General features: G+C 48.5%; 2 protein-coding genes across 4 annotated transcripts; one reads left to right on the forward strand and one right to left on the reverse strand.

Moving 5' to 3' along the window:
* Positions 1–366: 366 nt before the first annotated feature.
* Positions 367–20,787, reverse strand: SRD5A1 (steroid 5 alpha-reductase 1). The gene is made up of 5 exons (XM_064596885.1): positions 20,357–20,787; positions 11,348–11,514; positions 8,294–8,395; positions 6,682–6,832; positions 367–2,181 (listed from the first exon to the last, which is right to left on the reverse strand). Exons 1-5 carry the CDS (start codon positions 20,635–20,637, stop codon positions 2,115–2,117), a joined length of 768 nt encoding a protein of 255 aa, XP_064452955.1. The 5' UTR covers positions 20,638–20,787; the 3' UTR covers positions 367–2,114.
* Positions 20,788–20,964: 177 nt separating this feature from the next.
* Positions 20,965–48,888, forward strand: NSUN2 (NOP2/Sun RNA methyltransferase 2). 3 transcript variants are annotated; one of them, XM_064596881.1, is made up of 19 exons: positions 20,966–21,322; positions 21,434–21,591; positions 22,219–22,323; positions 26,798–26,903; positions 30,018–30,089; positions 30,845–30,929; positions 32,286–32,478; positions 34,353–34,427; positions 35,468–35,598; positions 38,376–38,449; positions 39,073–39,203; positions 39,592–39,688; positions 42,030–42,214; positions 42,453–42,545; positions 43,238–43,373; positions 43,680–43,760; positions 43,915–44,053; positions 45,275–45,314; positions 48,033–48,888. In XM_064596881.1, exons 1-19 carry the CDS (start codon positions 21,221–21,223, stop codon positions 48,346–48,348), a joined length of 2,319 nt encoding a protein of 772 aa, XP_064452951.1. In that variant the 5' UTR covers positions 20,966–21,220; the 3' UTR covers positions 48,349–48,888. The 3 variants fall into 3 exon arrangements, with proteins under 3 accessions (XP_064452953.1, XP_064452951.1, XP_064452952.1); XM_064596882.1 differs by having other exon boundaries at positions 42,036–42,214; XM_064596883.1 differs by lacking the exon at positions 45,275–45,314 and having other exon boundaries at positions 20,965–21,322; positions 48,033–48,284.
* Positions 48,889–70,390: the final 21,502 nt, after the last annotated feature.

Below are 70,390 nucleotides of genomic sequence, written 5' to 3' on the forward strand. Positions count from 1 at the left end.
CAAGAATGCGACACGTTTGCAAGTGACACGACTGCGAAGCGAGGGGACTGGAGAATAAACAGAGAAAATCCTAGGAATTCATAAAATCCTCCCAGCAGTACGGCAATCATCAACAGCTTTGATTTATCCCAGTGATAGAGGGTATTGGGAATGCATTCTCAGCCACAGTGAACAAAGCATCAAAAAGCCAGGAATGAGATTCACACGGAGAGTGTCTGTTGCACGGCTCGGCCGAGACCCGAGAGTGTGTGACACCGTGAAATTGTTAACATTGGTGGGAAGCAGGTTTCAGGGGTCCAGATGCTGTCTGAACTTGGAGAGTGAAGACGCGTGGATAGAATGGAGTCACACTGAAGACAAAACGCCTGGACTTTATGTAATTTTATTAATCTCCTTATTGTAATTAACACAGCAATTGATGACTGTTTACTAAGTTACAGTTTTTAGGAAATGGGAGGGCAGGGAGCCAAGACAGAACAGGGATTTTTCCTATTAATCGTGCACCCGGTGCGGGCCAGGGAATCCAGTAAGGGCGCATCAAAGCCTGGGTGAACGCAAAGGTCCGGTGGCCCGGGCCGCTCACATGAAGAAGGAACATTCACAGAAGCTTCCCAGCTCTCAGACCAGCATCCTGCTCCCCTCTGGTGCACCCTGCAGAACACGGCGGCCTCAATCTCTCCTGACATACTTGGCATTTTGAGTGTTCCTGAGGCGATCCAGAATACTTATTGCTTCATGTTTTCACATAATTGGAAAATGGCCAGGAAAAGGAACAATGTTCATTCAATAACAAGATTTCTGTTAAAAAACGTGCTGTTTCCAGTTAAAATGAAGCATAGCTGCACCGGACAAGTTTTCGGTGAGTTCTGAAACCACAAGAGACTCTAAAAATCACTAACCCTGAGAACACGGTTTCTACGAAAAACCTTGTGAGGGACACTGACCCTGGTTGGGAAGGCCAGCCAGGAGAGGGTGCAGGGGGCCGGCTGGGTGCTCTGGACGCCCTGCACCACCTACAGAGCAGTGTCAGCGGGCCGGAGTGAACAGAGTCTGCTCCTTCCTTCCCCCGCTCCTGTGGTTTCTCACTCTGTGGAGGTGGTGGCCATGCAGGGAGTGCCGTCCCAAGCCAGGAGGGGACCTCCACCATGTATCCATCAGAGCTTCACAGAGTGGCCCAGAGATTGAACAGCCTTCTAGTTGGAGATGGCTTTTAAATATCTGGCAATAGGCAGTAAATTTTACTACTGCCATTTATCTCCGTGGACCTCTCAAGAGCATCCAGAGTAAGAAATTCTGTTTCAAGATACTGTTTTGCAATACTGAAGGTACTTTAAAAAAGTACCTTCCGACACCCTAGTTCTACCTAGAAGGAAGAAAAAATCATCTTGAACCAGAGACTACCAATGCCTCTGGCAATCAGCATAAGGAGGCTCCCCGTTGCCTTGGGGGCTCTAAGTCCTTTCAGTGGGAGACAGAGCGGTTTACCCTGCCCTGCAGTTGGAGTCACCTGGGGAGCCAGGCTGTAGAAAGTGCCAGATGCCTTTTGTCCAGGCCTCAGCTGACTCCTGTGTCTCCTTTCTGTGCCTCAAGTTCTCTGCCCCACAGCACCCACAGTAAGAGCCCAGGCATTTCCCTGGGGCTGTGACCACACCATGGGTGCCCCTGGCCTCTGACCCAGCAGGACCAGAGGAACCAGAGAGGCGGTCCTGCCTTTATCAGGGGAGGGAGCAACATGGCCTTGGCCTTGGACTGATGGCTGGAATGCGTTGTATGAGGGCAGGGATGGTTCAGCCCACAGAGGCCACCAGAGATGGCTTGTCATTCTGGTCTTTGCACACTTAGTTGTACACAGTCAAAACAGGAGACGCCAAAAGCAGAGATACGGTCAGCTGGAATGACCCAGAGTTCCAGATTCGTGACCCGGTATGCAGCCCAATCCGTCAACCTGCATTTCAGTCTGATTAGTTTGTTATTAGGTAGCTTACAAATTCATAGGAAAAAATTCCTACAGCAAATCTTGAAAAGGATGAAGTAGCAGGAAAATGGCAGAGACAAAATTCATTTATATAATCATGAACTGCTTCAAGTCCAAGATTATTCCATTGACAGTGGGCTTAAAACAAAAATGGGATTATAATTTTTCTGAATTTTGGATAATCTTCAAATTTTTCAAGGTACCACCTAAAATAAGACAAAAAAGGAACAGTAAGAAAAGGATATAATTTTGTCGCTTATACATTTAATGGATGCTGGCAAAAGGGACACTTTTCATTGTGCAGGAATATGGAGATTTTTAGGAGTAATACTAAAAACTCTGGTGTTTCAGAGATGTAGTTTGATTTTGTCTCTGTGTGGAATGATTAAATATATTTGATTCTAAAGCATGATTCGTAAGAAGTAGCCCATGTAAGTCACTCAGGAGGAGTGTCTCCAACGTTGTCTCTGGTGACTCCCGACGGCTGTCCTCAGTCCCCAGGAGAGAGCTAAGGTCCAGCCCCGGGGTCTGTGGAACAGGCACCCAGCTGCGGGCCAGGGGGCTCTCAGAAAATCTGGGAAGGTGCAGGGGGGCCGGCACACGGAACAAACACGCATTTTCGGGGTTGCTATACGTGACACCAAGGCAGCCCCGCTCATTTTGGGGTGGTGGCTAGTTGGGGAGAGCGGCAGCTAAGGGGACGGGGTGAACACTTAAAATAACCTGCAAGATGGAGAAATAGCCAGAAAACAAGGAGGTTCTGTCGGCACAACAGATAAACAGACAAAACATCATGATGGGAGGCAACTATGAGCTCATATGGCAGAAATGCAGACAGCAGCAACCTGACAGGAGTCGGCGAAATCTGCTGGTTTCCGCCACGTTTCACACCGTGGTCGGCGGACGGATGGAACTGCAGCCCATCAGACGGCCACGGGTGCTTGAACGTGCTGTCCTGCGCCCCCCGGGAAGCCACGTGCTTGGAAGCTGGTCCGCGGGCCTCTGGATCCAGAGTCTCTTCTGACGCGACGCCTCTCTCTTCCGCACTGCGATGCGCCCGGAGACCGGGGTGCTCACCTCCGAGGTGGCTGCCGCGCCGTCAGCGTGGAGGAGATCAGCAAGCATGCCATACACAGCTCCTCTCTGCTCGCAGAAAGTTCTTGAAGGCTGGTGCTACTTTCCACCTGGGTAAGCCCCCAGATGTCTATGCTAAAAACCTAATGCCTGAGGTGGCGGTGTGAGGAGGCGGGGCCTCTGGGAGGTGCTTAGGTCATGGGGGGGTGGAGCCTTCAGGAATGGGATCTTGTCCTGGTACGAGAGTCCCCCAGAGTGAGATCCAGGCCCTTCGTCGCTGAGGGCAGTGCAGGCGGGGACCGGACCGTCTGCGCCCACCAGGGGCCTTCACCGGAGCTCCCCCACGCTGGCCCCTGACCTCAGACTTCTGGCCCCTCGATCTGTGACGAATAAAAGTCCACTGCTCCTCAGCCCCCAGTCTATGGTGTTTCTGTTACAGCCACCGGAACGCACTCAGGGGCAGGGACCGAGGACCTGGACCGCGAGCAGGTTTCTCAGAGCACCAGGCGCTGTGCACGGAAGGCAAGGACAGCTTCACACCAGCGAAACCGGGACGGCGATGCCCACGCACGCCTCGGGGATCCTCAGAAGCAGCCCTGGGCAGCACAGCGGGCTCCTCATGTCAGAGAGAGCCTGTACTAGATCGGAATGTTCTCACCCAGTACAGACAGGTTGGTCAAATACGCTAAAGTCATTCACAGAAACCATTCTACAGGAACAAAATTTACTTGGTTAAAATGATTGAACTTTTCTCATTCATGTACATCATGAGATTTATGGATCCACCGCAAGAAATCACATCTTAAAATTTATAAATATGTGTGTGTATTTTATACACACACACACATATTTTTCAAAGGGCAAGCAGCGTATTTTTCTCACATGTTGTCCTATCCCTGGAATCAAAGCTGTGATTTATGTGATACTGACCAGAGCTGGATACAGATTTTTTGTCTTGATTTTATTACTGTGGAGCCCGAACTAAGGTTGAAACGAAGATAACCCCTCACCGAGGGATGTCCATGTCATCACATTTGGCTTATGCTAAATCGGAGAGAGGTCTTCGAATTCTTCTTTAAAGCATCAGTGGACTTTCTGGCTCACAAGCAGCTTCAGTGCCCCCATGTTGGTCTCCTGGAAGTCCTGCTCCTTCCGAGCACTCACAGACCCTGCGCTCTGCGGTGAGAACAAGGAAGTCCTTCACAAACTTCTGGTGGGTCCTTATCTGTTTAGGTCATGACGTCATCTGTCATTGTGTCTTGAAAACACAAGGACTTCATTTTTCTAAGTGACATTACACATGATCTTTTATTTCAACAGAGCCCCTTCTCCAAGCTGCCCTCGATGGCTGGCCTCCACCTGCGGGATTTTGGTGTGGACAAGCATGCACCTGCGCTCCAACCACCGCTTGGCCTGGTGCTGCAGGAGCGTGTCCAAGCCAGGGCGGCTCCCTTATGTGAGTGCGCTGCTCAAGGCTGGCAGGGAGGAGAACAGTCCGAAAACATTCCTCCTTCCCCTTCCTCTTTCCCAATTCCCATTTTGACCTCAAACCACAGTATCTGTTAGCAACTGGGCACAGCTGACCCAATGTTTCCGACCTAGAGCTTAATTACCAGTATAATTCTCTATGAATTTAAATATTTCACATCCAATTATAGAAATAAACTCAGTGTAATAAAATATTGCTTTGAGAACATCATAATAAGTAAAATACAGAGCTAGGAATAGCCCCATGGATTGTTTTCTTTTAGAGTAATTGGCTGGGTTCGCTGGATTATTTAAAAAAAAAAAAAAGGAGAGCTTTTATTTTGTCCTCCGCTTGTAAATCCAACATTTCTGAGCATACTTCCACTAAACTGAATTCATTAATTTTCAGCAGTTAAAACTGGTTTTGCACGGACATCAGTATAAATAGCGAATGAATGAAAAAGAATCCTTTCAACTCGTGAACTTTCTGCAAAGAATACCTGTGGGTTTCTTTCATTTGGGAAATGAAATTATTTATTTCTATTTCCTATTCAAATTATAGAATTTGAATATTTCCCACTCAAATGTTGAGAGAGATTTTCCCATTTTCATTTGAGAAAACGTCATTACCACTGACTTGGCATGCTCTTGTTCAATCTTCCTCTGATCCAATTTCTTAAAATATCAGTATCATCTCATTTTTTCTATAATTAGAAACCAGCCAATATTCGCTTTCTATTCTCTAGTGTAACTAATGAACCAGAATAGCATGTTCCTCCAGAGACGATGCCAGGGATGAGAAGGTGGTCTTGGGAGGCGGGGGGGGGGGGGGGGGGGGGGCTGGGGAGGAGGAGAGAGGGGAGGATGGAGGGGAGGAAGAAGACTGGGTCGGGGTGGGGGGAGGAAAGGAGGAGGGGAGGAATGGGAAAAGGAGGGGAGGACAGAGGGAAGGAGGGAAGGAAGGAAGGAGGGGTCCCCAGGAACACAGGACGGTCGGGCTGGACCAAGATTCACTGGTATTGCTGTCACTGTTATTTTTCTCCGAAATGCTTTGTTCACACCCGGGAAGATGCATTCTGCAACAGCATGAGCTCTGGGGACAGGCCGGTGTGGTGTCATCTGGTAGGAGGAAACGGAGGCCTCCAGAACTCACACACCTTGCCTTTCTCTTTCCTTACGGCCCAGTGGAGTTTGGATGGCTCAAAGGCGGGTGTCTTGGTTTCCTGGGGCTTCTGCAACAAAGGACCACACGCTAGGGGGCTTCTAACAGCAGGAATTTATTCTCTACCAGTTCTGGAGCCAGAGGTCTGACCGTGCTGCCTCCCAGGCTCTCAGGGAGGATCCTTCTCTGCCTCTCTCAGCTTTTGGCAGCCTCAGGAGTGCGTCTCCGTGTACTCTGCATCCACGCTTCACACGGCTGTCTTCGTGCGTGTCTTCGCGTGGCCTTCTCGTCCCTGTGTGCACGTCTGCAATTTCCCTCCTAATAAAGGCACCAGGGTCCGGCTTACTCCAGCACGACCTCACCCTAACTGACTACATCTGTGATGACCCCTATTGCCAAATAAGGTCACATTCGCGGGGTTAGTTAGGACTGCAACGTATTTTGGGGGGCGTGGGGGAGGACACAATTCAGCCCATCATAGCAAATTGTTTCGTTTTCTGTCACCTTTGACGCTGTAACTGCTTTCCCGAGCCTTCCCTGGTGTGAGCTTTTCCTACCTCTGTCCTCCGCCACAGCTCTGGCATAGAGACAGGTCCTGGCTCTCAGATCCCCCTCTGTCTGGAGTGTAGTGGGGCACCTCAAAACATGGAGGGCTGGAGAGTGTTTCTCCTCTGATCTCAATAATCTCAGGCTTTTGGAGTAATGTCTACAAATATTAGCTGAAGAGACCTGCCTGACCTTTCACTTGACCACCAGCTCCAGCAGCAAACATTCAAAGGGGCTCAGAGTCGGGTGCAGCCAGTGATGATGCTGACGTGTACCTGATTCCCTAGAGCAGGTTCTCTGGACGTCTGCGTGGTTTTTCACTTGGCTAGCTAACGCCAGGTACACCCTGGGATTCGGCAGTTCAAACAAATGTGAACATTTCGAGCATCGATCCTGCCAATTGTTATAATATGGCCAGAGCACAAATTCAACATGCTGAAAGTGTTTGCGAACTTACTGGTGATGCTGCTGGGCCCGGGTGCATAAAATGCAGAAAGTGAAGAGCGCGAAGGCCCCGCCTTGGAGGGACCAGCTGGCCAGGCTGTAGCCACACCACTCAACCACCTCCCCGAAGTAGTTGGCTGCCGTCACGTATTCGAAGAAGCCTCCTGTAAGGAAACACAGGCAAGGGGGGCGCTTCCTACAAAACGGTGCCCAGTAAGACCCTGACCGACCAGACAGCCGTGGACACTTAACATGAATTCAACCCGGGGGGGCACGACTGCTCCAGAATGGTAATCCATGAAACACACCCAATGTTACTAGTTCTACCACCTCACATCACGGTTTCTGGTAGTAACTACGTACCTAGATCAATACCTACACCGTTCATCTGAATGTAAAATGCAACAGGTTTCACGTACTTTAAAATGTCACTTGACTAGTCAATGAATCACATGGATAAAACCTAAGTAAGGATGGAGACCACAGAATAACACTTGCGGAACTAGTTTGATCAGACAGACCTACACAGAGGCCTGGACCTAAAACAGGAGAAAATAATAATTTCCAAGGGCAGATTCATCCATTCAGTCGTCCATTTTCACAGATCCCTCAAGTCCACAGGCCAGGCCAGGCCCTGCTCTAGGCACTGGGGAGTGCACCGTGGACAAGACCACCCCCCCTTCCAGAACACTAATCTCCAGTGTAGCCCATGAGGAAAGCACGGAGCCCAGCACATGGTGGGGAGTGCTGTAGAGCAGGAGAGGGGCCCAGAAGTCAGGCTGGGGGCGCAGGGAGGTCTGGTCGTGGCCGGTGGCTGGGAAGGGGCCTTGCTGGCAGGTGAGGTTTGGGGCCACAGTGGTTGGGGCTGGGACGCTCTGCACATTCTGGGCAGCAAAGGCTCGGAGGCCGGAGAGCAGAGTGGCACGCTCCAAGGACCACCTTAGGGCCATAGTTTAAACGACCTGAGATTTGTAGGGTTTTTCCCGTCATTTGTGGTCTGCCGGGCTCTCTGAGGCCTGAGTTGAAGACAGGTCTCTTTGGGGATCTGGGTTTGTGCAGGCCGATGCGTGAAGGCACCCCCTCCCTCAGAGCACACGGATCCTAACTCACGGCTTGAGGTTTTCGGACTGTCCACAGTTGGCGCACATTTGGGCTACAAAGCTGCATGAGAACAGCTACTGGTTACGGACTCCCACGAGTTGGGTCCTAGACTCGAGTATTTACCTGGCTTTTGCCCTCTGATGATCATGACTTCCTCTCTTGACACCACATGGATGCATTTTAAAAGATTAAAAAACAAAAACAAAAAACATTTCCCCAACATTTTTAACTATTTTCAGACAAGGAACAGTTGTCTATTCCTGCTATTACCAGGAATGAGGTATTGGGCACCCCTGGTAAACCATAAATTCTTCCTCATATTCTCTTTCCAAAGAGATACAACTGGTTTCCTTTTTGTTTAATAGCCACTCAGTGAACCAGAATGGGCTCTTCTATCATTCTAAGAAAACAATAATCATAGTGATTGCGATCGGTCATCGTTAGTTATCGGATCCGACAAAACTGAAACAGCAAGGCATCCTGCAGAGCAATCTGGGATCAAGTCTCCCGTTTTCAGTACGTACCCCTTGGTATCTTATATCCAGTCTCCCCTGGTTTCCGGAGATTCCTCAGGATATGGTCTGAATGGATGTTTATCAGCATGCCTATTAACCACAAGCAGAAACCTGCAGAAAAGAAAATACAGAAGAGTATTATGGTCAGTAAACTAGGAAACTCCCAAGCCCGAGCCTGAATGAACGGTCTGACTGTAATCCGTCCTATTATCACTATAAGCAAGCCATATTAGCCACAGTTGATGGTGAAAATCATTATAATAAATACGGTTCACTTAGAAAGGTAAGTGCTGCACTCAGGTCTGCGAAAGTGGGCGGCACCACCATCTGGGGTCGGCCCCTCAGGAAAACTGTGTGCGGGTGGCCGGGCCCTCCCCAGGGCACACACAAGCCTGGCTAGCCGCGCAGGGGCCTCTGCAGCCGTGGGTCCTCGTAGCTCAGCCCTGGTGCTCTGCTCTTCTTTCGTTAGAGCCTCATTCGCACAGGTTCCCACCCATCCACGGCTTCGCCCCGAGTCCCTTCCTGCTCATGGCCAGTCGCGCGCCTGGGTCTGCTCCTTTGCCTCAGCTCCGGACAGAGTCCCCAGCCGCTGGCTACAAGCCTCCCCCTACACATCCTGTAGCATCCCAGATGTTCCCTCTCCCGCTCCTAAAAGTCTTTGGAGGTTTTTCATCACTTAAAGGGAGACTTATTAGTATCACGTAAATTAATCCCAACAAGAAGATGGAAAATATCCAGTGTTTTATAAAAGGAATGCCTTGATTTGATAAAAAGAGTTAATTTGATCATCCTGTGGTATTAGAAAACTGGGAGGGTCCGACAGTGCTGATTGGTGGCACTCGATTCAGGATCAAGGAAATGTCCAAGTGGAGTAACACTATCATCCCTGTCTCCTCAGTCCCCAGCGGCATGGACTCTCCTCTTCCAGCTACGACAGGGACAGGGGATGATGAATTCTGGCCCGCAGCAAGGGTTTCAAGGCTTCTTCCTTCTGATTTCACCACTGTAGGCAGTTTTCTTTCTAAATAGTTCCTGCCAAAGCTTGTAATATTTTATAAGTCGCTTATTAGATCCATAAATGTATAGTTGATTTGAGACCTTTTTGTGCATTGTGGTATGTCGCCTCTAGGTGATTTGGCTCCCAATGTGAGGTTCCAGAAAGAATCATGTTCTCAAAATGCCATTTTTTCCTTATTTCTCTTCTAGGAGACAAGCTCCTTCATTGTCCCGATTGGTAAGAAAACTAGTATTTGTGCTCATCTCAGCTAATCACTTAATCTTGTTTGGGGGATCTTAAAGTTAAAATCTTTTAGATTAACCACTTTTACTGCTCTGGAAAACTTTTTGTTAGGATATTATTATTACTACTTGCTTAGCTCTTCCTGGTAAGTAGCATAAATGCAATTAATTATTCATGTTATATCATGTTTATTTCCATACAAAAACTATAAACTCTATGTAATAAGCATAACAGAAAAGTAACCTAGTTTGTTTCCCTGTTGGCATTTTTTTTTTTCATTTTTGATTCCTCCTGCTCACTTGTAGAGAAGTTGAGAGGTCAGTATACAATTTAGTGATGTCTTTAACGTTAGACCAGCTTCAAAGACATGTGCAGGTGAAGTGGTTTATCAGCAGACCTACTTCTAATCCCATTTAAATTCACTTTCACATTAAATCCACAAAGGACTCTTTGTTGTTGTTCATCAAACGAGTCCAAACAACTCATCATAGAAGTGATTTGTGGTGGGAACTGAAATGAACGTGCAAAGCCTACATCCTTGAGTTAACAATCCCCTTCCACTTGCCCCTGGCCACCTGCTCTCGGGGCACCGCACTGCGGTTCTGCTATTTCCTCAGTGCAAACCTTGGGCCAGGTGTTTAGCCATCGGTCTCCCTTGCTCCTGTGAAAGGTCCCTAATTTCTGTCCTCTCGGGAACTTGGGGGGGCAGAAAGCTCATGCGGGGCTCCTGGCAGAGAACGAGGCCCTCTCTGCAGGGCCCCCGCAGCCTGCTCTCTCCTCCTGCTGGTTGGGGTGGAAGAAGATCAGGTAGTCAAAAAGCGGGTAAGTCAAGAAGGCATTTGTAGGCACTGCCCCAACAAAGTCACTTGGGTCTGGCGTCTGGTGGAGGCGTGGGCTTGGGGAGCTGCCAAGGCCCTTGGGGACCCTCTCACCCATCCCCCACCTGGTGGCTGTGGGCGCACGTACCCCGCTGTCACGGCGTCCTGCTATGACACGTGAGGACACGGCCCTGGGAACAGAATTTTAATACACGGAAACAGATGACCGAGAAACGTGAACATGCCTCGTCAACAACAGAGTACTCCTCCAGCATTAGGCTCTCGTGGTCACACACCCGCACACAGAGAGATGCCAGGCCAAACGGGAGGCCATGTCAGGGCACTAAAGCCAAGAGCTGCGGGACCCTCCGAAACTTACAAGAAAACTTCCTCATCAAGAGCCTCAAGGTGATGCATTTTTTAACACTCTGGCATGTATTTTTGACTGCTGATGTTTTATTTTCATTTTTACTCAGAACTTATAAGGCTTTAATTAGAACTCAAAAATGATAAAGATTTTAAAAAATCAGAAACTTCACACACCTAAAAGCTTATTCAAGTTAGCATAATCAGGAAACCCTGACTGCCTTGTTGGAAGGTGACCCAGTCGGACTTTTTCTCATATTCTGGAAGGAACTGTGGGAGGCTTAATGACCATCTTAGATTACATGGCCAGTTAGTGACGGAGCTCCTCAGTCTTCATCTTCTGCTCACTCTGCTGGAGCCTGTTGCTATTTTTAGGTCTGCATTAGGAACAGGTATTTATGCTTTCTGTGTCAAGCTGGCCATGGTGCTGGGCACCTGCATCATCTGCTGCTGCTGGGGCCACCCGCCTCTCCCTCCGTACTCAGCCTCCCCACCACCAGGTCATGGACCATCACAGACCCCTCTCTCTCTCTCTCTCTCTCTCTCGAGGAGCATGGGTTTTCTAACCAGGAACTGCGGGATCATGAAAACCCAAGTTCTGATGAGAACAACGGAGTGCATCCCTGGGGGGACACTTACCTACTAGAAATCGGGGATCCGTGACCCAGTCGTCGGCATACACAGCATACTGGCTCAAGTATCTGCTTTGCAAGTAGCCATTATAGATACAGAACACGAAGGCCAATACAAATGTATACAAGGGCATGGGCTTTCCTCCTCGGATCAGAAATGGGAAAATCAAGGACCTTAGGAAACATGAAACAGAAACACATTTAAATAAAACAGACCAATGATAAGGAATCTCATTTCTGCAATTCTATTTCAAGTCTTGGGTTTTTAATCTTGCTTCCTTGTGTAGAAGTCATTCTCAGTAATGCTCGGACTGATATACTCTGTTCAAAGCAGAATTTCTAAAGAATTAACCATGTTTCAATAATGTTCACCATAGTGCACAAACTCAGGATTCTAATCATATTGAACGTGAGACAGACACATGGAGAGAAAACTAAAGGCTTCAAGAGGCTCTCAACATTTGCATTATCCTCCGTCGCTCTCGTCTGAGCAACACGATGTGGAGGACACCATCACGCCATCCATCAGCACGGTGGTACCTGGAGACGCCCACACAGGAAACACCATGACACACGCAGGACAGAGCACGAGATGGACTCAGAGTGGGTATGCCATCAACTCACGGTCACAGAGCTAGCGAGTGGTTAAGCTTCGGTATACACCCAGGTAGCTCAAGGGTCACATTTTTCTATTCCACCACACTAGTGAAAGTTTAGGGAGAGAAAACAGACGGACAAGAAAGTGGACCTTATGAAGGAAAAAGGACACAATATTGTACTCTGAACTTCCTCTGTAAAATCAGTATGTAATACGCTGAGAGAGGACTATCACTACATAGGCTAGGGACCTTAAGGGGATAGTAAGGAACAACCATCTACAACTTCACGCCAATAAATGTGACCATCTGGACAACACAAACAAAATCCTTCAATGACACAGGTGACCAAAACTGACCCCAGAAGAAATCGACAACTCGAATAGTCCTCTATGAATGAAAGAAATTGAAGTGACTTGTGAAGTTCTAGAAAAGGCGCAACTAGGGTCGGGGGAGGGGACTAGTTAGCTGTACAGAGGCCCAGGGACATTTCAGGGGATGCAACCGCTCTGCATCTTATTGTGCTGATGATTATGTGCTGTATGCGATCATCAAAACTGACCAAACCACAGACTTAAAATGAGTGAATTTCATCCTATGTAAGTTATATCTTAAAACGGGGAAAACATTAAACCTGATTATTTGTTTCTATTCTGACCATCCACTCCAGGGCGAAAACAGAACAGATTCTTAGCAGCAGTAGTAACAGCCTGATAGCATGACGCTGGCTACGTGTCCTCAAGGCATTCTCTTGTGACATGCTCACTCAGGTCCTGCGAAGGACTTTCTTGCCATCAAAGGCAGCCTTTGAGGTTCTCATCTTGCTCAGGCCAGCTCCCCCGAAGCAGACTTCATATGGGTTTAGGGCAAAGCACTAGTTGGATGGAAACATGAGTCTGGCCATGATGTCATCAGTGAGGTTAGTTGTTTGCCTGGAAACCAGTGTCAAGAAGCACCTCAAAAAAGAACAGGGGATCTCAGCCATTTCTCTCTGCATTGTGGAAGCACGGTTCACACCTTAGCAGAGTTGGGACAGTGAGCTGGCGTCTGGGATGCAGGCCCACTGCAAACGTCTGTACTGAAAGAGGTGGATTCTCACATGAATTTGCAATGGATATGATTTCTAAGCCCCAGACAGAGTTCCACCAGTGGTTTTTGAAGATTTCAAAACCTATTTAACTGTAATTGAGGAACTGCCACCTGCCAACCAGAAGACATTCATCTACATTGTAGTGACATACTAAAGGACAAATATCAACAGAAGAATGGAATAGAATTCCATAAATGTATTCCAAGCAATGAACATGTTAAATTACAATTAGAAACTTGTGGACTGAAATCAAAATTTGGCAGTACCAGTGCATGTGAAAAGACATTTTCAAAGAGAAAATCTCGAGGTTCCTGGGTGGCTCAGGCTTCAGCTCAGGTCATGCGGAATCAGCCCCACATCGGGCTCCCTGCTCAGTGGGAGAGTCTGCTTCTCCTCCCTCTGCCCCTCCCTCCCCCTTGCTTGTGTTCTCTCTCTCGAATAAATAAAATCTTATAAAAATTTTTTAAAAAAGAGAAAATCTCATTGCCCATCAATCAGCATTAAGGGGTGAACACTTGCCATGGATGTTGATCATGGGGAATGCTAACTCTGAAGCCCAATTAAGTGAATGTTAAACCCACCAAATAAAGAATTCTGCCCTTCTTGTTATATATTTCTATTGAGAATTTTCTCAATATCTCTTTCACAACATGCCTAATTTTGTCCCTTGGTCCACAAAGCTTAAAAAATGCACTATCTGGCCCTTTCCAAAATGTTTTGACCCTTAACCTAGATTAAAACAGGAGTTACACTCTAGAAACCTCACTGTGACTTTCTTAGTGAATGCTCTTGCTCAAGGCCCCAGTACCTAGATTGCAGGCAGCATCTTTGGTTTGGGGTCCACCTGGTCTGCAAGATGGGGTCTGTGCATCTCAGTCCTCAGTTACGCAATAGGACAGAGAGTCACAGTGATCTGCTCCGGGGTGTGCCCTGGGGGAGCCTGGAAAAGACATGCCTAGAGGACCTGGGACAAGATTCACTTCTCTCTGGTCTCATATGAACGTCAGAAGCACAGCAAGGACTGGAAACAGGGCTTTAGAAAGGTTGATGCAGATCTCGTCTGTTCCTCTCTTATCTCTACCCTTGAAGGGACAGCAATGCCCCTGACGTCCATAGGCCTGGCCATAAAATCAGAGGTCGGGAGAACGAGCTGGCTCAGGCAATGCCACCTATGCCTTCAGACCTTGAGGGGGGAGCTAACATCTCCTCGCCCAGCCTCCCCTTCCCCACAGGCTCAGTGCACCGACATGAACCAAGCACTCCTGGCTCTGGGGTCTTCAGCACGCTAGATGGCCGGATGCAACGCACCTCCCAGAGGGGAGCACTCTGCTCCCTCTTGCTATTTCGGGGACTGTCTTTCTCCTTTTAGGTTATACCCTTCGGCTTTACTTCTTTTCCCTGGAAGTCCATGCAACAGTTGTTGGAAAGGGTTTCCTTTGAATTGGGCCAATTAGGAACCAAAATGGGGCAGGGGGGCTTCTGGGCATGACTTTTATCTGAGCCTTCATCTCGACGCTAGAGGGACAAGGGCAACCCGAGGATTGCAGTGGACCCCAGGCTGCTTATCATGGTGAAGGATTTACTTCAAGACGTGACGCCAGGCTCCGTGAGGAAGGTAGACGTGGCTGCTGGACCCACACAGCACTTGCCCCGCCCCGGTGATCGGGGGCCCAGGCCATCTCAGTTCAAAAGCCTTTCTCAAGTAGTGTCTCATCTGCACTGACAAGCACCCTTCCACATAGGAACTGTCGGAAACTGGTATTACCCCTCTTTGAGAAAACGTATGAAGTCGGAAGTTGAAAATCCCTTAATGTGGAAATCATCTGTAAGATAAACCATGAAGAGCTTGCACTTAAAAGTACCTTATTTAGGTAATGTGTTATATAAATCTATGCTCTGTTCTGATAATTAGCTAAAGGACATAAAACTGTCAGATCCCAGGGAGCTACAAAGAGCTACAAAGAGATTCTGTTTTCTACCTCATCAGATGGAGTGTGGGATTGAATTTGACACTTTGTTTTCTATCATGTTACAATATACCATTTTCCCCCCTTCTGCTCCATGTAAAGAAACAGTACTTACTTTTTCATCAAGTTGTTATTACCCATGGAAACTTGCACATCTCTGTGGTTGTGAGTCAACCAGGACAGCAGGACACGTTTGATGAGGGGTTGAACTGGGAGCTTTCAGAACCTGAATCTCTGTGGACCTTCAGTGGCCGGGCAGCATGCTGTCTGTCTCCTGCGTGGGTGAGTTTACAAGCTTGGGGAGAGTGGAAGTGTTTCTCACAGTTCCTGATGCAAAGTGTCTAGTAATTCCTAGTCCTACACAAAATGCCTTTTTTTTTTTTTTTTAAACACTTCACAACTGTTACTATTAACCTATGTAACAAATCAGGACCTGGAGGCTCAGAGGAGCCTGGTGGTAGAGACTCATAAGTGGCAGTTCCAAGGCCATGTCCCCTTCCCACATGTTCTCCCAACAAACTGGAATAATAACATGCAGTTATTTTGCAATGAGAAACTATGTATTCATTCAACAAATGATTTGACTCTCAAAAGCAATCAGACATTGTGTCCCAGGTACAATGAAACATCCAATTTGGTGATTTGCCAGCAAAGCTAACAGATTTAATCATTTTTAAATGTTTAAAACTGAAAGTGGTTGTTATAATTTTAATAACTATATTACTTTTTCTCAACAATTTGACATCTTTGAAATCTACAGATCAGTTCCTGTTACTTCTTTTTCCCTTCTGAACTGCTCTTTTGCAACAAAAGCACAGATTCCTATAAAGCCACACACTTAGATAAGCTGTGTGTGCTTTTAAGGCAAGGTTACGAATGCAATGAATATTTCACTACCTGTCATTCTACTTTTGAATAAAAGTTTGTTTGTTTTTTTCAAATTATTTGAATCCACAGGCAAGGGCCAAGGGTTCAGTGTATCCTTCAGCTTCTCCATTCCCTGACGTGTTTTAATATTAAACATGCCATATGGCACATTTAAAAGTGAGGCAAGGGCCAGGTTCTCCCCACAGGGCCACCAGGAGAAAAGATGAATCCAGGCAGGTATGATTCTTTAAGGATCACCATCGGGGTAACAACAGAATCGAGATCCTGCAAGCTCAGGGAACTGGCTGAGCACCAACCTTGGGGAGGGTGTTAGGAAGAGGAGACCTTGTGGGCATGTGAAAGTCTGCATTCAGCACTCTCCCTCTGCTTCATGGTAAAGGTAGTCCCTGGGGCCTTGGTGGTAATTGGCGCCATGTGCTCAAGTGGGACTTCATAACAATTGTTAAATGGACAAGCGAACAAATAAGCCCAGTGACTCATTCGCTAACTCACCGAGTGGCAAGAGAAAATTCATGAGCAAAGGCAGCCTGAGCTCAGTGAATACTGAAAAAAATCTGCTTGGCAGGAGAGGAAGCAGCAGAACAGGAGGTCCGACTGCAGTTTAGGGGCCCATCAGGAGGGCCTGTGACACATGCAGAGCCGCTCCGCACTGATGTGGGGGACCACAGGAAGCCACTGCCCACGGCTAGTGTGCACTCGTCTGCTGGGGGGCAGACGCTGCTCGATGCACAGCAAAACCAAGGATGGCATGAGAAGACACCCCCTGAGCCCTCCAGAACTCAGAAGCCCTGTGATCAGCATGAGACACCTCAGTGCAGACAGGATTCAGGCAAACACTGTAACCATCAAGGGCTGTGGGAAGACTTTGTTGTTTGTCATGGCTTGCAAACGTCCCTACAAATGTCCTTCGCCACCCAAGGGGGAGCCGCCCAGGGCCCTGGGATATTCTTTCCCATAGCTATCCCCTCTTCCTGGCCAGGACGGCCTTCCCTTCTTTCTCCAACTCTTCTTCCGAAAATATCCTATAGATTTTTCTGTCTTGCATTCCTGCACTCCTTAAGGGAGTATCTTTTTTTATTTTTTAAAGATTTTTATTTATTTACTTCAGAGAGACAGAACGCAGCGGGGAGGGGCAGAGGGAGAGAGAGAAACTCAAGCGGACTCTGAGCTGAGTACAGAGCCTGATGCAGGGCTCAGCCCCACAACCCTGAGGATCACGACCTGAGCTGAAACCAAAAGTTAGATGCTTAACTGACTGTGCCACCCAGGCTCACTGTGAGTGTCTTGTCCCTATATCCCCAGTAATGAGTACAGGACCAGTTATGTAAATTAATCTTCAGAAATGTGTGCAGAATGAACACATAAAGACACAGCTTCTCCCTCTTCTGTAAGCAAACACCACCTTCCCATTGACTGTGGGAAGACCCCCCCCCCCCCCCCCCGACCTGACTTTGGTCCTCACCACTACTTCAGGCAGCTAGAACTCTCCTAGGGCAGGGCCCTGCCTCACTCCCAGGTAACCTGGAAGCTCAGCAAAGAGCCCCTGCAGACATGTCCTGGTTCTACAAGGCACCACGTCAGCATCTCCCTAGCATGTCCCCTGGTGTGAGTCTGTCCCGCCACCAACCTGACTCAGGCTCGTACTAACATAGTCCCCCATCTCCCTCAGTCCTGTGTCATCTGCAGGGCCCTCGATAAATGGTAGGGCTGCATAAATATTCACTGGGTTGGCTGGATGGTTTACAGCAAGTGCTACATGCTGTTTGAGCTTCTGTTCCCTTACAAGTGCTCAGTGACTGTTTAATAAATTAGCTATTTGGGTAGGATGGAAAATGTTTATCTTTTCTATTTGGAAAACGTAAATGTCCCCAAACCACACAGGCAATATGTGCTGTCACATGTACAACTTGAAACAGAATAGCCCAGCAGGTTGAAAAGCTACACCTGACCTAGCAAATCCCCTGGAGTACGTTTCTAAAGCCACTGCTCTTGGAATCAGGGGTAAGTCCCAACCACCCCTTGTCCAATAACCTCACGTAAAACCTGAATTGTGTCTCAGTGGCCTCCCCAAAATGAAGGGTCAAGTTCTGGCACTCCACAGGTGACTCTGGCCCGGCGGGATACAATGAAACAGAATATTTTAAGTTAGAAGGCTCAGCTCAGGCTTTCAAAACTCTGCAAATTGTTCCCTTTCACATTTCCAATGCCCTGTCTTCAGAAGGTTCTTACTAGCACTTGAGACTGGCAGCAGTGCGCGTGAACAACACGCAGGGCACATACGTGGCTGCGCCGTCTGCACAATATGAAATGGTCTTATTAATCGCCTATTGAGCATTTGGATTTGCCAGCGCTGTGCAAGCATTTTATGGAGTTGTCTTTATTTTTTTTTTTAAGATTTTATTTATTTGTCAGAGAGAAAGGGAGCACGCACAAAGCAGGGAGAACAGCAGAGGGAGAAGTAGGCTGCCCGCTGAGCAAGGAGGCTGAGGCGGGACTTGATCCCGGGACTCTGGGATCATGACCTGAGCCAAAAGCAGACGCTTAACCAACTGAGCCACCCAGGAATCCCTGGATTTGTCTTTATTTAAATGCATGCTAAACCCATGGGCTGGCGCCATCACTGCGCCCATTCCACTGACGGGGAAATGTGCTGCAGAGCAGCTTAGTAACTTATCCCATGTCCCTAGTATGTGGCGGGGATGACACCTAGCAGTCTGACTCCAGAGCTCACTTTTGGCCATTAGAGAAACAGAGAGACACAGGTTCTAGCACATTTATGGAGAAATGTACATGGACATGACAACTCTACTGACATTCAGATTGCAGTAAGGCTTGAACACATTACAAAAAACAACAACAAAACCCTAGCAGCCTGACAGTAATTTTGCTCCCTGGAATAATCTTAAAGAGTCAGGAATACAGGACTTGGAAAACCTTTGTTGAACGTTTGTGCCTGTTTAAAGTGCCTGCATACCATAGCTGATTCTGTATTTTATTTTATAAGATTTTATTTTAGAAAGAGAGAAAGAGCACAAGGAGAAGAGGGGAAGCAAGAGAGAGTTGGGAGGAATCTGAAGCAGACTCTGCACTGAGCAGGGAGCCCTACGCAAGGCTCAGTCTCACAACCCAAGATCATGACCTGAGCCGAAACCAAGAGTCAGACACTTAACCGAGCCACCCAGGTGCCCCTGATTCTGTATTTCCAGTATCCCCAGTGCTCGAGTAGACTTTTGCCCCTCATGCTAACCCTTTCACTACTTGTCCTGGGTATTTGCTTCTCATGGCCCAGTTTAAGTTTCATTCCAGTGAAGGCAGTGCCATGTATCTTGTACAATGCCTGGGATACTCAAGCACAAACCATAGAGGCACCAAGCCCTGGGTTAATTTATAAACATAAAAATCATTAAACTGTTAATAGTTCCACATTTCAGATTATCAACTTTGAGGCATTGAGAGTTCTCACAACACAATGATTTTAAATGATCGCTATAAAAAGGTGAATTTAACCCGCACTTTCTGACAACTTTTGAGATTTTGGTTATTCACGTGTATGATATTTTCTCTCCTTTCTGGATGCCCTTCAGTGGTCACAAACCAAGATCACGCTTTTTCATTAATCCTGGGTTATAGATTTGCTTGCTTTTCTTTCTTCCATCAGTCATATGGATTTTCAGTGGCCATATCACAGATGTGCACAGCATACACATTTTGAGTAGTCTGGATGGCCAAATGCTAAACTCTGTATTCAGCTGAGCTCAAAAGCAGATGTCACCATTGGAAAATACATTTCTGGGATACAAGGATAAATCCACAATTTTAAGCCGAAGAAAAATTGCATAACGGTTTTTTTTATCAGACATTTCAGTCAAATTTTAAAAGCTTGCACGTTCTGATACAGGGAAAGGACTCAGGTGGTTAGTGATTGCATGCCCACTGTACTGAAGTCATTAAAAAAGGAAAATGATTTTCTAGCTGCTGGACCTATGACATTGCTGAGTGAGCTAGCCTTCACATCCACGAGCTTCCTCCCCTCTCCTAGTAGCTAGGTTATACACTTCTCCATTACTATCTTTCCAGTCCTCTCTAACCCTCTCCCACCCACCCTCTCCCCCCACTTTCCCAGACTCTCCTAAGCTCAACTGTCCGCACCAGGGGAGGAAGGGGAAAGTGCCAGGTATTGGGCAAGAACAGCATGGACGGAGGGAGCCAGGCGCTGGGAGAGGACACCGGGGAGGGGTCAGCAGAGACAGGGCGCGAGGGAGGATGTGCAGAGTGGTGCAGCTGGGAAGGTCAGGGAAGAAGAGGCTGCAGGGCGTAGGCATGGCAGCAGGGGGGAGGACGGAAGGGACGGGGCCTGGTGAGGCGAGGACCCTGGAGAGGGAGCCAGAGGAGCGAGGCGAGGGCGCCGCGGCGGTCGCAGGAAGGGTGCTGGGGGGCAAGGGCGCGCGGGGAGGCGCGAGGCGGCCGGCCCTTACCGTTGTGCGTAGTGGACGAGGAACATGGCCAGGAGGATGCGGTTGGGCGCGCGGCGGAGGCGCTCGGCCGCCGTGCCGGCGCACACCCACAGCGGCACGGCCAGCGAGGGCAGCTCCTGCAGCGCCCAGGCGGCCCGCGCTGGCACCCGAAAGGCGGGGCCCGGCGACGCGTAGCGCCCGTAGACCGAGTCCATGCGCCTGAGCGCCACGGAGCCCACGAGGCCCAGGGCGCACTGCACGTAGGCAAGCGCGTCCAGCTGGAACCTCTCGACCGGCTCCATGGGGGGGAGCGCCGACGAGCCCCATGGCCCTGCGACCGCGGCGGGCCACTTATAGGGCGGTGGCGGCGCTGGTGAGGGGGCGGGGGGTGCGGTTGGCTGAGCCAGCGCCCGCTGCTGACGCCGGGCCCCTGAGCCGCCCCCCCCTCCCCCAGCGCCGGAGGCGCGGGCGCACCGGTCCCGCCGGTTGCACTAGTCGCGGTACGGCGCGGCGGGAGGCGGCAGGCCCCGCCCCCGCGGCCGGAGCCCCGCCCCCGCGGCCGGAGCCCCGCCCCCGCGGCCGGAGCCCCGCCCCCGCCGCTCTGCGCACGCGCGGCCGCGGGCTGTCCGCGGAGCTGCCTGAGCCCGCGCGGGCCACCTCGGGGCTGCTCCCCGGGGTTCCCTTCGTGCTCAGGGCTGCCAGCGCTTCGCGTCGCTCGCTGCTGTGCGGGAGCACGGGTCGCGCGCTTTGGGCGTCTTCCTCGCAGCGCCCGCGGGCCCGGGAGCAGCGCAGGCGCGGAGCCCGGGGGCCTCGCGTGCCAGCCCGGAAGTCCGCGCGGCGACGGTGGCGGGAGCTGTGCGGGCGGCGTGCGCGGCCGCGTGGGCCATGGGGCGGCGGGCGCGGGGCCGGCGGCTCCAGCAGCAGCAGCAGCAGCGGCCGACGCGCGCGGAGAACGGCGCCGAGGGCGGCGGCGAGCGCCAAGGCGCGGTAGGACCGGGGCGCGGGCGGGCAGGGCCCCGTCCGTCTTCCGGCGGCCGCGGCCTGCGGGACGGAGCGGGGAGGCTTCTCCGGCCCTGGGTAGACGCGTCTCGTTCCTAGGGCTGGGAAGGCGGGTACCCCGAGATCGTCAAGGAGAACAAGCTCTTCGAGCACTACTATCAGGAACTCAAGATCGTGCCAGAGGGCGAGTGGGACCTGTTCATGGAAGCGCTCAGGGAGCCCCTCCCGGCCACTTTGCGCATTACTGGCTACAAAAGGTAGGGGGCCTTGCGGAGCCTTGATTTCCTGGAGTTGGGGTCAGTTCAAGATGCGGGTGCCCCCCGCGCCCCGCCAGGCCCCCGGCCGGTGTTGCGGGGCTGGGGAGCTGCTGCCTACCGGCGCTGTGGATTGCAGCGTCTGCGCGCATCGAGGAGGGAGCACAGGGGCAGACGGAATAGGCCGGGGAGGTGTTGCAGTTCGGGAGGCTAGAGGTCGCGAAAATGCCATCTGAGAAAAGGTGGACGCCTGGGCCTTCGGGGGCTGAGGATGCCTGCCCTTTGGGACACGTGAGAATTTATGACGTTACACAGTTTGTGCGAAACCCCGGTTCCCTTGTCTTTTTAAATCTCTGTGGTTCCATCTTTCCGAGGTGAGTTGCAAGTAAATACGAACCCTAGGAATATGTAGGGCGGAAGGAAGGCAGTAGTAGTCTTTTTAGCTTATCCTTTAGCGATAAAACGAGAGTTGTTTAAACTTTGAAGGGATAGGGTAGAAAGGCATGATGAATGAGGTCTGCTTTCAGCGCAGAGCTGGGTTTAGTTTTAAGACACTTGTCATCTTAGGTTCACAGAAGATAAAATGTATATTTGATCAGATCGGATCAAAACTTACTTATTTTTTAATAGCCACGCAAAGGAGATTCTCCATTGCTTGAAGAACAAGTATTTCAAGGAATTGGAAGACCTGGAGGTGGATGGTCAGAAAGTTGAAGTTCCACAGCCCCTGAGCTGGTAGGTAAAACAGGTCTTCAACCTGATGGAGGTTTTTTTGGGATTTTAATCTTTGTCAGCTGACGGCATGTTTTTTGGCAACACGTTTTCTACTAGCTGAGAGAATCTGAATGTACTTTACAGACATTCTTGCGTGCTTTTACCCAGTGCTTTTTACCCATATTACTTTACTTTACACCAGTGTGCAGCTTTTAATGAACGATTTGCGGCTAAGAGTTACTTGGTTCAGTTAATTTTTGCAAGTTGATCAACCTGTTTCCTTCTGCGATTGTACCACTTCTACCCATTTCCATTTAAACCCCTTGTTTCCTCACTTTGAAACGTTGTCACGTGGCTCTCCTACCTTCAGCAAAAGGACAGATTCGACCTGACAAAGGTTGCCACAGACTGCTCCAGTTGATTCTGTATTTCTTTTCTTTTCTTTCTTTTTTTTTTTTAAAGATTTTATTTATTTTAGAGAGATTGCACACAAGGAACAGAGGGGGAAGAAGAGACGGGGAAAGAATCTGAAGCAGACTCTGCACTGAGCAGGGAGCCCTACGCAAGGCTCAGTCTCACAACCCAAGATCATGACCTGAGCCGAAACCAAGAGTCAGACACTTAACCGAGCCACCCAGGTGCCCCTGATTCTGTATTTCCAGTATCCCCAGTGCTCGAGTAGACTTTTGCCCCTCATGCTAACCCTTTCACTACTTGTCCTGGGTTATTTGCTTCTCATGGCCCAGTTCAAGTTTCATTCCAGTGAAGGCAGTGCCATGTATCTTGTACAATGCCTGGGATACTCAAGCACAAACCATAGAGGCACCAAGCCCTGGGTTAATTTATAAACATAAAAATCATTAAACTGTTAATAGTTCCACATTTCAGATTATCAACTTTGAGGCATTGGGAGTTCTCACAACACAGTGATTTTAAATGATCGCTATAAAAAGGTGAATTTAACCCGCACTTTCTGACAACTTTTGAGATTTTGGTTATTCACATGTATGATATTTTCTCTCCTTTCTGGATGCCCTTCAGTGGTCACAAACCAAGATCACGCTTTTTCATTAATCCTGGGTTATAGATTTGCTTGCTTTTCTTTCTTCCATCAGTCATATGGATTTTCAGTGGCCATATCACAGATTTGTTATTGTCAAATTTTAAAAGCTTGCACGTTCTGATACAGGGAAAGGACTCAGGTGGTTAGTGATTGCATGCCCACTGTACTGAAGTCATTAAAAAAGGAAAATGATTTTCTAGCTGCTGGACCTATGACATTGCTGAGTGAACTAGCCTTCACATCCTCAAGCTTCTTCCCCTCTCCTAGTAGCTAAGTTATACACTTAACCAGTACCTTGGTTTGGAGATTTGACTGATGGTACTGTTGTTTGAAGCAGGGACCATCTGATACTTTTCAAAAGAAGTGGGTTTAAGGTTGCCTTTGTGCACATTTCTAATTGTCTTGCATGTTGGCTGCTTCATATAATTACCAGAAAACCTTTGTTCCTTAAACCTTGTGTTTAGAAATGCAGCTTTTCAGATGAGGAAGTCTGACAGGTCAGTAGGAGGAGCTGAAAAGCATGCATCCTGTAGGAAAGAGGTGCCTATGGATGGGTCATTGTGGGCATTTTCTTCTGCAGGTTCCAACAGATATATGAGAATTACGCTTGCTATTATTGTTCTCTGCAAACTGCAGTTCAACTTTTGTTAGCCCTTATAATATTTAACAGGTGCTTTTCCATCTTGATTGTTGAACAGCCGCAAGGGGTCCATGAATATGCAATTCTCCAACATCTGAGAATAGGCAGTTCTCCAACATCTGTGGGTTCTCTGGTTCAAGAAGGAACAGGAATCACTCTCTCATAATTACTGGTGATTCTCTTCACATTGCTCTTTGCTGAAATCTGAGAACACCAACTGAAGGGTGTGAACAACATACTGTGTGATTTGGGTTCCTAACACTCAGCTTTTCTATTATCAGTGACAGTTGAATAACAAGTTCTATTGTACAAGCAAATTTGCTGGTCAGTTGTGGGCTACCCATAAGTCTCTTGGTAAGCAAGCAAAGCAGAAACTTACCAAAATTTCGGGTGGTTTTCTATGTTGTTCAAAAAATAGAAATAAATTGTATAGTATTTTAAGCTTTTGGTACATAGTGGAATTAAATTTAGGAAAGTGTTTTTGGGAACCATGTTTCTAGAAGGGCTATTAAGTGTGGGACTCATAGTTTGGGCAGGTTTCTTTCTTTTCCTTTTTGTGGACTCAGAACTCTAAGGCATTATCCCAAAGCATTCTTATAAAAGCCTCGTTTTGACGATTGGTTTTTGAGAGTATACCTTATTGTCATTCTGTTTATGTTCTTTTTTAACGTGGATTGAATATGACTTGTCATAAATGTATATTTTAATAGAGATTTTTTTCCTGTAAGAATTTTTGGGCATAAAGATGACAGTGATGCTTTTAATTCATCCTCAGAAGACATGACAAGTTTCCAAATAGGACTTTATAAAGACTCAGGAGCTACATTCGAATTATGTAACTAAAAATTAAATTTAGTTCTTTAAGATATCTTATTTGATGTTAAAAGCTACAAAGATTTTAGTAAACATTTGTTGGTCCAAAAAAAAAATGGTTCCTAAAACTGTATAAGATGCATACTTTTTCATTTTAATGGTCAGTTTTTGTATTTAATGATTTTAAAGTTCTTAAGTATTTTTTTCAAAAGATTAATAGCTTTTACAATCTTAATTACTTGCCATGGAATTTTCATCCTAGTAAAATTACATTTTTTAAATGGAAATTCAATCTGAAAGGTACATAAGGAAATATTTGCTCAGATTTTATCTGCTTTATTTTTATTTGAAAATGAAAATTCAGCTATTGATGATTAATAGCTAGATTGAACAATTCATGGTTGATTGAATGCATGTGACATTCAACTTCATGATGTTTTGGTGATCTGGCAAGGTGATAACTTGCATGATTCACTGTAATTGATCACACACAGTTCAGGGTTGCAAGAAATTTCATAAAAGTCATTGCATTACAGTTCAGGGTTGTAAGAAATTTCGTTAAAGTAGGTGTCTGGCTCCCCAGTCTTGCAAAGTTTGCACTGAAACAGCAGATTTTGCCAAATACTGCAGGTGAAGGCAAATCTGAGTATATTCCTACCATTTCACCTCTAAGGAGGCCAAAGGGAATATTTAAAACTAAATTCTTTTTTAATGGCCTGATAAGTATGGTTGTGTTTTGGTTTTAGATTTTTGAAGCAGGTTAAATATTGAAGGTTCCAGACATAGGGAATAAAGACAAAGTGCTGGGATAGCGGGAGGGTGGCCATGAACAGATTCAGCCAGTTTCATCTTCATTATTTGGTAGAAAGTACTTCCCAGATATATCTCATAATAGCATGATAGTCGAGTAGTGTCTTAAAATTTCAAGGCCTGAGTTTGTTTCAGCTAATCATTCTGTTTCAAAGCAGTCAAATACATTGTTTTGCAAGTGTTCTGGTTTCAATTTCATGTCTGTCACCTTAGCTACAATGTGACGCTTGGAAATGCTGAGTAATAAGTACTAAAACTGCAGTGAGACTTATCACCCAGTACCAAGTAGTGCATAACTTGGCGCTGGGTTGGGGGAGTGGCCTGGGTCATAGCAGTGGGCCAGCTGGAGCCTTGGGGCCCAGTGATCTGTGTGAGCCACATTTAAAGGGACCTGTTCCTAATTGGTGATGTCATCGTTCTACAAAGTTTAAATACAGAAATGGCAGGAGATGCTTCTTCATTCTTTGTCTATACAAGTAACAGCCTAGGAGTGCAAGTCAATGCAGCAGTGATCCCCAGGGTTTTTTGGTGTGTAAAGTATTTCAATACATTATTGGGCTGTTTTGTTTTAGACGTGAAAGATACCATTAAAAAGATTACAATTAAATATCAAACATTTTGATAGTTCAACTGTGTGATCTGCATTTCTTTAATTTGTTATATCTTTTTTTCTTTAAGATTTATTTGAGAGAGAGAGAATGTGGGGAGGGGTGGAGGGAGAGGGAGAATCTCAAGCAGACTTCCCTCTGAGCGCAGAGCCCAACTTGGGGCTTGATCCCAGGACCCTGAGATCATGACCTGAGCCGAAATCACGAGTCAGATGCTTAACTGACTTTTTTTCTAATAGCCTCTGTACCATTGTTAGCATACATGGTGAAGAGCAGAGGAGTCTCCATTTTCTCATCTGTTCTTGAACTTTCATCATTGCAATTTTATGGTAATGTCGTATATATATCTCTTCAAGCCACCCGGCTCTCCTGTTTCTGCCTGGTTTATGATATAGTTAGACATCCTGCAGTCTTGGCCGACTATACGAAGAGGATCGTGGATGTGAGGAAGTAGAGCAAAATTGGGTGTCTAGTTAGTATATGATCTGTAAAAGCAGGAAGTTGTTAAGAGAGCACTTTAATATATATAATCCGTGGATGCTTTATTTTCTTTTTGGTCAGGTATCCTGAAGAACTTGCCTGGCACACAAATTTAAGTCGAAAAATCTTGAGAAAGTCTCCACAATTGGAAAAGTTTCACCAGTTTCTGGTTAGCGAAACCGAATCTGTGAGTAGATTTCTTTAGATTTGTTGGTTCCCTTGAAGCTTGAAATGTGCATGAGTATCTTGGTTATATTTTGTCCACACGTGTCACCGGGAGCGACGAGGTAGATACGGCATATGGAAAAATGTGCTTGTCACCTTTAATTTCTGAGGACTCCTAAAGCTGCTCTCATCTTTTTTTAAAAAAATTTTTTATTGTTATGTTAATCACCATACATTACCTCATTAGTTTTTTTTTTTTTTTTACCTCATTAGTTTTTGATGTAGTGTTTCATGATTCATTGTTTGTGCACAACACCCAGTGCTCCATGCAGAACGTGCTCTCCCCAATACCCATCACCAGGCTAACCCATCCTCCCACCCCCTCCCCTCTAGAACCCTCACTTTGTTTCTCAGAGTCCATAGTCTCTCATGGTTCGTCTCCCCCTCCGATTATCCCCCCTTCTTTCTTCCCCTCCTGCTGTTGTCTTCTTCTTTTTTTAAACGTGTAATGTATTATTTGCTTCAGAGGCACAGATCTGTGATTCAACAGTTTTGCACACTTCACAGCACTCACCATAGCACATACCCTCCCCAATGTCTATCACCCAGCCACCCCATCTCTCCCACGCCCCCACTCCAGCAACCCTCAGTTTGTTTCCTGAGATTAAGAATTCCTCATATCAGTGAGGTCATATGATACATGTCTTTCTCTGATTGATTGACTTATTTTGCTCAGCATAACACCCTCCAGTTCCATCCACATCGTTGCAAATGGCAAGCTCTCATTCCTTTTGATGACTGCATAATATTCCATTGTGTATATAGACCACATCTTCTTTATCCATTTATCTGTCTGTGGACATCTTGGCTCTTTCCACTCTTTGGCTATTGTGGACATTGCTGCTATAAACATCGGGGTGCACGTTCCCCTTCGGATCCCTACTTTTGTATCTTTGGGGTAAAATACCCAGTAAAGCTCTCTTCTTTGGCCCGTCAAGTTGTGGAACTCAGGGAGGGTCTCAGCCACAGTTGTCCCCCTGATGTATCGTTTCCTTGCTCCTCCTGGGTCTGGCCAGCCATGGCGCTGGGCCAAAGCAGCGCACTGCGCAGGAAGGCTTCGCTTGGGAGACGGGCCACTCCATCTGCTCCCACTTTGTTGTGTCTATTCTTTCCGGGCTCCTGTCTCTGCTCCACCTTTGCCACAAAAAACCAACAAAATTTGACTTTGACAACTTTGGTTCTCCCACGACACCTTGTTTTCACCTTCTTTGCAATCCTGAATTCTTTGGTTCGGTTCGGTCCCTGAACTTCTCAGCTTTAGCCTCACAACTGCTCTCTCAGAGTAGCCGTTCCCTCCTGCCTTATGCAGTTAAACCAGGTACCTGCGTGTTTCGCTGTTGAACTTTTTGGTGTTTTGGAATTGTCACTCTGTCATTTAAAATCCGAGCTCCCCATTCCTGTTCTCTAGTCTCCTTTTTCTAGCCAAGGAAACCTTTGTGTTTGCCTAGATGGTGTTCATTTCTTTTCATCCTGAGCTCCTGGGCGGGCTTGTAGGCTCCCTGTGGTTCCCACACATCTCCCCTTGAGGCCCTTGGCCCTGCCCCATTCTCTCCTGCCACGGTGGCGCTCTGTCCATTTAGGTGACCTGGTAAACTGGCCTCCTGCTTACCGGGGCTTTCCACCCTCTCCCCCAATCCCATGAGGGAGAAACAAAGCTAGGTGCTGCCCATTCCTGATTCTGTCCTTGGGTCAGTACAAGAAGGGGTTCTCTGGCTGCACTTTCCATCCAGATGTAAGGTCAGGTGAAGGTAAACTAAGAGAACAGTTCAGGTTTGAATTTCAGCAGAGCAGAGGGTTTGTGGTGAGCGAGTTCCCGGTTGTTGGGCAGACTGGAGAGCCGCGTTTAGGTGGAGGAGATGGGAGGTGAGTGTCGGTAGCCTGGATTGCAGGGAACCGGTACAGGTTTTTGATCAGGCGTCGGTAGGGGGAGATGCTCTTGGGGGTATTCAGAGCCCCTTCAGAACATGTGTGGAAAGGAAGTCACTGACGGCTGGCTTGTCTAGTCAGGGACCCTGTCCCCGTACAGCTCAGATGCTTTGATAGAAAACCTGGATGAACGCAGGAGGCAGGCTTACCAGGATCGTACGTTTAACCTGGAGCCTGGAATCAGTGTGCCGGGTGAGTCGATGGAGATTCGGATAGTCTCCACAGACTCCTTGCTGGCCAGAAACCCACGAGGTGAACATCCGCAGGTTCGGCTGTGGGTCTGTGTCCGGTTTGGACAGACGCACAGGTGTGAGGTGAGCGGCGGCTGCCCGGATGGCTGTTGAGGTTCAGAAGAGCCAGGTTGTCATGGGGCAGAGGTCTCCCGGCAGCGGACGGCCTCTTGCTTTTTAAATGATGATTTCTGAGGCATTCAGTCTTACGGCGGGTGAACTAGATCAGTGATAGAGGCCAGTGCTGGAGCCCGTCAAGAACGTGTCTGAACAGGCGTGTGTGTTAACATTAACGCCCTGCCCACCGGCCAAGACCTAGAGGGCTGGTGGCTGAGTGGGGTTGGTGGAACGTGGGAGCGCTGGCTGGGCTCTTCACCTTCTTGAGGGGCAGTTCTCGGGAGGACAAGGCAGACGTGGGCTCTTCCTACAAACAGGTAGGACTGAAACAGAAGTTGCAGTTTTAGCTGAGAGGGACAAGTTGCTGCGAGTGGCTCTCTGTCCTGTGCTCGGAGGCTCGAGCACAGACCGCTCCCTGCTGCCGAGGGTATGGCGGTGCCCTCGTCCACGTCTGAGCTGCTCATCCAGCTTCCGCTCTTTCTCAAGAGGGCGAGCTGGCAGCATAAGCTTAAACTTCCCTTTCTTTTGTAAAATCCAGGATTATACCTGCATTTCTAATATTCTAACAGTAAGTTCTGCCATTCATGATTATTCTTCCTTAGCCTTTTAGGTAGCAGCCGTTTACCCACTAGGATAAAAACCTGTACTGTTTACGTAATGTTCTGTGTGATAGTATTAACTGTTTTATTGCACGTATGAGGATTATGTGGTCTTTTTCTGTTGCATATGAAATAATGCCTAATACTGAAAATTTCTGCCTTTTTAAATATTGTTCCTGATTTTTTAAAATTTTACTTTCTAAGGGAAATATCAGTCGTCAAGAAGCCGTGAGCATGATTCCACCACTGTTACTCAATGCTCACCCTCACCATAAGGTACTGTGTATTAAACAGAAAGTGGCTTTGTTTGTTGACACCTTTTTTTCTTAATATAATTCTTGGGTTTGCTTTTTTTTTTTATGCTTTTGATGGAGAATGCTGTGTTTTATTTTAGGTTCTTTTTTGCATTTTTGTCTTACTTAAATTTTACAACCCATGACTGTGTTTCTACTCTTTTAAAGTTTGCTCACTAATGTGTTTACTGCACAGATTATCGTCATCGGTCTTGACTGACTCAGTCAGATTGAAAATCGTGATGAACACGTCCTGAGAACTTGTTACATGCCAAGCATTGCTTTGTGCTCTTCTCATACATTAATTCATTTGGTTATCCACACGTCCCCGTGAGGGTAGATGCTGTCCCTGTCCCTGTTTTTCCACATGAGGGAAAGGAGGCAAAGAAAAATAGAAGCAACTAGCTCAGGGTTTGGGGGCCAGCAAGCGGCTGGGCTATTTGAGGCCTGGGAGTTCTGTCCCTTACAGTGCTTCTTGCAGTTACTGTCCTTGCTCGTCCTCCCCTGAATTGAGTGCCTCCCCTGGTCTGTAGGGTCGTTCTGTTCTTGTGGAGAGAGTATCTTCCTCCTGAGATCCCTGGATGTTAAATATATCATGTTGTAGATTCCTTCTGTAAAGAAATGTATTTAAGTCTTAGAAATCAAAATATTAGAATGACTCATAAAATTGTTTTAAATTAAGTGTCGAATGTTTGAATTCTTAAAATAAAACCTCAAACATTTCTTGCTTTTTAATAGATCTTAGATATGTGTGCAGCGCCTGGATCAAAGACCACACAGTTAATTGAAATGTTACATGCTGACATGAATGTCCCTTTCCCAGGTATGCATTAGACTGCTCTGTGGAGGGTCGGAATGCCACTTGGCTGGGTGTAGATGAGGAAGAGATGGTAACACTGCTTGTGGGTTGGGTCTTTAAGCCTTCTGTGACAAGCAGATGGGTTTCTGTCCCTGAAAGTAGAACTGGACATTTCGCGTGCCACTGTGACTGGTTCCCAAACCAACGTGTTTGTACATCGGGGTGGGAGGGTGGCTTCATTCTAGAATTACATGTGTCTTCTGTGAAAGTAAATGGTGTTTCTATATTAAGCCATAGTAGGTCGATTTCAGTTTGGATCTTCAGTAGTATCACTGTCATGTTGGGTTTTTGTGTTGGTCGATTTTGTGGTGTCTCACTGCCCACGGGAGTGGCAGTAGAGTGTCGTGAAGAGCTGCTGTCAGGCCCGCCAGCTTCACATCCCCCTGCGGTAGGCAACAGTGCTGGACGTTGCATCCTGGCCTTGGGGGTGTTCCGAGCTTGCAGAGGGCTCAGACCATGGCTGTGATCCGCTGTCGCTGGTGCTCCTTTCTGGGGGTTCTCTGAAGACGCCTGTCTGTGGTGGTGTTACTCTTCAAATGTTTTATCTGCTTCTATTTCCCCTTCTTTTGTTCAAGCCACCTGCTCTCCTTCTGTTCTAATGGGCATGCTTGTTTAGCTTTGTTTGTTCTGAGTGGTTTTTTTCTGACAAATAACTTTGTTTAAAAGGCTTCTTTATTCTTTTGTTTTTAATTATTTTTTGCAAATTATGGTAAAGAGCCTCTTTATTATCAGTGTTTTGCATTTCATATTTTCTTAAGAGCGATCTTGACTATAAAATGTTTTTAGGCGTATGCCTTTTTGCCGGTGGTGGAACCAGAAATGAGAAGAGGCTGCACCCGGGTTTTAGCCAGGGGGTCAGACCAGAATCACCCAGGCAGCCTTCAGGAGGAGCCTGGGCCCCACCCCAGAAACCTCATTCACGGGGTCGAGAATGGAGGCCCAGCATACATGTGCAGTATTTTAAACACTTGTCAGGGGATTCTGTTGTCTCCTACCCCTTTCTCTCTCCGCTCTCTTTGTTTTAATTGTTACTAAAAGTAATAGAAAAGATGTTTCTGGCATAATAATTGTTACAAAGTGAGTAATTGTTGAATAGTTGAAAAAATAGATCTTGCAGTTTTAGAATTTTATGTGATCATAAAAATCTATGCTGAGCCATCTTTTTGGACTACTTAGCTTATTCTGGCAAATCTTATGCTTGGGTCTTAAAGTTTAGTGGATTGCTGGTTCTTGAAGTCTGCCAACCAGGAGCATATGTATTTCAGAAAATTATTCTACTTATGTTGCATTTCACCTGACGCTATAACTTTATGTTCTCAGAGGGGTTCGTCATCGCGAATGATGTGGACAACAAGCGTTGCTATCTGCTCGTTCATCAGGCCAAAAGGCTGAGCAGCCCCTGCATCATGGTGGTCAACCACGATGCGTCCAGCATACCTAGACTCAAAATAGATGTGAATGGGAGGAAAGAGATTCTCTTCTACGATCGCATCTTATGTGACGTCCCTTGCAGGTATTTATGTTATTAAGAAACCAAAAAGCCTAAAATCCACTAAGGAAATCAAATTAAATATAGACTGATGTGAATTTGCACACAAATACACACAGAGTTGTACACGTTCTCGGGGCAGCTGGTATGAAGACACAGACCCTGTGACCCTAAATTAGACGACAGACACTCAGAATTTCAGTGCCACCCAGCACAGCAGAACGAGGGTACGGAAGGAAGAGACACAAGATGGAACGGTTCTGTAGTCCTCATAGGGGCAGAGGAGATCCCTGAGGGGGTAGTAGCATCATAAGCTCTGTTGTCAATCCAGGAAATGATCGTTAGGAATGATGGTTCCTCCCTTTCCTGATTCTGCCTCATTCTGGAGGGATACGGAATCACACTGGGTTTTCTTGACAAGTCTTCTGTTACTCAGCACGCTGCGATTTAGGAGTTCAGACCTTTGAGAAACTCACTGTGCCTGTATTTGTACACATACATTTCTTCAAATTTTATGTGTAAATATTAGATTGTTAGCGTTTACCTGTAAGAGAATTTTATGGATAATTTTATGAGTCGGCCTGTATCCAGTGGGCTGTCCCACACAGAACAGGGGAAGGGCAGCTGCATGGGTGAGTTTTTATGGAATAACTGAGTTTTTCAGAAAGAAAAGGAGAAAACTAAACATCTGTCTTAAGTTCCCAGAGGCAGTGACGTAGGCCATGGTCACCTTGTGAGCACACGAATTTGTCGAGCTGGGAGTGCAGAAATCACCACAAAACTGTTAGCATGGAATGTGGTGTTTCCATAAGACGCCCGCTACCACATTCCATCGCGTTTAAACCACAGCAGACTGCCTGCTTGTGACACAACTCATTGTGAGAGCTGCAAGTCGGTAGTATGGATAGGATGGCACTTCAAAATTCTTGCAAGAACGCCTTGTGAAATAAAACTTAAAATGGGTCATGAGCCACAGCTGTCTGATTTTCCTTTAGCTCAGATGTTTTCCCATTCCTGTGCTCTTTTGACCAGAAACCTGTGTCTCACTTCTTGTGTCATCTTGGAGAATGCAGGGACCTTCTGAGCACCGCGTTGTAAGCTGAGGAAATCCTAAATATTATGGTAGAATTTTAAGCCACCACTGTACCAGCAAGTGGTGGTTTGAAAGCCATTATATCTGATAGGGCATTTTCATTCTCCTGTAGACCCTTCCCCTCAAGACAGTTAACTAGACCACCGAGGGAGATTAAACTCTACAGAAGGCCAGCTGATCCAGAAAAAAATGGATAAAGTCAGATGTGGACAGAAAGATAAATTGATCAAGTCTGTATTATAAAATTTACATGGAAATAATTTCCATTAAGTAGAAGTAGAAAATCAAAAATGTTTAACTGATGCATAGAAAAATCTTCATAAAGAAGTTAAATTGGCTTAATTGAATTTGCTGTGGAAAATCCCTTATGAGTATAAGTTTACCATTACTCACGTAAATCTGATTAAAATGCCACTATTGATTAACCGAGTTGTTAAGTAGCAGGATCCAAATGTCTTCACAGTTCTGTGTCTTAGGTCTGAAAATTAGTTTTGCTAGGATTTCTCTCAAATGGAAGCAAATTGATAATATCTATAAGTCTTGAATGAGGTTATTTGTTCAATTCTGTTATTTCCTCATCTAATTGAAAATTAAAGTATAATTTAAAAGTTTTAATGTCATTAGTGTCCCTAGAGCAGAAATAGAAAGTTGATGGTAGTTTGTGAGAATTTAGATGGTGTTCTAATTGGTGTGTATAATAATAAAAATACCCATTTTGTAATTAGCTTGGATATGACATAATGGTTAAACTCTAATCGGTCTACCTGGTCAGAGTTTTTAAGTTCTTAAATATCTTCCTTTCTAGTGGAGATGGCACTATGAGAAAAAACATTGATGTCTGGAAGAAGTGGACGACCTTAAATAGCTTGCAGCTGCATGGGTGAGTCAGGCTGTATCCGGTGGGCTGTCCCACACAGAGCAGGGGAGGGCTGTCGCTGCATTTGGGGACAGCATCTGGAGCTGGACTTGTTAATGGTCACTGTTGAGAGAGTTTGGGTCTGTATCAGAAGTAGTTGTTTTCAGAATCTCTTCAGAGTAGTAAACTGAAGACTGTATGTATACATTTCAGGTACACATTTATCAAAAGTGCCTTTTATGACAATTTCCTGTAACATTTCAAGACCTGTTTCCCGTGAAATGACCACTTACCTTTTACTGTCTCACTCATCTTCGTTCTGTTTTCTGGTCTTTTGTGTTGAATTATTTTAACATTTTGATCTCAAATACTTACTGTCTTTAAAGACAATTTGGAAAATTCTTAAAAATAGAAGAAAGAGAAGATCTCGTAACTCAAAGATAACTTCTGTAATGTCTGGTGCGCTGTACTGTTTTTCTGTGCATACCAGTCTTGAGTGTATGGTCTTCAGGGCTATGGATTCTTTTTTTCATTTAACATTAGAATTCTGCATTCTTAATTACAGAATTGTGGGTAGTCTACAGTGTACTAATGAATATTCACTGTAAATAACTCCAGCAGATTTTGTTTCTCTGTTAAATACTTTTTAACTGTTTTCTTGTGAAATAGATACTAGGATTAGAATGTACAAAGGGACATAAGTTGTTCATAGGAAGAAAAGTTAAATGTATGTACAGATATGGAGGCTTTTTAATGATGAGACTCACATAATATATTGACTTCAGTCACTAATCAGCTTTGAGCTTTGCTTTTTGGGAAGGGCTAACAGAATAGTAAATGCATTGTTTATATAGAGAGATGCTTTTTTGATTGATATGAAACACCTCATGGGTTTACTGTAACTTTGTTTAGAATCTTAAAGAGTTCTTTTTGTGGGAATTGTTTATTTTGTATTTTATTATAAGTCTGTCATAAAAACGTGTAATAAATATGTGGTATAATGGGTGCTGTGTGTGCTGCATGGATAGGTTTGGTCTCAGGGTGACCTAGTATCCAACCCTTAGCTTACAGCTGCGGATCGCAACACGCGGTGCTGAGCAGCTGGTGGAAGGCGGTAGGATGGTGTATTCTACGTGTTCACTAAACCCCGTTGAAGATGAAGCAGTCATAGCATCTTTGCTGGAAAAAAGTGAAGGTAAGTGTGCGGGACAAAAGATTGAAAATCTTTGTATGAGATTTTCAAAAACGTTGTTGATTGCCATAGTATATATTCACATAGATCTTTTCAGGCATTTGCTAGTATGATTAGCCTATAAACCCTGAAGCAAGCTACCCTTACTTACAAACATGCTTATGTAATGATTTTGTCATATTTAATGAATTATGACGATTACCTATTTGGTATCTCTTAAGTTTGAAAAATTACGCCAGTCCTTATCACAGTCGTTTTTTTGAAAAAAATCTTAGTTGTGGAAAACACTTGCAAATTGAAGTTTACCGTCGTTTTAACTATTTTTTTAAATGTGTGTTTTGATAGTGTTAAGAACAGTCATGTTCTGTAGCCAATCTCTAGAGCTCCTTATCTTGCAAAGCTGAAATTATGGACCCTTTACACAACTCCCCATTTTCCCACCCCATTATCCTCTTTGCTGTCTCTGAGTTTGATCACTCTAGGGATCTCACGGGTGGAATCAGATCATACTTGTCTTTTTGTGGACTGGCTTATTCCACTTAGCACACTGTCCTCAAGGTTCCTCCGTGTTGTAGCCGGTGTCTGGATCTCCTTCCTTCAGCCCTGAAGGCTCAGGATGCCCCACTGTGTGCATGCGCCACATTCTGTCTCCCCACTCGTCTGTCCGTGGACACTTGAGGTGCTCGCTGTTTCAGTCCTTATGACTGGTGCTGAGATGACATGGCTGCACAGATAGCTCTTTAGGATGCTGCTTTCAGGTTTTGGGGTGTATATTGTGTGGAATTGCTGGATGATATGATTGTTTCATTTTGGGGGTTCCCCCATGCTGTTTTCCACAGCCGTTGCACCGTTTTACATTTGCACCGACAGAGCACAAGGGTTCCCACTTCTCCACAGCCTTGCCGGCTCGGCTCTTGTTACTTTCTGCTTTCTTGATTGTAGCCATTCTAACGGGCGTGAGGTCTTAGCACACCGTTCTATACGAGAAACCGGACAGGTGGTATGAAATGTTTTTAAACGATAGTTTCCATAATGGTTTGATGTAAAATATCTCTTCTTAAAGTTTTTACCGATATGGTAATTTTTCCCATCATAGTCTCCTTAAAGCCAATAATGAGGGATTTCAGACTAGGATTCCAGAATGGAATGTTTCCACATTTGCTACACACGTGTTGGAAGGAAGTTGGAACATACATACCGAGACAAGTACCCACAGCTGTCTCTGCTTCCAGTTACCTTGTTTGCAGTGGCTGACTGACCTGTAGTTTGCCCTCTAGTTGTTCTCGCCCTCGGAGTCCTTGAGACTGGAACTTAGTATGTTGTGATTTTGTTTGGCTCTGCTTAAGTCAGGCTGTGTAAGGGTGTGATTTCTGAATGGTGTTCTTTGTAGGGTCGTAGTCTCCACGTTTGTGGTGGGACTTCATTTCAAAGGCTTATGAAGAGAAGGGCTGATGACACTGAGTGGTGACTGTTACCGCAGGTGTCCTTTGCTGTGTCATTTTTTCTTACTGGGCAGGCGGGGTTCCACTCTGGGTTTGCTGCGACAGCCATCTTTCTGCATGTGGTGGTTTCAGACCGCAGTGTGGTCTCCATCTCCATTGTCCGTCAGGCGTCGTGTGTCGGCATGGCTTCATGGAAGAGTGGTTCTTTGCTGAGCCTTGCACTTGACAGTGACTGAGGATTTGGGAGGAGTGAAGTCCCCACCCGAAGGAGCTCAGACCTGGCTGCAGGCAGAGCGGCTGATAAGCATTCAGTCTGCACACACTGGACCATCGTCGGCTCTCCTGACCCCCACGGTGGCAGGGGTCACTGTTGAGCCCTGCCTGGGCAGGGTGTGCGGGACAAAGCTAATTTCTGCAAAGCTGCTCTATTATTTAGTGTTTGCTTTTAGAAGTAAGAATATTCAGATAGAATAGTACAAGTCAGCACAATGTTTTCGTCAGAGATTTCTTACGAGGACACCTCTGCCTTGAGGACTCTCTTGTTTTATTTTTATAATCGTCTGAGCGTTTCATAGCTTCTGTGGAGCTTTGTTGGATTTTCCTCTTCTGTGAGGCTGTGCAGTCTGTATCCGTGATCTGTGGCTGGAGGTATGTTTGAGAGGGTTCCCATCGTGGCCCCATCTTACAGCTTCTTACGAGCTTGTTACTGTGCACACCTGTTTTTAAAGCTGGGCTGTTGCCCTGCTGCACAAGTTTCGAAAACTAACTTGGGCCTGGAACAGAATGTTTACAAATTTTCACTGTTCACTTTAAATGTTACTTTTTGGTTCTGGGTTGTTTACTAGAAGTAAAGGCATGAAGACCCACGTCCTCTAGCTGGCATGTGTCTAGAAGCCAGAAGTGGGTCGAATGCTTAGAGTCCTAGCCTCGTGGTGTGATTGCGGGGGGCTGCCACGGGGCTCACGTCGGGCACTCCGTGGGACTCTGCACCTGCCGCGTGTCTCCGCAGCTTCGTTGGCAGTAACTCACGTGCCACCAGTGTCCCTCGTTTTAAGGGTACGACTAGTGACCTTCAGTGGGTGTCTGTGCACAGCCATCCCCACCGGCCAGGCTTCGGCCGGTTCTGACCCCCCACGGAGTGCTCTGAGGGCCTGTGTGCGCTCCCTGCCTATGCCCTCCCCCCCTGGAGCCGAGGCACTGCTTTCCGTCCCCGTGGAATTGCTCTCCCTGGACATTTCGTAGAAATAAAACCACACGGAATGTGATCTTTCGCATCTGGTTTTTTTCACGGGGCATAATATGGAAAATTATTATTATTATTATTGTTTTTGTATGTAGGTGCTTTGGAGCTTGCTGATGTCTCTTCTGAGTTGCCAGGACTAAAGTGGATGCCTGGAATTACACACTGGAAGGTAATCTTTCTGGGAGGACTCTGGCTCCTAAGAGCAGGTACAACTTGCCAGGCTTGTCAGAGTCGTGAACGTTTTAAATTAAAGCAGCCACATTTGGGTAACGTCAGTAAATATTACTTTTGGTTGTGCAGTCAGATTTGGTTTAGAGTTAATTTTCAAATTCTGTTGAATGACAAATGGTACAATTCTACAAATATTTTTCTCTGGCAATGGGGAAGTTTCCCTGCCTTTATCCTGCAGTTAGAAATCAGCGTTGTGTATTCTCATCCCCGTAAGTGTAGCTCTGCTGTATTTTTATTACTGGCTGGGATTCAAGCTTTGTTTCCAATATGAAACCATTTACTTTTCAGTTTTAAACCAGAAACTACCTGAGCGTTGTTAAAAAACAAAACAAAACAAAATAAAAAAAAACCTACATGGAAAGTGCTCTTTTACAAAATGATTGTTCTGTTTGATGGAATACAAGATCATCTCATTTTTCTCTTCCCACTCAGTCTCAGCTTTGGAGAGCGATGAGAGTTGCTGTTTACCATGTTTGAGCGCATTTACATTAGCACCCTGTGATTTTCGTATTATTAGGTAGTGCTGTGATTTGGAGTCCTGCCGTCTCTCTCCTTTTGCAGGTAATGACAAAAGACGGACAGTGGTTTACGGAGTGGGAAGATGTTCCCCACAGCAGACATACCCAGATCCGGCCCACTATGTTCCCACCAAAGGACCCCGGGAAGTTACAGGCGATGCATCTAGAGCGTTGGTGAGTTTGTAAGGCTTGCAGAGGTTTGGGAAGGTGGGGAGTTGGGGCCCTCCGGCATTCCCGCAAGGCCTGGGCCATGCGTGTGGTTGACTCAGGGTGTGAACGTGCCAGCAAGAAAGAAGCTTGCATTTCCTGTTAGCTGTTGGCATTGAGCATCCCTAAGTACAGCCAGCGGTGAGGGCCCAAACGCTCGAACTTCGCATACTACCTCAAGTGTGTACGCAGCCCACGCGGCCGTGCCATGAGTGCGGGTTGCGGGAATACTGACCAGAAGACACGACTTTTCTGTCACAGGTCATCTTTGCAGTTTTTGTCTTAATACTAAAAGAATATATTTTGAATCAGTTAAAAAGTGTGCATTGTGGGTTTTTTTTTTTTTTTTTTCCAGTCTTAGGATATTACCACATCATCAAAATACTGGAGGGTTCTTTGTGGCAGTATTAGTGAAAAAGTTTTCAATGCCCTGGAATAAACGTCCACCAAAGGTAAGCATGTGGCATATCATGTAAGCTTTCTGTGCATTCCAGGCAGACACTGACGGTGGTCAGTGGAACAGTTTTTGGGTGTGGAGAGCAGCTGAGCATGAGCATGTGTGTGGTGGGGGTAGGGATTCATTTAAATTTTGAGTTTTCCAAGAAAGCAGCAATGTCTTAAAGGATAGATCCATGAAAAAGGCATACATGGGGGATTACATTCCTTCTGCATCTTAAATTCAGTTATTTAATAAAAATTGAAAGACATAATGACTGCTCTGTGGCTCAGAGTTAGAGCCCCCCAAGCTGGCTTCTGTGCTCTGGTCCCTGGGGTTTGGTTCAGTTGAGCCCATTGCAGATGACAGAACTCTGCCAGCCTCAGGCCAGCCTGTCTTCCCATGGGGGACAGTGACAGAGACTTTGTCCAGGCCTGGCCGAAAAGGAGACAGAGAAGGCCCGAGCCATCCTAATGGGTTGTTGTAGGAGACCCTGAAGCAGGGAGGGTGAGTAGGAGGGCAGCCTTTCAAGTCTTTCCATGTAACGTCGGCTGCCCTCCTCTTTTATCAACATGACATTTATCTCGCTAGTTTATGCCTCAGCCTTTCTGTAATGTCAGAACATGGCTGGGGTCACAGTCTGAAAGTCAGTATTTCTTCCAGATGAACGCTTACACAGGAGGACAAGAATGCTTAGGCTTTGCGGAGGCAGAAAGGAGAGTGGTCCTGGGCTATGGCTAACCCGCATGAACGTTTGCGTGTCCGGCCCCACTGCTGGCCCAGGAGTGGAACCGGCATGTCCGGGCAGGCGCTGTGCTGGTTGTGGGAGGTTGGGGAGTGTCTGGACTCTCCCTGGCCCTGGACTCCTGGGTCAGGAACTCCGAGCAGCGCTGTCATCACCGTGGAGTGCCAGCTGCGTGTGTACCTTCCACGGTCTTACAGCCACTTTTTTAAAAGTGCACACAGGGGCGCCTGGGTGGCTCAGTTGGTCTGCCTTCGGCTCAGGTCATGATCTTGGGGTCCTGGGGTCGAGCCCCATGTTGGGCTCCCTGCTCAGTGGGGAGTCTGCTTCTCCCTGTCCCCATCGCTCCTGCACACTCGTGCTATCTCAGATAGATAAATCTTTAAAAAATAAAGATAACTAAAAGTGCAAGGAAAACGAAATTTTAGTATTTTATTCATTCCGGTATACTTAAAATATTCTTTTGTTGTATCATATACACAGTTCTTAATGAGTTATTTTCCGTGCTTTCATACTGAGTTTTTAAAGCCGGGTGAATTTACAGTCTGAGCTTCCTCGTCCTTGCGCTGGTCACGGGGCGGCAGTGAGAAAGCATACCTGGCGCACGGCTCAGGTAGATTGCTTGTCTTCAGGACGCCCCGATGTGGGGGTGAGGGGACCTGTAAGCACAGAGCTGGCATTCCAGCCGGGGAGGCCGAGCTGCTGGTCTTCGACAGAGAGAGCGCAGAAGCAGCCTGGTGGGGAAGGGGCCCTGGAGCCGGGCTGGGAGGGGCGAGGATCAGCATTTCCAGGAGCTGGAGGGGCAGGGCCCAGGCCATCGCCACTGGGGCACGGTGTGTGGGTGACCGTTTTGTCTCTTTTGTCTTTTACCTTTAAGTAAAAGCTCTTTTCTGGGAGGTGGTGTTGCATTGCATGGAGTCCCAGCAGCTCGTCTGCTTTAGAGCTTTGTCAACTTGGGGAGTGGGTTCCACTTTTCTGAGGCCACGTGTCCTCTAATTTCATCAACCCTGTGACTTGTTAGGGCGTGTCGTTTTAAATAACTTTTTATTTAGTATTTTGTTTAAAATGCATATTGAGCAGTTTCCGTAAGTGAACCGTTGTGCTCATTTTTTAAGCCAGATACTGTGGCCCCAGTTCCGAAGTTCGTTCGTTGTTCTACAGTTGCTTCTGCGCTCCGTGGGGCGCCCTGGGCCTGCATCGGGCACCGTGTGTCCGGGACGGTGGCACTGGCCTTCCCAGGCTACACTTACTGACATGTGTGTCCTGGCCCTGTCTGCTGACCCGGGATCGTGTTTGGCCTGTTTTCGTCCTTGAGCGTGCCTGGCACACGGCAGGTGCCCAGTAGCGTCTCTGAATGCGGATGAGCTGGCTGCGTCTTCGGCCTGTACTGGGAAATAGCCTGCACGTGCTCTTTGTGGGATTAGGGGGGAAACCGTGCCCACGACTTTGTGTATAACAGCAAATAGACTGAAGATACTTCCAAAACACTCTGTTGCCTCTGTATGTGAAATGCCTTAGAGATATACGATGGGTTTTGTGTCGTGAGTGTTCATTTTTTTGTGGCAGTGTAAAGTGGGTTGCCTTGGAGTGTAGATGCACTTGTCCCCTGTTGAAGCTGCAGGGCGAGCTGGTGGAGCCCAGAGAGCCTGTGCGGTCCAGCCCTGCACACCCCACGGAAGGAGCAGCTGCGGACCCCGCTGAGCTGGAGAGTAAACCCATCAGTGGGATGGACGACACAGACATAACGGAAAGACCCGAGAACGTAGAGAACAGCGGAAGTAAGAAGGACGGAGTGTGTGGGTAAGAGAAGGGGTCCTGTCTGCACCCTCGTGTCTTCCAGCCCCTTAGCTTGCAGGGGCGCGGGGCCGTCCTGCAGCAGGTGGGTGCCACGGTGTGTGGCCGGGGGTCGCGTGCATGCGGAGAGCCCGGGGCCACGCAGGGCTGAGGAGGAGGGCCAGCAGGCAGGGGGAGTGCACTGCTGGCCTGTCACCTTAGGACTGATTACAGTGCATGTTTCTTGTCCCGATTCCCTCCTCAGTCCTCCTCCATCTAAGAAAATGAAGTTGTTTGGATTTAAAGAAGATCCGTTTGTGTTTATTCCTGAAGATGATCCATTATTTCCACCTATCCAGTAAGGATTAATTGAACCTACTAAATTCTTGTTATAACTGTGTAACTGGACACATTTGGCCATATATTTTTATTTAGTTCTGTATAACACCTTTTTTTCCTCGTAACGGCTTGGTAGAGTTGGGTGACACTTCAGAGAGTGTACGGCGAGCTGCCAGAGACTGTAAAGTGGCTGGGATGGGGGCGGGGGGGGGCGGGGGGACTGGACTGCGGCCCTGAATGTCAGTCCCCCGGCGGAGCTTCCAGACCCGTGGCCGTCTGCCCAGGTCCTGTGTGGGACGTGGAGACTGGGTCTGGGTGGGAGCTTGGGGACCCCAACTGGAAACTTCTGGGTGGAACAGAGGGGAAAGGTGCTTAGGATAACGGGCTCCGGTTCATCTCTTCCTGCTTAGTTAAGGCTCAGTGTCCAGTCACTGCGGTGAGCGCTTGTGCTGCCCTGTGGCTCGTGACCTTTTTCTGTGGGCATCGGTGTTGCCAGGTCCCTGGAGCAGCAGCGGGAGAGGGAAAGTGTGCTTGTCAGTGAAGGTCCCTGCTCCAGTTTGCGGTGACCTCCATCAAGTGTGGACGTTGGGCGAGCGCGGCCGAGTGCCCTGAGCCGCAGATGAGAACCCGAGCTCCGTCGGGAGAGAGACCGTGCTGGAGGCACCTGTCGCGTTTGAACCAAACTCGTAAGCAGCTCTGTCTCGTTCGTAGGAAGTTTTATGCGTTGGATCCTTCGTTCCCGAAGATGAATTTGTTGACTAGGACTACGGAAGGGAAGAAAAGGCAGCTCTACATGGTCTCCAAGGAGCTGAGGAATGTGCTGGTGAACAACAGCGAGCGGATGAAGGTGCACGCACAGCTAGGCCCCGGGGGCCTCTGCTCTAGCTGGGGTGGAGGTGGGCTCGGGCGCCGGCTTTCCTGGTGTCATGTCTGCTGTGCTGATCGGCAGTCCACAGCAGCCACACTAGACCAGCCTCCTCTGAGGGCATCAGTGAGGCTATGAGAACCCCGACTTAGTCAGACTTGTAAGCTCTTCCTTTTCTTCTTCCCTTCCCTACTCGCAGCTCTGCCTCCCTGGGGCACAAGGGGTTATTTTCATTGAATATTCAGCTTTTATTTATATGTGTGTGTCATCTCACTGTCTCACTTGCAGGTTATAAACACTGGAATAAAAGTGTGGTGTCGGAATAACAGTGGTGAAGAGTTTGATTGTGCTTTCCGGTTGGCACAGGAGGTACTTTGGGGCATAGACTTAGTAGCAGCCGGTGGTCAGCCCACGGGCGTGGGTGCCGCGCGGGGAGGTGGGGGCTGGGGACGCGTGTGGAAAGGCCTCGGGACAGCGGGTGATTGTCCTCATTCATGATGGTGGCCTCTCTTTACTCCCACAGGGCATATACACGCTGTATCCGTTTATTAATTCAAGAATTATCACTGTATCAATAGAAGATGTTAAAATTTTATTAACCCAGGAAAATCCATTTTTTAGAAAACTTAGCAGTGAGACCTACAGCCAAGCCAAGGACTTGGGTAAGCCGTTGGACTTGCATTGAGGCGTGACTTGTCCTCATAAAGACAACGAAGACGTGGGTGTGCAAGCTTGTTAGAGCTTTCTCAGTCTTAGATTTTAATACGTCGTGCCTTGCTCTCTACTGCTTCTCGTCAGCCTCCAGAGGGCTTTGTGGGGACAGAGGCACATCTCAGCGTACCCAGGGCCAGAGGCACCCCTCAGGTTGCCCTGCTTCCCCCGGCCACGTGGAGGCCTGTGCCGCCCACCAGCCCACAGGTGTCTGCATGTGTTGGGCCCTGGCCGTCCCGCGAGCCAGAGCCCCGAGTGCCCACAGCCTAGCAGGGCCCCGCGGGGACGCAGGGCACAGTGCTCGGGCTTGTGTGCGTCCCGTCCTGAGTCACAGAATGCTAACCAGCACAGACTACCGCGTTTGCTTGGCATCCCATCAGCCAGGTTAGAGCAGGCTGCAGGTGTTGCCAGGTTCTCCCGCGGCTTGGCCGGCCCCGCAAAGGAGATGCTCGGTCACGGCGTTTTCACGTTTTATAAACTTCCACTTCAGAATTATTCTAGTGATATTTTCACCTAAGAACAAAAATAATTCCACCAAGAATTCTAATTTTGTTTTTCTTTTCATTCTTGTTGATTTTTTATAACTTTGTTCACTGTTTCTGGCTCAGCTGGCCCAAAAGCTGCTCAAATCAAGTTACTGCAGTTCTGTGGTTGTATGTTTTATGTCCGAAACTGAAAGATACAAAACATGCTGTGTGGAATTTGTCTCCTGGTGTCTCAGGCAGGAGCTGCATCTAAAGTAGAGATTATTTTAAAGGATAAAGGGACCATTTGCACTTGTTTTCTTCTTTGTCTTAATCTCATAGTTAGATGGTTGGGGTATAATTTTTGACATTTTTTATGTGTGTTTCATGCTGTTTCTGGAAGTTGGAGCAATTATTTGTTTAATCTTGAATTTTGAGAATTAACCAGTAGTTAACTGCGGGCTCCCTGCTGCTGAGAGAGACTTTCTGAGTATTTTCACCTAAACCCTACTGGTCTGATGCAGTCCCCTGCCACATTGCCTGGTCTGCTTGGTGCTCGGCTTGCTAGTGGCTCTGTGTTTTTAGAAAGAAAGTCCTCTTTTCTCCATGGAGATCCTGAGGACCAAGAGTGCGGATTGTTTGCTGCGCTCTCTCCGCAATGCTGGACACACAAACAGCTTCGCCAACACATGTCTGTTTCTCTTCCAGCCAAGGGGAGCATCGTCCTGAAGTACGAGCCAGACCCTACGTAAGTGTGGGTGCTCCCGCCAGTGAGGGGACTGTAGATGGTCGTGGGAGCCTCTGATGAGCATTCTCCTGAAGATAGCGTTGTAGAAATTTTAAAACAAGTGTTATTATTATATACATGATTAGACATATATAATTATGTATTATATATTAATATATATGTCATATGTATATATAATTATATATCATCACTAGAATACTCTCTTACAGAACATTCAGCTCAGGCCAAAATTTTCATTTAGAGAATAAAACGTGCAGTACTGCTTCTCTGTGCCTGAGAAATCTAGTTCTGATTTTTGTCTTAAACAGAATGAAGTAAAGGTTGAAAGTCGAGAGAGTCTTTCCGTCTCTACCGTGGGTTCACCCCGGGTCTATGGGTTCCGTGTTTCGCACGCGTCAGGCGGCAGGGTCCTAAGGCAGGGGTGAGGGTTTGCTCCTGCGTGACCGCTGTCCTGTGGTGCTCACAAGTACCCACGCAGCCCTCAGGAGTCTGCGGAGTGTAGGCCCTGAGGGTCAGCGCTGGCCAGAGCGGCTGAAGAGCTGGGGAGCTGGTCGGGATTTGTACCCAGGTCTGGTTTCACGTGTCGCAGCCACCTCTTTCTAAAGTAAAATACCACTTCCAAGGGGAGGAAAGAAAACAGCACAGGGCTGGAGAGGGATTTGGGAGAGAGCTTAGGTGGAGCTGTGGACAGTTCTCTGGGAGGTGGTATTTGGCCAGACTCTGGTGAGAAGGAAGTGGAGAAGCACCAGCCGTGAGGAAGGAATGAGCTAGAAGGCAGCCTGCGTGGAGCTGGCAGAGGAGGACAGGCCCGAGACCCCCTGCGTGGTCTCCACCGCCTCCATCTGCTGTGAAGACAGTAGCCTGGGCGTGGGCCTGAGTGTGCAGGTGGGAGGCAGGGGTGCAGGGCAAGAGTGGGCAGCTGGGGCTGGGGCAGGGGCCTGGGCCCGGGCCCAAGGGTTGGCAAGAGCGGTGCACGTGGGGTCCGGCGGGGCTGTATATAGGACGTCGCGCACACGAGGTGGGCTGTGGGTGGCGAGGGTGCAGGAGTGCCCAGGGTCGGCTTCTGGGTTGAGTTACACAGGTGTCATCCAGGAACGGGAAAGCGGGGGGAGAACGGACATACTGAATTTGAAAATGCTGGAATAGACAGCAGGAGACGGCCAGGCCGCTGTATGGAAGTTTTGGGCGTTAAGGGGAGAGGTCATTCCAGGCGTGGATCTTCGGGGCTCACGAGCGTGTTAGTGCTGCGTCAGCCATGGGCTCGATGCCGGAGCTCCGAAGGGCGGTGTAATGGGAACCGGGCTTTGCAGGCGCTCATGCCGATGTCGGGGTCCGGGTCCGTGAGGTGGGATCAGCTAGGGAGGGGGTGCGAGGCAGGAGAGAGAAGACGCAGGGAGGAGCGGGGGGAGACGGGCGGTGCCCCAGGCGCACGCCGAGCTTCGGCAGCCGGCGCAGACCACGCTTGCCAGGCCTCTGCGGTACGCGACAGCGAGCGGGGATCTGCGGGGCGAGCGGCCGGGTCAGAGAAGGTCTCCGTGGGCGACACTTCGGCCGGCTTCTGTGCTCGTGGAAAACCCAAGAAAAGGAAAACAGGCTGTGGGTTTCCGGGAGCAAGGGGCGGTGTCGCAGAAGCGCTTAGACAGGGACCCAGAAATGGGTTTGAAAGGTACGGAAAGCGTGTGCTCTTCCACTCACTCGCTCCAGGTCTGTGAGCCGGCGCGCATGCTGAGGCAGCTGCCGGAGCCCCTAGATGGAAAGACAGCAAGGGGTGGGCGTCGGGGCCTCTTGTCTTTTCCTGTCATCGTGTTTTCTCCGTGTATCGTCCCGACTTTCTCCGGGGAAGTATGGAAAGGTACTGAGGAGTTTCCCTCTCTTTTGTCGTGGCTTATGTCTCTCGGTGGTTCAGCCCCTTCTCTTTTGCTGTGTGTGTTTTTTTTAAATCTGATCAGAACCCTCCTGTGTTAGTTCCTTGGAACCTCTGCCTGCAACCCTGATGCCTGGCATCGCGTAGAGCAGGACGTAGGGTTGATTGAATGGGGCCCTAGGAGCCGAAATACTAGAGCAGAGTCACACCTGAAGGGAAACGATGATTTGCATGGTACTTGGGAAGGGGCACGTGAGTCACACGGTAACTGGCATCTCAGCCAAGGAAAGGGGACTCGAAGCCGCCTGGCGAGCAGGTGGGCACGTCTGTGCGGCAGGATCGAGCAGACTCGGGGAAGCAGGGGTGCTTTGGGCGCCGATAACACTGCATGCTGGAAACGGGCGAGCAGAGTGTTCTGGGGGCCCGTCCTATCATGTGGGTAACCGAGAAGAGTTGGGGTCACCCAGCCCAAAGTAGGGGAAGCACGGAGTGTCGGCAGCAAGGGCGGTCTGGCTCCCAGCGCGGCTCTGCAGACGTGAGGCCTCGCGGGTAGGTCTTCACCTTTGAGAAGATGGAAGTACTGGGAAATTCTAACGTTGGAAGTGTGTGTGAATTCTGGCTGTGGGGGTTATTCCATTAGGAGCTTTTAGAAAGAAAAACTGGCCAACATGAGCATGTTGAGAATATTTAGGACTTGAAGCAGGAGCTGATCTTCCTTGGAGAAAACCATCCGTAAGATCACAGACGAAAATGCTCCAGTGCTTTGGGCATGTTGTTTTCAGAAAGGTTGCCTTTTAATCCTTCAGTGCAGTTAGGAGGACACACGATACTCACACACAACCACTTTTTTGTAGGAAACCAGACACCCTTCAGTGTCCCATTGTGTTATGTGGATGGCGGGGAAAGGCCTCCATTCGGACTTTTGTGCCCAAGAACGAACGGCTTCATTATCTCAGGATGATGGGACTGGAGGTGTTGGCGGAAAAGAAGAAGGAAGGGACTGTTCTGGCTCAGGAGGGCGCAGGCAGCTCTGGGCCGCCGGAGGACGAGGAGAGTGCAGAGCATGGAGCGGAGCCAGCCGCCGGCGCAGACGCCAGCACGGGCACCAGCGCGCACGCCGCCTCGGGTCCCTCGGACCCTGCCCCGGCGGAAGCCGCCCTGCCCCGGTGAGGAGGCCCCGGCACCGTCCGCACGGGCAGCCTGCAGGGGCCTCCGCCTCGGTGTTCAAGGCCAGGCCTGGAACTTCGGACCTGTGAGTACAGGTTTTTGAAGACTGGAGACGGATGGAATCATAGAACAGTCGTGAACGATCTCAGTACTGCTTTCATTTATTTTTTAGCTTTGTTAGAAGTTGCTCATTTTACTGTTTCTTTGGCAAAACTGGGTCTGTTGTGCCTGTGGCCCACGGTAGACTGTCACCATTAGTCTTACTCCTCCCAGGAAACAAAACTGTCCTTGCAGGAATTTTCAGGTCGCCTTTGTTGTGCCTATGTTGGTCTTATGGTCCGGTGTTTCTTTTAATTATTATTTATAGAAAGAATCTATAACTCATCATGGGTCATTGGAAAACCATCCTGTAAATTTTAATAATTATATCAAGTTGCGCATTAGCAGTGCGACATTAATGTATGGTGGGTTAACATCTGAGGTCTCAGATGACTTCTGTGCCTTTGTAACAAAAGGTAAAATAATAAACTCTTTTTTCTCAGAGTACGCAGTCTCGTGATACTAATTGCGAGGGTTTTAGGTCTTTTTATTGAATGGAGTGTTTTGCAAGTCTAGGTTTTAAATGGGGTTGGGATCCTTGGAACATTGAAATAAATTATTAATGATGACGTGTATGTGTGCATGAGTTGTTTTTACTCTCGGTGAGGCGGAAGAAACAAACTTATTTTTGGGTAAATGGAAACGTTCGGCTTGTGAAAGGAATTTTAATGCGAAGGTTGCTCTCGAGGGAGTAGTTTGACGCAACAGGACCTGAAGCTTTTCCTGTGGGCTCCCCTCTTGTTCCATAGAGGGCAGCGTTCACACCTCCACTGCCGGGAGGGTCGGGGTGGGGGTGCGGGTTGGGTTTGTGAAGGTGAGAAGCCTCTGCAGCCCTAGCGGGGCTCCCTCGGGCCCTGTTGTTAGGGGACCTGGAGGGGATACTCATGAGGCAGGTGCCGTGGGGCCGCCTTCCTTCATCACTTAGGAAGCCCCTGCTGTGTGTCAGGCAGGGTCCTGGGGCCTGGTGACACGGCTCACCCTCACGGCCAGTCTCAGCGTCGTCAGGAGAGTGTGGCGTGGCGAGCCTGCGTGTCCCCGTCCCCTAACGGGCACAGTGGTTAACAGCTGCGTTTTATCAATACCCCAGCTGAGGGCGCCTGGGTGGCTCAGTTGGTTAAGCGACTGCCTTCGGCTCAGGTCATGATCCTGGAGTCCCTGGATCGAGTCCCACATCAGGCTCCCTGCTCAGCAAGGAACCTGCTTCTCCCTCTGACCCTCCCCCCCTCATGTGCTCTCTCTCTCTCATACTCTCTGTCTAAAATAAATAAATAAAAAATCTTAAAAAAAAAAAAAAAATACCCCAGCTGAAATACTTGCAGCCCTGGTCCCTTTAATGGAGCACGGTGGTTGGAAACTGAGGTCTGGAATTAGGTGTGTTCGTTGCTACGAGGTGTCATTTCTCACAGACCAGACAGAACTGGGAATTAAACGTCTCTGTGAACACACACAGCGTACATAGAAACACGTGCATGTGAGTTTGTCGTTTAAACGAGTTGCCAGTTGTTTAAAGCCCGTCACAGCAATCCATCTGACTCCAGCCCATGCTCCATCTGTGTGGATCACCCCCCTCTGTATCAGATGGCCCTGATTTGCCCCACTGCATTTACTTATTTCTTCGGCCTTTGCATGTTCTAATTCCCTGCTTTGGCTGGCTCTGGAACACAGATCCAGACTCTCCCGTGCCCAGCTGTTCTGTCAAGGCCACACTTGACCATCCTTCCAGCTGCTTCCCTGGAGACCGTCCCTGATCAGGGTCAGCGTGACGTTCAGCACCAACTAAAGGGAAGGGGAATCTGAGTTCTCTCGCAGTTTCTCCTCCAGACCTTCTTTACAATGGAGATCTCTGGCCCTTACTTCATAGAGATTCTGTTGCATGTGGCTGGCATGGACTCTAAACCCTACATCGTTCTGCTGTGTGGCCAGGTCGAGGGACTGAGGGACCGTTGGTTTGAATAGCTAGCTCATCTAACAATGTGACACTGTAACGACAAATTCTGACCATTGCTGTTTTCTTTGCAGTAAGAGGGCTAACGTTTGTCTAGTTGAGGTGCTTTGCAAACATTCTTAAGTGCCGTTCTAAGCCACAGGCATGGTTAGATTGTCAGGACCAAATGCTGCGTGACAGTCAAGGTTGAAAACCAGCTATGTCCACACTGCCTCCTTTGGACGGAGAGCACCCTTGTGTGTTTGGACAGACCTCTTCCCAGTTTGACACATAAGCAAACGAGGCCTAGGCAGTAACAGCCGTCTGACAGGACGGTGCCTGGCCCCGCAAACGCAGTGTAAGTGATTTGCTTTGTGGAGAAACCACACAATCACTTGCACAGGGAAGACTTAATAGCATCGCTAACTAATGGGGTTGGAACGGTGAGGGGTTGGCTAGTAAAAACAGGATGCCGAGGAATATAGGAATGCCAGGAGGAACAGCCATTGTGCTCAGCTAACAGCACCTCTCTCCCTGGGGTTTGGTGGGAGGGCTGGATAGCGGAGAAGTTGCTGCGGTTCTGGATCAGCGGAACTTGCTAGAAATCTGCCCCCTAGGCTACTGGGGAAATGCTTTTCAACAGAGGTGCGGGGCTAGGAGAGCGGGGTGGTTCTCGGGACGGCGGCCGGCTGCCCTGCACGGCGGAAGCTATGGGCTGTGAGCAGCCCGGGGATGCAGGCACCAGGGCCAAGCAGCCGGAGGCCCGCTTCCTGCCGTGTGTGCCCGGGGCTCCTGCAGCCAGAGCGCCCGTGGTGCGAGCTGGCCGGACGCACTTCAGGGGCCCAGACCCGTTGAGAGAGAGGGTAATGGCTGGTGAATATGGAGGCCTGAGACCATCGGTTGATGACTGACCTGTGACTCATTTAATCCAACAACCTCATAGAGGCGGAGGGAGGGCTGTTACCCACCCTGCTTACAGATATGAAAGTCAATAATCCGTCACAGAGTAAGTGACAAAGCCAGGAGCCCAATTTTTAAAAATGTCTTGACCAACCAGAGCAGAGCGGCTCAGTTGCGTCCCCTTCTGTGGACGAGCACAACAGCCACTTCGTCGTGATCTACTTTGAAGATTTTAGCAGCTTTTCAAAATTGCCAGAAATGAATGAAGCTACAGAAGGACAAAGGTCATGTTTAAGTGTGTCTTTTTTTTCCCTTTTTTTTGATTAAGTCTATTTAAAATCTCTAATCTTTTTGTTTTCGTCAGATGTAAACTTGAACTGTTATCAAAGCAGAGACTTAATTAGGGTCCTCTTGGGTTGAGATAGGAATCGAATCCACACCTACAATTCCACTGCTTCCCAAACCCGAGTAACACTACAGTAACAACATTTTAACAAAGACAGGGAAGGGGGTGCAGACACTGCACAGCTCTGGAAGCTTCCGAGCAAACGGAAAGGCTGTCAGAGAAGAGAGCCAAGCCCCGTCCTGCCGTGGGAATGGCTGAGGAGCAGTCCTCGTGCCCCAAAGAATTCTGAAGTCTCAGACCTGGCTGGGTTCATGAAGCAGGTGGTTCTCTCCTGGGGGTGCTGGGCACAGTGGAGGGCAGGGAGGACAGCGGCTGTGTGCGCACCTCCCTTCCCTCGCCTCCCGGAACGTGTGGGGCAGCCAGACCTTGGTCTCCCGGAGACCGTCGGAGGACGCTTTTCTGGAACCTGCTCAGTTCTAGAGAAAAGACTTAAAGATCGTGGCCTCACTATTGCATCTCTCAAGTTGGAGCCTGTCACATGCCCCTCGGAAAGGACAGGATGCCCCAACACACTGCTTCCCATCCCATATGCCATGTGGCCTCGTGCTAATCGGGAGCAGACTGCCACCAGGATTAGCGACATCTGACAACAGCTGTTGGCATCGAAGACAGGGACCAAAGCAAACAGGGACACGCAGCCAGGAGGAAGCATAGGCACAGGTGGCAGAAAAGTTTTAAAAAATCCCTGTTACTGAAAAAGGAGCTAAACAAAAAGCCTGATGAGACCGCTTACAAACCAAAAAAGAGGGTGTTGCTAACATGAACAATTACACTGAAAGCTTTTCTTCCAGTTTTAATCAACATTTTGGCAAGGGGCTTCTCCAGAAAGAAGGCTTCTCCAGAAAGAAGGCATGGCAGGTCCGGCTGAAGAAGGTTCTCGTCCGTAGACGGACACGCTCGTGTGTGCCTGGGCCACCTCTGGAGTGGACCCGTGGGTCAGGAGACGGTGCTTGTTGCAGGTGGGCTAGAAGGGAGACACATTTTTCACTTAAGACCCTCCGTGCCCTTTGAACGTTGAAACACCTATTGAGACGAATAAAATAAATTTCCTAGAAAGAATGACAAATGCACATCACCTTGACCCAGTACAATGGCAGAAAACCAGAAGGACCCTGGTCCACGCGCGAGGAGCTCTGGTGAGCTAAATGAGCTCCTGGTGGACTAGAACCTAGGGATCACCCAGAAATGGAAGCGAGAAAGGCAAGGTGCAGGGAAGTGTGTTTACCCCACTGCCATCTGTGCAAACAGGGAGAAACACGTACTTTTGGAAGTGCACAAGCTAACTGAGGGAGAGTACAGAGGAGGTTGGCAGTACTGGGTGCCTTGTGGGGAGGGGATCTAGGTGGGCCGAGGCCAAGGTTATGATGGAGAGTTTGAATGTTGGACTCATTCAGAAAATGAATGTAAGTGATACAGGAGTGTGCATGCACATGTGAGTCCAGAGGGCAGAATTCTTGACGGCCGTCCGTGACCTGTGGTTCATGTTGCACATCAGTAAATGCAGTGGGTCACCGACTGCATGACCCTGGGCACGTTTCTTGACCTCACTGGGCCTCCATTTCCTCATCTGTGAAATGGGCATCATGATGGGGTGTGCTGGGAACTGAACTCGTGACTGTGTGGGACGCACTGAGGACAGCGGCTTGCAGCTGGGGTTTCAGGAGGGCACTGGGTTTTTAGGCTGAGACTTAGAGGAAGCATTCACTGATAATTACGCACACGGTTCTCTCGGGTACTGAATAAAACCTTTTGATCAGGAGAGACAGAGCATGTGGGTGAAGTGTGTAACAGCTTAAGTGGTGGGTTTTGAACAAATGTTGGAGAGGTTGTGGAGAAAGGGGAACCCTCTTCCACTGTTGGTGGGAATGCAAGTTGGTACAGCCACTTTGGAAAACAGTGTGGAGTTTCCTCAAACAGTTAAAAATAGAGCTACCCTATGACCCAGCAATTGCACTCCGGGTATTTACCCCGAAGACATAGATGTAGTGAAAAGAAGGGCCATATGCACCCCAATGTTCATAGCGGCAATGTCCACAATAGCCAAACTGTGGAAAGAGCCAAGATGTCCAATGACAGATGAATGGATAAAGAAGATGTGGTCCATATATACAATGGAATATTACTCAGCCATCAGAAAGGATGAATACCCAACTTTTACATCAACATGGATGGAACTGGAGGAGATTATGCTAAGTGAAATAAGTCAAGCAGAGAAAGTCAATTATCATATGGTTTCACTTATTTGTAGAACATAAGGAATAGCATAGAAGACATTAGGAGAAGGGAGTGAAAAATGAAGGGGGGGAAATCGGAGGGAGAGATGAACCATGAGAGACTATGGACTCTGAGAAACAAACAGGGTTTTAGAGGGGAGGGGAGAGGGGGGATGGGTTAGCCCGATGATGGGTATTAAGGAGGGCACGTACTGCATGGAGCACTGGGTGTTATACGAAAACAATGGATCCTGGATCACTACATCAAAAACGAATGATGTATGGTGAATAACATAACATAATAATAAAAAAAAAGTGGTGGGTTCTGCTCCCACTCTGCTGCTGTGACGTCCTGGGTCCCGAGAGTGAGGCCCTTACAACCAGGCATCCCTGCTTCTTGCTTCTCTTTGGTTCGGGGAGGGGGTGTTCAGGATGCTTCCCCCAAGCCATCAGGGGCACCCAGCCCAGCACCTGGCTGTGGCAGCAAATGCAGCAGATTACTGGTCCCTCCCATCCTCAAAGCCAGACTTTAGTACTGAGGATTATTTTAAAGGAGTGGATGAAAAACTAGTAAAAACCGGAAAACACTGGCCCAGCATTAAAAGTATGCAAGCACCTGGGAAATAGCGCAAAAGTGTGTTCTGATTCGATTTTTTGTAAGATTGTTGTTGGTGTCTGGAGAAAGTCTGCACTTTTTAAAATAAAAATAGGGCACCTGGATGGCTCAGTTGGTTAAGCGACTGCCTTTAGCTCAGGTTATGATCCTGGAGTCCCGGGATCGAGTCCCACATCGGGCTCCTTGCTCAGCTGGGGGTCTGCTTCTCCCTCTGACCCTCTTCCCTCTCTTGCTATCTGTCTCTCATTCTCTCTCTCTCAAATAAATAAATAAAATCTTAAAAAATAAATAAATAAATAAAATAAAAATAAATATCTGTGGTTTGTTTTTCCAGGTGGACTTTGGTTGCAGCAAATAGCATATCCCGTAACAAAATTTCTAAATAGCTCAACCAGTTTTAAACAGTGACAACCATGAGCAATATAGTGTCTAGAGCCCACAGTAAGGGGACCTGTCCAGTACCAGCATATGGATATGCTTTTTTTTTTTTAAAGATTTTATTTATTTATTTGTCAGAGAGAGAGATTGCTCACAAGCAGGGGGAAGAGCAGAGAGAAAGGGAGAAGCAGACTCCCTGTTGAGCAGGGAGCCCCATGCAGGACTCGATCCCAGGGCTCTGGGATCATGACCTGAGCCGAAGGTAGACGCTTAACCGACTGAGCCACCCAGGAGCCCCAGGGATATGCTTTTTAATAACAGATCATCCCTCACTGATCGCATTGGACCCATTTACGTTTTCGCAGGGCTCTTCGAACGTGTTAGACAAACCCATCCTTGCAGAAGAGACATAGAGTAAATGTAAATGCATAACAGTGCAGGGCTCTCCTTTTCGGTGGTGAGTGCAGGAAATCAGGTCTGGGTGGGGAGAAAAGGCCAAGCTGTGCTGAGGGACTGGCCTGCGTGGAAGGGAGGCCACGGTTTTCATGAGGCTGATGAAACAATGTTGGTTTTCGTAGGTTCCTTGGGAGACAGACTGTGGGCTGGAGATGTGCATGTGGGCAGTTTGGATCGGTCCCTTGGGGTTGGGTCCACACACACGCAGGCGAGCGTGGGAGTCTGCCCCCCCCAAGTGAGACACACTTTTCAACAAGGCAGGAGGACAGTGGGGCACTATGACTTCCTAACCGCTGGAGGAAAAAAGGCCCCACCAAGGAAAGTGGAGGAAGGGAAAAAAAAAAAAAAAATAGAATTGAGGAAACATAATCAACAAAACACAAATAGCTCAAAAACATGGAAACAGGACTGACAATGCTCACGGGAGATGTGGGTGGGTTTTTTGTTTTGTTTTGTTTTGTTTTTTCAATTTTAAGTGCTCAACATGCAGGGAGTTCAGTATTTGAGAGGTGAGCCGCCTCCAGGCCCCGTCCTCTTTCATGGGGCTGCCCGTGGGAAGTCTGTCCCTCCTCCCAGGTGTCCCCCCACCGTCCCCATCACACAGATGCTGACATCTATGCAGAACGTCCAGCTCCAGCAACAGTTTTCATTTGATAGTAGAGCATGGAGATCATCTCCCATCAGGAGCTCCATTCTTCCATCAGATGCAGACAAGCTTTGTAACCAGACCCTGTGAACGGACGCTGGGGTTGATCCCAGTGTTTTGCTACTACCCAAAGCCTGTAGTGAGTAAACTGTTCCTTTCATTTCAAATGTTGCCCAGGCATGTGGATGAGAATAAACTCCTAGAAGTACTACTTACTGGCCAAGGAGTATGTGCCTTTTAAATTATGATAGGTATTAGCTGTGTCTATATTAATATAAAATAAAATGGAATTCATGGCAAGAGACATTAAATGGGAAAAACAGGGATACTCTATAGATTTTGTAGTTATAAAATGTAGGACATATTTTGTAAGAACGTATAACAGCCTTTAACCTTATAACACCTTACAACAAAATACTGATAAAGGAGAAAATATTACCAGTAGAAGAAATTGACAAACCTGGGCAGGAGGAAGAAACAGTCAGTTGGAGGTGTTCCCACTTCCATGACCCCCCCAAAGCAGGCATGGAGCCCAGAGAGGTTTCCAGGCCAGCTTTGCTGCATTTTCAGGAAACACCTCTTTCTACTGTTGAATTCATTTTATAGAAACAGAGCATTTCCCCTGTTATTCCACACTGGCATACCCAGGGGGCCCTGCGTGGACAAGGATACCAAGCAGAAAAGGAACCATTCTGCTACCGCTCGAGTGAGAATACCTGACTATTAGCTAAACAGAACGAACAGGCAGAACGGGGTCAGGGTGCTGTATTCATGGAGTAAGAGGAATTATAAACTTTATATAATATGTAGTTACATATTTAATTACATAAATAATAGTTACATATTCTATTCCTTGTATTATAGATAGTATTCATTACATATTCATGTTATAAAATATATATGATTTTATATATTGTAATATAATTATATAGGAATCATAAAGAATATTAAGAGGTCAAGGGAGAAAAATTAATATCTTGATTTGCTAAAATCCGACACTCATTCCTTATTTTAAAAAATAGCAATAAGCTAAAAATGGAAGGGAACTTATTTAACTCGATAAAGGATATTTATCAGAAATCCTATGTCACACAACCTACTGAATGGTAAAATGTTAGAAACAGCAATCAGCTAGTCCACACTGAAAATCCTCACCAGTGCAAGAAGACCAAGAGAAGAAATCAGGTGTAGTAGGAAGAAAGCTGAGACTAACTCTGCGATTATTTGCAGGTCAGATAATTATCCATGCATGAAAATCCAAGAGAATAAACAGGAAAGGTATAAAAACTCATAATAGTTCAGTAATTTGATAAGGATGAAAGACATCAAAAACAAAGATTTTGATAAATTGGCACATTGGGAGAGAATATTTAGCATATATATATAGTACATAACACATCATGTCCATACCATATGTAAATAGCTTCCACAAATCAATAAGAAAAAAGATGAGCAATTTACAAGTAGTCAAAGGATATAAATGGGTATTTCCAGAAGAAGACATACAACAGACAGCCCCACTCAGACTAAAAGATGGAAAATGACAGTATCAAAAAATTCCATTTTTCACTCATCAAAGTGACAAAAGTTTAAGGAGTAATAGTATCTAGTGATGATGATGGTGGGGAAATGGATACTTGCAGTTTTGTGCCATCTTTTTGGAAGGTGGGCCTTCCCTGTGATTGTAGTTTGATTTGGGGGGAGGCCACGTTGCTGACAACCCCATCGTGCCCTCGGGTGAAGTGAACGTCTGAGTACGTGGATCCCAGTTGCTCTGGGACTTGGGTCCCAGGAGCTCCAAAGGGCCAGGAGTCAGATGGATGAGGACTGTCCTCTCAGCAGCCTCATCCTCTTGGGGTGTTTGTGCGGAGGATTTCGTTTCCGTCCTGCGGGCCGTGACACCTCTAGGGGTGACAGTTCCAGAGGAGCTCGCTAGTGTGAGATTCACAGACAAACAGAACAGAAGCCGTGATGATGTTCTCAGGCGTCACCCGAAAGTCTGAGAGCAGAGAGGCTCCCCGGCTCTTTCACCACCTCAAGTTCAGAGTCAGGGCTCCATCTGCTCATGTCAGCTCATCTTAAACCGTGAGGGCGGCATCTGGACCTTCCCTTCGCCATCGGCTGTCTTACTTTGCTTACTGTCAGCCTCCCTTGCTCTCGACAGCAGGCTCCGTGAAGATAGGCAAGTAGTCCATGCCCAGGCCTGTGCCCGGCGGGTACTCTACAAGCATCTGTTGAGTGAAGGCTGGTCAACGGATCCCCAGCAGGGGTCCTATGTGATGGCAGCCTCTCAAGGGGGACACTGAATTCTCTGTCCTGGCTTGTGAGGTGTCTCTGCTTCAGGGTTACAGTTTGAAAGGAAGGAAGTGGGGGGAGTTACTGCTTTGCCTAGCCTGTCACAGGACTCAGGGAGGGGCCTCAGACAAGCCCCCCAGGCCCCCCAGCTCCTGTTCAACTTGGGGCGCTGACCCTCATTGAGCAGGGCTTGGGAGGTGTCTACCTGGCCGGCGATCGCTTGGACCCCCTTAGCCATCTCATCTCCTTAGCCAACAAGTGTGGGCTGCCCATTGTCTCTTCTCAACGGAGAAACATGCTCCGAGGTGGGTCTCAAGCCGTGGCCTGGCTTAGGATGAGGAAGCAGGAGGATATGACACTCCCTTTGGAGCCTTGTGAGGATGTAGTTTAAGACACATGCACTCAGCTGATGAAGATGGATTTTACATTTAGAAGATGACACTAAAACTGTTTAAAAAACAACATTAATTGCAGGAAATAAGGCTCATGAGAATCCTCTTGGCCAGCAGAGCTACGTAGAAGACTCCCCTTCCTGCCCCGCGCCGCACCCCAGCTCCACACAGGGTGGACCCAAACCTCAGGGCCGGGGTGGGGGCACACACTAGGCTTCATCCGAAAGGGTCGGTAAGGGTCCAGAGCCAGCAGAGCCGTGGAACGGGAAGGCGGGGCCGGGCTGGTGAGCACGCGGGCCGGGGGGGCTCAGGTGGCCTCAGGGGGCCCGTGCCCACGCCCGCCTCACGCTTGGCATCTGGAGGGGGCACCGCAGGGCGGCCTGGCGTGCTGCTGGGGCGGCCACCCTAACGGGCCTGCCTTGGGCCAGGGCGCGTGTGCAGACGGCCTCCGGATCCCAGTCTCAGAGCAAACGCACCGACACCTGCACTGCGGAAGGAGGTGCAGACCACAGGTGACCTGCCGGTGGCCCCTGTGCGCAGTCTTCGAGCTGGCCCTGGCGCAGGCTGGCCTCGCCTGCCCCCAGTCGGTGCGGCTCTCAGGCTGTCGGCTGAGGGGACAGCAGGGCCAGCTTGGGGCCGCGGCCAGGTGGGCTGCCCTGGGGGAGGGGCCTGTGCACCCCGCTGCCTCGGGCTGGCCCAGGAGAGAGGGGCCAGCGGCAGCCGGCTGGCGCCCCGTGCCGCATGTGGGGTGGTTTGGCCCTGCCTTAACCACAGTGCGGCGCTGGGCCCACCCTCTGAGTCCTGCGCCCCAGTGAGTTTCGGTGTGGAGCGGAAGGTCACATGGACCTATTTGAGATCAGGTACCAGATGGTTAGACAGCATTGCTCTGATTTAGAGACATTGGGAAGCTAATCGTCCCCGTGGGGTGGATAATGAATGACTGCATTTTATAGACAAGGAAAGAGAAGCATGCCAACAGCCCAGCCACCAGCCACCCCCTGGTCTGGGGGCCTCTCTTAGACCAAAGTAGGTGGCCGGTGGGCTGGATTCCACCGAGCTGCAAGCAAGCAATAATTAATCCTCGGGATCCGAAAAGAGCTGCAGTGCCCCCATTCTGCGCCACCCCCACCCGCGACCTCCCACTGTGGCCAGTCAGGCCCCCAGGTGTCCTCCCCTGGGTTCCCCCAAGGGCTGCGTGAGGTGGGCGCCATGTGATCCCTCCTTCCTGAGCTCTTCATCCTGTGTCGTTACGTGTGATATTCTTTCAGTGAGAGCCGCCACCAGGGCGAGCTTTTCCAGGGCTGTATTTTTCTATTCCCCTGAAAAGGGATTGGCAGGAAAAGCATTTCTCCTCTTTACTCTCTGGTGTTGTATCTGTTGTCTCCGAATTCTGGCCAAAGGCCACAATCTAAGGCCTTGCACTATTTTAAACTCAATTGGGTTTCACCCAGAATCCGAGTGTGAAGGCTGTGAAGAAGGAGCCATTCTTGAGCACTTTGCTGGGTCCCTCAGTGAGGCCAGGCGTGGGCAGAATCGGGGGACACTGAGGTGGGTTCAAGCTCAGCCAGCCACGTGGCCAACTGGCTGTGTGACTTCAGGTAACAATACTACCTCAGTTTTGTCACTGTGAACACAGGGGGCTGGACATCCTGATCTCTGACCCTCTCCCCCACCCCCCGCCCACCCCCGGGTTAGAAGATGGGCAATCCTATGGATAGATAGTAAGCAATGAGCGCAGTAGAGTTTACATTTCATACAGTATGTACGTGTGTGTGGAGGGGATTTAAAGTCAGCTGACTTTTGCAACATCGGAATGGGGGAGCCTTTTAAAAATATTACCCTGAGCCCAGAAACATGAAAAAAAAATCATGACTTCAAAGACATAAAGATCTCCTCTATGGGAAAAAACGAAACACAACAAAAAACACACAACCTTATAAGATAATCAAGAAAAAAGACAAATTGAAAGGCGTTCCCCATCAGAGGACTGATTTCTTTAATAAACGGAGTGCCTCTACTCAAAAAGAAGACAGAAATAGGCAAGACACATAAATACTAACGGCCAATAAGCGTACGGAACAGGCTCAGTCTCATGGGATAATACACATTTAGGCTATGAGATACGTTTTGCCTTTTTTCTCTGCAACACTGTATTGGCAAGACGCCCTCACACATTGCTCACACTGCTGATTAAAGCTCCGGATGGCAGTTTGAGGATCGCTGTCAGATTTAAAATGCCCGTGCTCTTTGATGTGGGAATTACACTTCTGGGAACTTAGCCAAGGACTGTGTTGGTAAGTGTAAGGGTGTTTATGCAGGGTTAACCCCCTGGGGGAGGAAGAGCCAAGGATTGCAAACCAGCAGCCAGCAGGGAATTGATTAAGTGGATGATCATGTGTCCCCCACTGAAGAGTATGCCGCAGTTGCTAAAAGAATAGAATGGCTCTATGTTATCGATATATATTGTTTTTTAAATTTTGGATTGTTTTTCTTACACTTGGGTATAGAAGGGATTTGGGGTGGGGGAGGGAAGCGAGGAGTTACACGGATAACCCTGTCTCTTCCACGTCCTCCGGAATCAAGGGGAACTGACAACGTGTTGCACGTGAGGTCCTGTACTCATTATTCATTCTGTAGGCTGATGTCCAGTCCTGCATCCGCACCCCTCGGGCAGTCTTACGAGCTGCGTCCCGGCCTCAGTTTCTCCTCTATAACAGCAGGGCTGGCAAGGGGCTGGGGACTTAGACCTGAGAGCTTCTTGTGAATTCTTACCCAGTGTTCTCTCACTTTGGGTGGGAGGCTGGAGGACAGGGCTCTTGTCCCCACACGTTCAGAGGGTGGCTGAGGGCCCGTTGTATGTGTGTTTTGCGGACTAGGGGCAGCTCGCACACCAGTGCTCCCGATGTCAGGCAGCTCACGAAGGTGGGAGTGATGCCTGCTCTGCTGGGAAGGTTAATTCTACGGTGTTTGCGGTGGTCCATTTCGTGTGATGCCCTGGCTAAGCTATCACCCCCAAATCTAGGTATTGCTGTGGAGCTGCTTTGTAATCAACGAGATTACTGTCCTGGTGTGTGTGGGTCTTGTCTAATCAGTCAAAGGCCTTAAGAGCAAAACTGAGGATTCCCTGAGAAAGAAGAGATTCTACCTCAAGACTGCGGCACCAGCCCCTGCCCGAGACTCTCTAGCTGGCCCTTCCTGCTGGCCTGCCCTATGGGTTCCACATGTGTCAGCCCTGTGATGCAGAAGCTGCTCCTTTACCTTTCTCTCCTGCCCGCCCCCCCGCACCCTCTGTATGTATCCTATTGTTTTCTTCTGTTTCTCTGCTGGAACCCCGGGTGATAGAGTCCTCCCAAACCGTGAGCTTTCAAGCTTCATCTGTAACCCAAGGTTCAGCGTGTTTATTTCTGATATGTATTTCCCCTCTAGACTGCTTTTGGAATCACTTAGGAGGTGAGAAGTACAGGGAGGGGAATGTTTCTCCTTCTCACAGGGAGTGACCGGAGAGAAAGAAATGGTACAAGAACCTTGAAGAAGGCCGATGGGGCAGAAGAGATGAGTTTGAGAAGATACTTTCTTTTCTAATGTCCGATGGCTGAGATCTATGAAAAACCAGAGCCTTGGGGGAATACTGTTGGGCTCTTCATTTTGACTAATGCTTTTGAGGGACAGCACAATTTTGCTTCCAGGAGCTTTGAAATAGCCTCTCCCCACAGCCAGAGCTTAGGGCCCCAGGCTACCTGCTTCAGTGTTCGGGGAGGGAGTGGGTACATGGGGTCCAGGGGAGCTGAGCCCTAAAGCCCTGGGGCTGACACTCGAGGTGGAAACCCAAGTTGGTGGACAAGCTTCCAGTTAGGTGCCGGCTCCCAGGCTCCATCCACCACCACTTGCCCCATGCCCCAGCAATGCTTCTTCTGTCTTTAAAAACAATGCTTTTATTTGAGGACAAGATGAATATCATCAGCCTGTAGACTAATCGTGATGTCGGTGCTTTACTGAATGTGGGATTTTCTTTCTGACATGGCTTGATTGGAAGCCTATGTAATACCTGGTAAACACAAGTGTGTCATCATGAGGTTCAAGTATAATGTCAAAAATTTCAGAACATGAATTAGAGACAAGTATACAGTGAACACGGATCAACGACTCATGGGCGACTGACTCAACTCGGGAGTGCGGGGAGCAGCAGGGTGGCCAAACTGGTGAGCATCTGAGGAGCAGAGATTGATACAGTCAACTGGACAAGAGATGCTTGAAAAAGCTGGATCCGGACATTCCGAACTGGGTAACAGGCCACAGGGCCGTGACGGTAGGGCCTCTGAGGACATCTTTTCTACCAGACAAATGTCATTTGCATTTTAATAAGCTAGTAGCCAGTATCTGGGAGTGTGGCTCGACTCAAGGCACAAGCAGGTGCGTCCCGGGCGCAGAAGGTAGCTGTTGGCAGGTGAGTTAAGCGTTCCCACAATCAGCGGGGCGGCGGGGCGGTGGGTGGGGGGTCTTCCTGCCTCTGTCTTCTCAGCTCACAGCCTGGATGCATCAGGAGGCTGAAGGGAAGCTGTGCTCGCTGTTACCACTTGGTCTCCTGGGCAAGGTGGGCACCCAGTCCGATGATGTGGTCAGACAGTGGGTTGAGCCCTGCTGTGAGCTCAGTTTCCCCATCAGAACCGTGGGGAAACATGACCACACACTATTGTTTTGAGGATCAGACTCCCGACATATATGTGACCGTGTGACTCTTGGGCAGTAGGCAGGGCCCCCTTCCCAGCTTTGGGGGAGTGCAGACGTGGCGGGGATCACCCCCGGCAGCTCTGAGTGTGTGTGCTCCGTGGGGCGTTTCGGCGCCCTGCCTCTCCTTCTTCCTTGGAAGTCTTGGGGGTAGTGGCTCTGTTGTCAAGGGCTATCTTTTCTTGTCCCAAGTCCTCACGGGACTGAGGGGTACAAATTTCCTCTTGGCATGCTGGAGAAGAACCTGGAGAAGCGCAGGCGGAGGGGCTGACAGGGAGAGGCACAGCCCAGGAGAGGCCGGGGCTGTCTGGACGTCCAAGGTGTCTGGACATGGCACCAGCAAACAGGCCAGATGGGAAAGCCTTGGGCTAGGTCTCAGGATCTAGCAAATAGAACTACAGGACACCCAGATACATTTGATTACCAGATAAACCATGTCTATTTTTTTAAGCATGAGTATGTCCCATGCAATATTTGAGATATACTTATACCAATACATTATTTTTTATTTCTCTGCAATTCAGATTTAACTCCCATCCTGTATTTTATCTGGTAACTTTAGTCCTGAGACCAGCAAGGGCAGAAAGAGGAATAGGACCATGGAGGGAGGGGGCAGGTGCTTTGAGGAGGTGCCCCGGGTGTGGTGGGAATGTGGGGCAGGTTTATCTGGTAATCAAATGCATCTGGTGCCGTATCCCTGTCAGCCCCTTCGCCTGCGCTTCTCCAGGTTCTTCTCCAGCATGGTCAATAACTTACGGAAGCTGTGAGTTATTCATCAAGTGCAGTCCACGAGCCTCCTGGACCGTCGCTAGCGACCACAGGCTGACTTCCCGCAGGTCTGACCTGGAGCCCCGCGTGGGGGCGGTGCTCCCAGCCGCATGCGGGGACTTCTCGGTTGTGGCATGTGACGATGCTCATGGTTTAGAAGTTCAATGTTGCAGAGGGTCTTGTCATCAACAGTGGTCCTTGGCCTCCCTCTGAACTCCGCTTTTGCTTTTTTCATTTACCTTTGAAGTTTTAATTGCAATGTTCTTCTTTTGCCTCTTGATTCAGCAATTGAATTGTTAATTTTTTTATTATGGGAAATTTCAAACGCACGTGTGTGGGGAGGATGGTGCAGTGACCCCTCCTCGCGCGAGCATCATCCAGCTCTGACAAGTGACGTTTGGGCTCGTCTTGTTATGTCTGTACGCAGACCCTTCTTCCTGACGCAGACAGACACACGTACACACACACCTGCCCCGGATGATTTTAAAGCAAGCCCAGAAGACTGTTGAATCTTAGATCTGTACCTCTGAAACAAATAATGCAATATATGTTAAGGAAAAAAAAAAAAGAAGAAGAAGGTAGCGGGAGGGGAAGAATGAAGCGGGGGAAATCGGAGGGGGAGACGAACCATGAGAGAGGATGGACTCTGAAAAACAAACAGGGTTCTAGAGGGGAGGGGGTGGGAGGATGGGTTAGCCTGGTGGTGGGTATTGAGGAGGGCACGTACTGCATGGAGCACTGGGTGTTATACGCAAACAATAAATCATGGAACACTACATCAAAAACTAATGATGTAATGTATGGGGATTAATATAAGAATAAAAAAAAAAAAAAAGAAGATAAAGCAAGCCCAGGAGAGTCTATCCTTTCCTTCATAAATGTCCCGGAGACACAGATGCAGGGGTTCATACCACACCGCGATACGGTTTTCTTGCCTAAGAAGTGCAAGGTGCTAGAGTTGAATCCTGTTGTCCTGCAGTTAGAAAAAGCCAGCCAGGCTCGTAGCAGGCTCCGGGACACGTTGTGTTGCTCCTGCACATTCCTGGGAGACCGCCAGCTCCGTGAGGGGCCGTGTCGATCTCATGCACAATTGGCTGTATCTCGAGCACTTGCACTGGGGAGTGCGCCTGTCCCGAAATAAGCCATTTCCTCCCCGATGTGCACTGAACCAATTTCTTCCCAGACTGCATTAGCACTCCCTGCAGGACTTCGCTTCTTGCTCCAATAAGCTCAATACCCTTCAATGAAATCAGCTTGAATTCTAATTTTCATCTTATTAGGACATGTTCCCCAAATGATTATCCAACCTACTGGTTCTCCACCCTGGCTGCCCATTAGAACCACCTGAGCAGCGCTGAGAACACCCCAGAGAAGCTGGTATCGCCGGTCTGGGGGCGTGGAGCTCAGTGGCCCTGCCAGGCAGCCTGGGCGGAGGCCGCTGTCCCTGGGTCCTCTGAGCACTGACTGTGTCCGGACCACAGACCCGATGATCAACAGAAATACTGCTCTGGATGCCTAAAATCATTTGTTTGGCCCAGTTTTTTTCCTTTCGAGCCCAGGCAACAGCTGGAGCAAGACTATTAAGCCGGCCAGCACAGCTAATTGAAAACCACAAGGGGCTCCCTTTCCCAGAGAGATGGGGCAGTTCTCACTGGCCCTCCCAACAGTTCGGGGCTTGCATTTGAGCCCCAGAGCCCCGGGTGGCTCTGGGCACCTCCGAAGCAGGCTGGGCCCTTCAGAAGGGTAAAGACTCATTTTTATTCCCTCTGCATCACTCAGTGAAGGCACGACAAGCCAAGCAGAGAACCTCAGTGGGCACCCCTCATCACCTGGTTATCGTAGGTTAAATCAGATTTAGTGAGACGGCCAATACACACGGGAAGGTATGGTATGCACAGTTCTAAGATGACCCCTCGAGTCCTGTCCCCTGCTGGGTATGCCCTTTATAGTCCCCTCCCTGGATTGCAGGGTCCCAGTGACTATGAGATATGCCTTTGAGTAGGTTACTAATCAGTTGACTTTGAGTTAATCAAAAAGGAGCTGATCCTGGTGGGCCTGGCCTAATCAGGTGAGTCCTCACAAGGGACTGGCCCCTTCCTGGTGTGAGAGCTTGGCCATTTGAGGGGCTTATGGAGGGGACCATGTGGCAAGGACCTGTGGGTGACTTCGAGAAGCTGTTACTGAGCTGGCTGACAGCTCGCAAGACAACAGGGACCTCAGTACTGTGACCACAAGGAAATACATTCTGTCAACATCCTGAGCAACACTGGTTGTCGATCATTCCCCAGTGGAACTTTGAGACAGGGACATTGTTGGCTGCAACCCCGAGCAGAGGATCCGGCTAATGAATGCTTGGGCTCCATGGAAACCGTGAGATAAATTTGTGGGTTTTTGTCTATTTGTTTAGGTTTATTTATTGTAAAATATATATATAAAATTTATCATTTAAATCATCTGTAGGCATAGAATTCAGTGGCATTAAATGCACAGTACTGTGTAACTATCAGCACTATTTCCAGAAATTTTTCATCTTCCCAAATTGAAACCCTGTTCCTGTTAAATAGTAACTCCCCGTTCCCCATCCCCCAGCCCTGGCAACCTCCGTTCTCCTTTCTGTCTCTATGAATTTGACTGTTGTAGGGATCTCATACAACTGGAATCATGCCGTATTTGCCTTTTTCGTGACTCGCTTCTCTCCCTCAGCATAATATCTTCAAGTTTCATCCATGTCGTAACAGGTGTCAGAATTTTCTTTCTTTTATGGTTGGATGCTATTCCATTCTGTGAATGGACCACATTGCGTTTATGCACCCACCTACTGATTGTTTCCAGCTTCTGGCCATTGTGAATAATGCTGCTGTGAGCTTAGGTCACGAGAATCTGCTCGAGTTCCCAGGTTGCTGAATGTTTTATAGGTTGGGACGCAGCCCTAGAAAACTAATCCAGAAGGGAAACTCGATTCTAGAAGGAAGTCTTCATGTGGCATGTTGTGTTTGAAGAACATATGCATTGTAAATGCTTCAACGCTTGTATATATTTGTCCTGCCTTACTTTGCCAGTACCAAGGGTGAGGAGCATGAGCGGGAGTGGCCCGTGTCTAGCTCTGGCACACTGCTTTGCAAGATGGTACTCGTGCAGATAGTCCCTCTGCACCCAGCGCCCCTTCCTCCAGCCTCCCCCAGCCTCTTCCAGACTGGTATGTCCCTGTGACTCTGTGCTTTGTGCTGGGGACAGTGTGACACGGCATCTTTCCTCCATCCCCGGTCTGTCAGGGCTCACAGCCGAGTAGGCTCCCGCTTGAGCCATGACCCACAGGAGAAGAAAGGGCAGCACGTGCGTGCTCCCCAGGCTGGAGCGCAGGCAGGCTGCGAGGGGCAGGCCGGCAGCTCCATCTCTCGGGGGGCAGAAAATCCCGGCGCTTCATTTCCCAGCGTGATTATGATGACACCTTTGAAAATAGTTCTTTTGAACCCTTGGAAACAGCCAAGGGATAAATGACACGTATTTTTAAATCAAATGGAGAGCCTGTTCCTAGAAAACCTTTCTACAGGGCATGCCACGCTCACAGGATGATGGCCATGACAGCTGGTGATGTTTCTAGAATGAATTTTGAGGGTGTCCGTGCATTTTAACTTAGACTAATGTCAGTCTATGGAGTTCTTGCCCATGAGAACGGAGAGATTTTTAGTGTGACAGGTTTATGTATGGAACTGCTCCCCAGCTCAGAGGGAGAAGGAGGATGGAGGGGCATGAAGGCTGGTTTTGCCCCAGGCAGTCAGTCTCTCTCCAGTTCTGTTGAACCGGGGACAGGATAAGCTTTGGGCATCCAGCCCGTCCCAGGGCTGGGGTCGATTGGCAGGGCTGGAGAAAGCCTCATGGCTTGAGGGGGCTGTCAGGGGCTGCAGGGAGGGGTTGTGGGGGTGGGGAAGCGGATGCAGGTGCGGCGGGGAGGCGGCCGGCGCAGAGCCCGGAATGTGCTCACGGGCTCCCTGGGTCCCAGGAAGAGCACACAGGATGCCGCCGCCTTCGCCAAACGTATCGGACCCACAGTACTTGTGATCTACAGAACTTTGGCAGAGAGCATCTCCTGGGAACAACGTTCTAAGGTCTGGCCTTAGGGAGTGTGGCTGCAGGTAATGGGGAAGCACGGAGGGGCTTTGAGGGGCTTTGAGCAGGGAGCCGGCATGGTCAGGCGGGCAGTTTAAATGGTCACCAAGGCTGTTTGCTGACCTGGGCCCAAGCGCAGCAGGTATCTGAGCAGGCCTGGCATCTTAGGAGTCAGTGCGGTCATGCAGGACAGACTGGGGAGGTCCTGCCCCAGGAGGGGGCTGTGGGAGCGGAGAGACGTGGTCTGACAGGTGCATAGGAAGTGGAAAGCAGGAGGGAGCTGAGCTGGGGGCTACCTATGCCCCGAGGCCCCATGTGGAATCCCAGAGGAGCTCAGGCTTGAAGGGAGAGGTACAGGAATACAGTTGGGGTACCCTGAATTTGAACATGGAGGTTGACATGCGCCCCCCGACCTCTGTGCCTCATGCCCCTCATCTAGAAGTGGGGACAACAGTGGCCTCAGTGGGTCAGAGAACTCAGTGGGTCAGCAAGTACGAAGACCCTGCCCAACAAGGACTGGCTCAGACTGAGCACTCGATGAACCTGCCAACTGTGGAGGTACGTTCTGCAGAGAGCTGGAGAAAGGGGCTCGGTTTTCTCTCTGCAGTGGGCACCCACTCCTGTGTATGTCAGTGCGTCCAGCCCCTCTGTCTCCTCGGGCAGTGCTGGCCATGACAGTCACATCCAGGCCCGTGGTGACGGCTCAGCGATGGCAAAGCTGGAGGGCCAGCCACTGCCCTCCCCAGCCTCATGCTCGGAAGGGCCCTGGGTCCTGGTCCTCCCGCATCCAGTTCCTCCACCTGTCTTCCAAGGAGCCCATCATCTTCCCTCCAATCAGCCTGCCTACCGGTGGGACCCTTGCACAACCAAGGTTGGGCTGTTGTGCCCTCACAGAACGTCCTGGTTCCCATCTGCCCACGGGGCAATGCTGAGGTCTACTTGCACATCATAGTCATAACACTTACTGTTTTATAGTGAACACTTGCTGAAAATTTTTAATGTAATAAGTACTTCGCTAGAAAGGTCATTCTCAAGTATTTGAGGTGGTTCTGTTATGTCCCTGGTTATAAATGACAAACTAAGGCTTGGGGAGGTTGGCAACTTGCCTAAAGGGATGGTACTGGAGTCAGAAGATCATGTGGCCGAGACTAATGTCCGAGGCCCTCCACGACAGACTACGTGCCTGGGCAGACTGGACTTCCGGGGGGCCCGAGGCAGTAGTGGGCTCTTGGAGACAGCGAGACAGGAACACAGACAAGGGGCTGCGCCTGGATTTCCAGGTCGTACGTCCAGGCCAGCTTGACTCTGTTCCTGTCTCCATGTCTGTGAGATTCCCGCACAAAACCCCCTGCCTGCCAGACCCTAGCGTTAACACAAGCCAACTTCTCCTCATAACGCAAGTGCCTTCAGTAAAATAAGTAATTCTGTAACTGTCTCATTACATTTTGCATTTGTTTTTCTTCTTTTTGCATAAGACATTTGTATGCATTTCAAACAGGCTAGGGGAAACAAACCCCATAAAATCAAACTAAAACAATTCGTGATTTCAACATAAATCAGCTGACGTGTTTATTTGTTGCTTATCTATGCAACTTTTCTCTGTATCTAAATATTTTATAACTATTTTATGAAATGTTATGATAGCACCTACTGGGTTGTCATCTGCGTGAACTGGAGATCAGTAACATCTCTGTAAAACTTTCTTTGGGTGGCTGCATGGATTTCGTTGAATTAACGAGCTACAGTCTATTTGCCTGTGTATTGTTGAGTGTTAGTTGGGATCAGCACGCAGGATGTGCCAGCGGTCGGCAGATACTGGATGATAGATGGATGGACGGATCCACTAATAAGACGGAAATCTGTGAGACCACCTAATGGGAAGAAAAATTCAGAATCTTAAGTGCCACTATCTCGAATTCTGGCTGCAGATTAGACTCACTTGGGGGGTTTTTAATAGATACTGGTCCCAACCCAGGAGATTTGAATTTAACTGGCCTGTGTGTGCCCGTCATATTTTTTTGTTTTGTATTGTTTTTAAAGATTTTATTTATTTGACAGAGAGAGAGAGCACAAGCAGGGGGAGTGGCAGGCAGAGGGAGAGGGAGAAACAGGTGAGCAGG

The sequence above is a fragment of the Mirounga angustirostris genome, unplaced genomic scaffold (genome assembly GCF_029215605.1).
Source record: "Mirounga angustirostris isolate CCGP_5_RB_7025 unplaced genomic scaffold, mMirAng1.0.hap1 SCAF_7, whole genome shotgun sequence".
NCBI classification, from domain to species: Eukaryota; Metazoa; Chordata; class Mammalia; order Carnivora; family Phocidae; genus Mirounga; species Mirounga angustirostris.

Bases quoted from the DNA above. Each gene is read 5' to 3' on its own strand.
- SRD5A1 (XM_064596885.1), bottom strand. From the start codon at position 20,637: ATGGAGCCGGTCGAGAGGTTCCAGCTGGACGCGCTTGCCTACGTGCAG. The intron at 6,833-8,293 runs GTACGTACTGAA...GTTTCCTTACAG, and splicing joins TGGATATAAGATACCAAGGG to GAGGCTTCTTCGAATACGTG. The intron at 2,182-6,681 runs GTAAGTTCGCAA...GTCTTATTTTAG, and splicing joins CGGGCCCAGCAGCATCACCA to GTGGTACCTTGAAAAATTTG.
- NSUN2 (XM_064596881.1), top strand. From the start codon at position 21,221: ATGGGGCGGCGGGCGCGGGGCCGGCGGCTCCAGCAGCAGCAGCAGCAG. The intron at 21,323-21,433 runs GTAGGACCGGGG...TCTCGTTCCTAG, and splicing joins GCGGCGAGCGCCAAGGCGCG to GGCTGGGAAGGCGGGTACCC. The intron at 45,315-48,032 runs GTAAGTGTGGGT...ACTTTTTTGTAG, and splicing joins AAGTACGAGCCAGACCCTAC to GAAACCAGACACCCTTCAGT.